The 66769-nt window shown below is 34.9% G+C and overlaps 4 protein-coding genes and 1 non-coding gene across 8 annotated transcripts; all 5 read left to right on the top strand.

Annotated features, from left to right (window-relative positions):
* Positions 1-6056: 6056 nt before the first annotated feature.
* LOC129902125 (vacuolar protein sorting-associated protein 45 homolog) lies at positions 6057-23765 on the top strand. Of its 3 annotated transcripts, none has more exons than XM_055977176.1 (14): positions 6057-6322; positions 12334-12535; positions 12682-12761; positions 13336-13563; positions 13749-13874; positions 14000-14080; positions 14170-14311; positions 14437-14615; positions 17135-17290; positions 17865-17972; positions 19491-19612; positions 22779-22910; positions 23215-23325; positions 23441-23765. In XM_055977176.1, exons 1-13 carry the CDS (start codon positions 6233-6235, stop codon positions 23273-23275), a joined length of 1707 nt encoding a protein of 568 aa, XP_055833151.1. In that variant the 5' UTR covers positions 6057-6232; the 3' UTR covers positions 23276-23325; positions 23441-23765. The 3 variants fall into 3 exon arrangements, with proteins under 3 accessions (XP_055833151.1, XP_055833150.1, XP_055833152.1); XM_055977175.1 differs by having other exon boundaries at positions 23414-23765; XM_055977177.1 differs by lacking the exon at positions 6057-6322 and having other exon boundaries at positions 12399-12535; positions 12608-12761; positions 23414-23765.
* Positions 23766-25046: 1281 nt separating this feature from the next.
* On the top strand, positions 25047-27285 carry LOC129904468 (B3 domain-containing protein REM8-like). Its single transcript, XM_055980035.1, has 4 exons — positions 25047-25245; positions 25333-25648; positions 26231-26340; positions 26471-27285. Exons 1-4 carry the CDS (start codon positions 25168-25170, stop codon positions 26726-26728), a joined length of 762 nt encoding a protein of 253 aa, XP_055836010.1. The 5' UTR covers positions 25047-25167; the 3' UTR covers positions 26729-27285.
* A 3408-nt stretch (positions 27286-30693) lies between these two features.
* Positions 30694-32084, top strand: LOC129903555 (uncharacterized). The gene is made up of 3 exons (XM_055979105.1): positions 30694-30760; positions 31670-31758; positions 31845-32084. Exons 1-3 carry the CDS (start codon positions 30694-30696, stop codon positions 32082-32084), a joined length of 396 nt encoding a protein of 131 aa, XP_055835080.1.
* Positions 32085-42238: 10154 nt separating this feature from the next.
* Positions 42239-53792, top strand: LOC129904277 (protein LAZ1 homolog 1). 2 transcript variants are annotated; one of them, XM_055979815.1, is made up of 9 exons: positions 42239-42489; positions 45308-45775; positions 45995-46051; positions 46962-47070; positions 47390-47577; positions 47663-47751; positions 47935-48190; positions 52670-52915; positions 53018-53792. In XM_055979815.1, the coding sequence occupies exons 2-9, from the start codon at positions 45560-45562 to the stop codon at positions 53300-53302; spliced, it is 1446 nt and encodes a 481-aa protein (XP_055835790.1). In that variant the 5' UTR covers positions 42239-42489; positions 45308-45559; the 3' UTR covers positions 53303-53792. The 2 variants fall into 2 exon arrangements, with proteins under 2 accessions (XP_055835790.1, XP_055835791.1); XM_055979816.1 differs by lacking the exon at positions 42239-42489 and adding an exon at positions 43386-43581.
* A 7207-nt stretch (positions 53793-60999) lies between these two features.
* LOC129904845 (small nucleolar RNA Z221/R21b) lies at positions 61000-61086 on the top strand. Its single transcript, XR_008770514.1, has one exon. It is a non-coding gene; the product is annotated as a small nucleolar RNA Z221/R21b (small nucleolar RNA).
* The last annotated feature ends 5683 nt before the right edge of the window (positions 61087-66769 follow it).

Below are 66769 nucleotides of genomic sequence, written 5' to 3'. Positions count from 1 at the left end.
TTTGTGCAAAACTATATTCTACTTACCCATAAATATATGGGCATAATTATATTTAAAAGTAAGTGTATTTGTGGCAGATTTATATATATATATATATATATATATATATAGATATAGATATATATATATATATATATATTTATGTGGAGAGGGAGGCTCCACGTGGATGCCCCAAATGTGAGGGCTGAAGAGTTTTAAACTCTTCAGCTTCTTCCTCTTTCTTCAGCTTCTTCCTCTTTCCTCATTGTGCTGTGCTGAGTTCTTCAGCTTCTTCATCGTCTGCTTCTTCTCTTCTTTTTCGTTGTCTCTGTAAGCTTCTCCAACATCCCCCCTCAAGTTGGAGGGGAGTGTCAGTACCTCTAACTTGCGCAGGATCGCTTGATGAGAAACCCCAGAAAGGGGCTTAGTGAAGAGATCGGCGAGCTGTTCTCTAGAAGGAACAAAGGAGAGGGTAATCAGACCAGACTGAACCTGTTGGCGCACAAAATGACAATCGAGCTCAACATGTTTAGTGCGCTCATGGAAGACCGGGTTTCGAGCTATATGGATGGCTGCTTGACTGTCTGAGCGTAGCGGAATCGGAAGAGTAATTGGGGCAGAAAGGTCTTCAAGAAGCCGAACTAACCAAGTAAGTTCAGCAGTAACACGGCGCATGGACCTGTATTCTGCTTCGGCGGAGGACAAGGAGATCGAGATTTGTTTCTTCGATTTCCAAGAGATTGGGGCTCCTCCGAGGGTGATGAAAAAGCCACTGACCGATTTTCGTGAATCTTTACAAGATGCCCAGTCCGCATCGCAAAAGGCCAGTAGAGAAAATGAGGGGTCGGAAGAAAGGAGGATTCCCTGAGCTGGATCTGTATGCAGGTAGCGTAAAACGCGCAAGGCAGCTGAGAAATGGGACAAACAGGGTCGTTGCATGTATTGACTCAGAGCAAGAACAGCAAAGCATAGATCTGGGCGAGTGTTGGTCAAAAAATTCAACTTGCCAACCAAGTGACGATAGAGAGTGGGATTATCCAAACGAGGGCTGTCGTCTGCTCGAAACTTGAAGGAGGGATCCAGCGGAGAATGGACTGCGGGCAGATGAGAGACATCAAACTCATGAAGAAGGTCCATGGTAAACTGCCGTTGATTTACAATAAATCCTTGATCTTCTCTCAAAATTTCCATCCCAAGAAAATGGTGAATTTCACCCAGGTTTTTAACTCTGAATTCTGTGTTGAGAAAGCATTTGATAGTTTCGAGTTCAGACAGATCATTTCCAGTGAGGAGAATATCGTCGACATATACTGCTAGGATAGAAGTAAGTGTCCCGTTGTGCTTGAAAAAGAGAGAGTAATCGTTTAAGGAGGGAGAATAGCCTTTGAAAGCTAAGGCTCCTGCAAGCCGAGCATACCACTGTCGGGAAGCCTGCTTTAAACCATATAATGATTTCTTCAGGAGGCAGACATGGTTAGGGCTAGGAGGTGTCAGTCCTGCCGGGAACTTCATAAAAACCTCTTCTTGGAGGTCACCATGCAAGAATGCATTGTTGACATCCAATTGTGAAACAGACCACTTCTTTTTAGCTGCAATGGTCAGTAGGCACCGGATAGTGGTCATCTTCACAACAGGTGAAAAAGTTTCTCCATAATCTATGCCTTCTCTTTGTATATCCCCCCTCACGACTAGTCTGGCCTTGAGGCGTTCAATCCTCCCATCCGAGAGATGCTTTATCTTGTATACCCATTTGCAAGGTAAAGCTCTCTTTCCTTTAGGCAGCAGTACAACATCCCAGGTGTGATTGGTTGCCAAGGCCTGAAGTTCGGAGTTCATGGCCTCTCTCCATGCTGGATGTTGGGAGGCTTGGTTGTAGCAGTTAGGCTCAGTGATATTAGAGAGAGAGTGAATGAGTTTCTGATTGCGGAGGGATAAGGAGGAGAAAGCATATCCCTTTGGCTTATGAGAGTGATCAAGATAAGGTGTCCATGAATCAGTGAATATTACACTATTGCAAATGTAATCTTTTAGGTACCCAGGTTCATGAGACATCCTGCTAGATCTTCTTGGTAGGTCTGTGACAGGGGCAGGGGCAGAGGTATCTGGTGATGTAGATGGGGATGTCTGCTGAGGAAGTGTGGCTTCTGATTGGGGTCTGTAGGTAGAAGTATGAGGTGGTGGTACTGAGGGTGTAGCTGGATAAAAGGGATCATGATCTGAGGAGGAAGGGTAGTTCAAAAAAATAGGTGTGTGGGAGCTATCAGATGAATTGAAAGGAAAATGTGACTCATGAAATCTGACATCTCTGGATACAAACACTTTCCTTGTATCAAGAGATAACAATTTATACCCCTTCTGCTGTAAAGGGTATCCCAGTAAAACACAGGCAGTAGCCCTTTCATCAAACTTGTTTCTCCCTTGTCCCAAAGTAGAGGCATAACACAAGCATCCAAAATTCCTCAAGTGAGCATAGGTAGGTTCTTGTCTAAGAAGTACTGCATAGGGTGTTTGTCCCTTTAGAACACTAGATGGGAGTCTATTAATGATATGAGTAGCAGTTAAAACAGACTCTCCCCAGTAAGTCATAGGCAATTTTGACTGAAACATCAATCCTCTTGCAATTTCTAAGAGGTGTCTATGTTTTCTCTCAACAGTTCCATTTTGTTGAGGTGTAGCAACACAGGACAACTGATGTAAAATTCCTTGAGAAGCAAGAAATGCTGATTCCTGTGTCCCTTTCCCTAATTCTAAAGCATTGTCAGATCTGATTGTCTTAACTCTGACATTGAATTGTCTTTCTACCATGGATAGGAAGCTTTTCAGTACAGAGAAGGCATTGCTTTTGGTGCTTAGCAAGAATGTCCATGTTACTCTACTGTAGTCATCTACTATGGTGAGGAAGAACCTGAAACCATTGTAAGTAGTACATTTGTAGGGTCCCCAAGTGTCTATATGAATGAGATCAAAGATATGTGTGGATTTTATGTTGCTAGTAGGAAAGGGTTGTCTAGTTTGCCTAGCTCTAGGGCATATGTCACAAACAAAATCAGAGGTGGATTCACATGGAAGAAAACTTAAATGTTTCATTGCTGAAAATGGGAGATGTCCCAACCTTACATGCCAAAGTTTCACATTTGGGGCAGCATTAACATGAACTGAATTAAAAACTGAAAATGATTGTGGGATGGGATCTGAAGATACATCATTTGAATTGAAGCTATTTCTAGACTTGTCAGTGTTGGAATCCAATAAATAGAGTCCTTCTCTAACTTCACCAAAAGCTTGAGGACTCCTCACAGCCACTGCATTTGCATTGATTTCTGTTTCTGCCAGCTTAGTCTGTTTGTACATTTGTATCATCTCTGCAATCTGCTTTTTGCTAAACTGTTCCTCAAAATTTTCATCAATGATTCCAGGATTTGTCCTCCCAGTGCCTTCATCTGCTTGCTGATTCAAGGTTGCATTTGCTTTAATCTGATGCTGATAGTTTCTGGAGTTGGTGAATTCAAAATCTGCAGGAAATCCATGTAGCCTGTAGCAATCATCATGTGTATGTCCTGTTTTCCCACAATAGGTGCATGACAGGTTTGGATCATATTTCTTTTTACCCTTAAACCTGCTCTGTGACTTATCATGTCTCTGGTTCTGAGCTGGGTTGGTATACCTCTGGTTCTGGTAAGTGTTTGTTCCCTTCATTGTTTGGTGTCTGAATCTCTGTGTATTTCTTCCCTGTCCATTGGCCATGAATGCTGCAAACTCAGCAATTAGTTTGTTCTCTTGTTGTTTTGCTTGACTTGCTGCCAGAAATGATCCGGAATCAGAGATGCAGTTTGTGTTTGCATACACTTCCCTTTGATTCTCATCCTGCAAAAGTAATGAATATGCAACATCCATTCTAGGTAAGGGATTCATCATAAGTATATTTCCCCTTGCCTGTGCATATACATCATTTAGTCCCATTAGGAATTGGATTAACCTTTGATCTTCTAGTGATTTTGTCAACTTTGCTTTTCCATCACAAGTGCATATACATGAACAGCAAGCAATTACATTTATCCCATCCAATTCATCCCATAATCTCTTAAGTTTGGTGAAGTAACCTGCAATGTCACTATTCCCTTGTGTTAGGCTGGTTAATTCCTTTTGCAGGTGGTAGATTTTGGCACCATTTGATTTGCCAAACCTCTGCTCCAGGCTGTCCCAAAGTTCCTTAGCAGTTTTGGAACTCATCACACTATCTGCAATATCCTTAGAGAGTGCATTTGATATCCAACATATGATCATGTCATTAACACAACTCCATTGTTCAAAGTCTGCAGATTCCAGTTCTGGAGCCTTGCAGGTTCCATTGATGAAACCAAGTTTCTTCTTGGCTGATAGGGATAAAAGGATGGATCTCCTCCAACCTGAATAACCTCTTCCATCGAAGACATTGTTGACCAGAGTCATACCAGGTGAGTCTGAATTGTTTAGATGGTAAGGGTGGTTGCTTTCATACATGGTTCCTTTCTCACCATTTCCTGACTTAATTTGAGTTGTTTCAGGCATTTTGTTTCAACAGGGATTCTGAAGATAATGATGATGCAGATTTTGAAGATGATGATACAGATTTTGAAGATGATGATGATGGGTTTTATACGGATCTGGATTGAGTTCAGATAAGCTCTGATACCATGTAAAAATGAAAAGGGGAGGATGCTGAGATACCAAATTTCTGTATATCTCTTCTTTAGTATGTACATTAGTTTATATAGAATTGTACAATAGCTAAAATGGAGACAAGAAGACATGGGCTATTTTTAATTTTGTGCAAAACTATATTCTACTTACCCATAAATATATGGGCATAATTATATTTAAAAGTAAGTGTATTTGTGGCAGATTTATATATATATATATATATATATATATATATATATATATTTATATGGAGAGGGAGGCTCCACGTGGATGCCCCAAATGTGAGGGCTGAAGAGTTTTAAACTCTTCAGCTTCTTCCTCTTTCTTCAGCTTCTTCCTCTTTCCTCATTGTGCTGTGCTGAGTTCTTCAGCTTCTTCATCGTCTGCTTCTTCTCTTCTTTTTCGTTGTCTCTGTAAGCTTCTCCAACAGTTCTTGACACCATTTAAGTTTAACTCTTCATATATTTTCAAATGCTTTTGGATTGTGAAAATTCTATAGCTAACTTTTAGACTTCAGAAATAGTGAAAGGAATATATTACAATAAAGATTAAAAATTAAAATGGTCATGTTAGATTTTTTTTCTCGCAACTGCATAATAAATATGAATTATCTATATTCAACCTCTTTTTAACTATCCAAATCGCTTATTTGTTACTCATATATAAAATATTAGTATTTTTTTTTAATTTATAGAACTCCACATAATTAACACACACAACTTATATAAACATATGCATTGTTTTGTACGATACATAATGTAGAAGAATAATACATGTGTTAACAATACTAAAATTATGCTAGTTTTTGATGTAGGTATTATAATTTCCATTTCATTCCCCATATAATCAAAATGACCACATTTAACTTCATACAATATAACCTCTGCATAACTTGTCAATAAATTAAACTATATCTTATTTCCTCTATCATTTTATACAATATTTTACTATTTTGAGAAGTCAAAATAATTCTTGTTTTAACTAAGATCTTTTAAAATATTTTTTAATTAATCACAATTTATAGTTTTTTTGAGTCATAAACTTTATAATATTTTTTTAAAAATCAACATAATAAATCACACAAAAATATCATTCTAATTCTATTTTCCCTTCAATTAATTGGAGTTCTCACCACAGAGGATGTGGTATCAATGGGACTCTTCCTTATTTTATTCAGAGATTTTGAGTTTGCGTAAAAGAACAATTTGTTAGAAACTATTTTCTTTAAATGAGTTTTACGTGATAGAAATTTGAATTAAGAAAATTCAATTTTGAATCTAAATATAATTTTTTTTTGTTTAAAAATTCTTTTTTTGAAGAAATTTTACGTGGTATAAATTTGAATAATGATTTCGATACGAGTAAATCACACCTAATGAAAAACCAAAATTAAAATAAGATTGGAATTTTCATGGGAATACTTAACTTAACTGGGTCGGTTCATGACCGGTCTTTAATTCCCTCCAAAGATTAGCTTAGATCTGAAACATTTTTTTTCCACTGAATTCACGAGATCAAATCCTCCGAAGAATTTTGGATTGGATTCCTGAAATCATAAAGGGAATTGAAAAAAATGGTAGTTGTAGCAGCGGTGAGGGACTATATCAATCGTATGTTACAAGACATTTCTGGGATGAAAGTTCTCATTCTTGATTCCTCTACGGTTTGTTCTTTTCTTTCCAATTTAAAGAAACCCTTTTGTCTGTTTCTTTGTTTGTGCAGATGTGTTTTGTAAATTATTAATTTTTGGTATTTATTTTATTTTTGCGAAGATTGTGAATATTACATTGAGGTTGATGAGTGTGGGTGATAATTCCAAACCCATTGGAAATTTATGAACTGAGGAAATAAGTTCTTAAATTTTGAGTAATAAATCCTGTGATCTGATGCTTTTCTTGGTTTGAGTTTATGTGTAGTTACAGATTATTATTAAATGGGTCGTTTGATGCAGAATCTTGAACTCAAAGAATGAAAAAAAAGTCTCTTGAACCCATTGGGAGCTTCAATCAGTCTATCAAATACTTCTATATTAGTTGGGTTAGCCATGTGAATCCTTTTTGTCTATTCAGGTTTATTTCATTTTAATACTAAATATTTTGTCTTTTAAGCCAACTTAGGAGTTCTTTAAAAACCAGAATTCTCTGAATAGCATATTTATGATCCCTACATAGATATACAGGTCTAACCAAAATGAAAAGACTCCTTATGAAAACAGGAACTAATCCAATTAGCTGGTATTGCTTATATGGATCCTTTTCTTTCATTGTGTTTATTTCCTTAAAGTCCGATTGATTCTACAGGATTGTAGGTCTTATGAGACACTTATTCTCAATATGATTTTGGGTCTATGTTGTCTCCTTTTTAATACCTTCAATCATCTTGAGAGGCTTTAATCAGGAAATGTTGGACTGGGAAACCAAGCTCGTTGATCTAACAAGAATTGTTAGCAATGCGGTCAATGAAACACTAAAGGATAAAGGAAGTACTCATTACTGAGGCTACATTGAGAATTTGATCATTGAGGATATGGGGGTAGATTTTGAGATGCAGACATAGTATTAATAATTCCTAATTCATTATATATTTGCCTAATACATCTGAAAAGGAGAAGAAAGCATGGATGGTGTTGTCATTGGTTGTGGTAGTGATGGAGTCATGGATATGTCATGGAAGTGATTGTAGTAAAGCAAAGATGTGCAACCCTTTCTTGTTGGTGAAGTTATGTGGTTGGATGAGGTAACTAGACTCTAGGCAATGTTTGCACACCTTACCGTGCTAGTTTGTGTTTGATAAGTTTTTGTTTATAAATTTGATATTGGAGCAGCCATTATACTTTCAAAGAGATGTAAGCTGCTGTTTATGAATTCTGAAGATAGAGGATCAAAATCTTGTTTCTTGCTGGAGTAGATTCAGGCATGATTTGGAACTTGGAAAATCTGAATGATGCCTAAGGCATCAAGAGATTCTATATAGCTGGAAGACGTATCAGGAGCTTATCAAATACAGTCACAATTTGCATTTTGGGAAGGGTGGATGGAGAAATGATAGATGTTTTATATGAAGAAGAGAAACCTTTCAGTGTTTGAAGTCCAAATGCTTATCGTTTTTGGTTTAAGGTGTAATCTAGTTGTAAAATGATATTCATATTGTAATGATTTTGTTATTTCTCTACATAGGTTGGGGTGTGAGTAGATGTTTGTACTTTCTACAGATTTAGCTCCCATTTGGTGCTTCTTACTTGTGCGTTTGAGTGTGTAGTCGACGAGCATTGTTTCGAGTGACATGACCATGATTGAAATTTCACTGTACAACTAGTACAATGTAGAGTTTTATATGATTCACTAGTAGTGAATGCTCTCTACCACAACAAGCTAAGTAAGAGGCAGCAAGGGACTTGTCACACCCTAGGCAAATCCTGCATAGGGCAAACAGGGGAGATATGCTGCGTTTGTAAGGAAATAAGCCTTAGACCCTACTGACGTGCTTTAAAGCCATGTCATTTAGATCCAAAGTGGACAATATCACCAGTGGGCTGGGCTAGTTGCCTAATAGATGAAAACCCTATAAATTCCTTTCCAATGGGGTTTCTTCTCAGTTCAATACTCTGTCTCATATTTGTTGCTTACCATGTTGGCTTCTTTTCTAGCAAAAGCTTCCTGTTCCAGAAGATTTTATGCAACCAATTTTTTAATGGCGTTAGTCTGTAGGAAGAGGGATAGAATATGCTTTATTAGGTAGGTTATGGAGACTAAATGAAGTAAAAGAGGAAACTTAGAAGGATATGATAAACGCTAAGTATGAACAAGTGGACTTCTGGAAGCCTAGCCCTGTGGCATCCGCATACAAGAATACAATTTGGAAAAAGTATGTCAGCTTTGGGAAGAATTTCAACTGTATATGTAGTTAAAAATTGGAAATGGTAAGAGAGCAAAAAACTGGTCTGGTCATGTTGGGAGATGCCAAATCAAAATTCATTTCCTGTTTTATGTTCACTTGCAGTGAACAAAGATTGCATGGTGGCGGATTGTTATGAAGATTTTACTCTTCTACAGGAATTTTTAATGATCGGGAGGTGGATGAAGCTTGTGAATCATTGAATTTATTGAGGGCAATTAAACGGGATGAGAACAACAGAGATAGGTGGTTTTAGTTGGCTGATAATTATGGTGTATTTTTTACCTTCTTACAGAAAAAAACGTAATAGTGGTGCATTCTCTGTGCAAGTTGCTACGAAAGCAAGCTGAAAATTGGAAAGCTGAGTGGCCATGGGAAGTGATTTGGAAAACAAAAGCTCTCCCAAAGGGCTTTTTTTGGCGGGGTGGCTACAAAGAATGCTTGCCTAATGTAGGACACTTAACAAACGGGTGGAATGTCATCGTGTAGCAAATGCTTTGTTTGTGAAATAGCAGGGGAAACCACTAATCATCTTCTTCTGCATTTTGACTCAACCCGACAAGTTTGGACATTATTTCTGTATGTTTTTTGGGTGTAGTACGTGATGCCAAAGGATGTCAAAAATCTAATGTCAAGCTGGAAGGAACAGAGCATCGGGAACAATCTCAAACAAATTTGTTGGACTTTCCTATTATGCATCACATGGAATATTTGGCTGGAAAGAAATAAGAGATGTTTTGAAGAAAAGAAGCTGCATTTATCTGTAGTTAAATCTGAATGTATTCATAGTTTGTTCCTCTGGTGCACCAACACAGGATGGAGAACTTGGAAGCAGAGGCGGACCCACATGGAAGGGTGAGGGGTCACGGGACCCTGTTAACTTCGGAAAAGATCTTGTATATATGTGTATATACCTTGATAAAGGATCATATATCTTGTTAGGCACCCTGAGACACAAATGTTGATTAGGTGCACTGGTCTAACTCGTTACTTAGAGCCTGTTTGGATTGGCTTATAAGTTGTTGATAAACTGTTTTCAGCATGACCAACTTAAAGCCATTTTGTGCTTAAAATAAGCTAAAAAAATAACTGGGTTTATTTGACTTAGTTTATCTAAAGCAACTTATAAGCCCAAAAAAATAAGTTGGGCTACACCAACTTATTTTTTTGTTGGCTTATAAGTTGAAAAGCTGCTTTAAAGTTCAGCCAAACAGGCATTTAGTCCCTCTTCTCAAGTGTGATTAGCAGTGTTCGAATCTTGTCGCTGCATTCTTCTTTTCATTTTTTTTTAAAAAGTAATTCAAAAAAGCATATGAAACGCATAGGTAGCGAGTTTCTAAGAGGACCTTAATGTGTAAAGTGGGTTCACATCCATCAAACCACACAATGAGACACTGTTTTATTTTTTCTCGTTTAATATTTATTTATCCAAGTGCATCAAGTTTTGTGTGTGTAAACTAAAATTTTCGACGAAGAGATGTCGTATGACACTGCTTCGACTAATATACATCCGCCTCTAGTGGTGCCCCCGTCATGTTCAAATCCTAGGTCCGCCTGATCATCTTTTTGGTTTTTGAACTCCACGATGGCAACGATATAATGAAGTCATTGTGATTGTCTTTTTTGTACACTTTTGCAATACCTTCTTGGTACTAGCTCAAATAAAATCATCTTTACGTTATTCATAAAAAAAGAGTGTTTGTGTTGCACACAACTTTCTTGGTGGAAGTTAGTTTTCTACTGTAAGGGTGTATTAGGTGTGGATTCCGGATTCTGCAGGATGGTTTACTTTGAAATTCGAGCTCTTTCCTTCTAATTAGATTTTGTCAATTCGATACATCAGTTTGGTCACTGGGTTGTTGTTGTTGTTGTTGTTGATACATCAGTTTGGTGTGGGATAGTTTTATGGAGGATAGTCTTCTTTGACATTTAAGCCTTTTCTTTTTTGAAAACTCATTTAAGGTTTTTCTTCTTCTACCTATATGTACACTCTTTTTTTAGATAGGATAAGTGTTAACTTTATTGAAATACCTGCATAAAGTGAATACCAGGAGAATTACAACCAAAAGGATGAGCCATTACAAGTTATGTAATGCACTTAGAAGTCAACAATGGCCAAGCTATCATTTACATCTGAAGGGGCCATGTTGCACCAAAGCCTAAGCAAATATACAATTGCGCTAAGAATATAATTTTCATTTCTCTAAAATTCTGTGGTTGCTGAAGAATTGTGCACCAGAAAGGATAGGAGCACCACCTTATGCCTAGAATGTTGAAGACCATATCCCAAAGCTGAGAATTATACTTGCAGTGAAGAAAGAAGTGGTTAATGTCCTCTTCCTTTTTCTTGCAAAGACAACATCTGTTGCTCAACTGAACCCCCTTTTCTGTAAATTGTTAGGAGTAAGATAAGCCTCTTTAACTATCAACCAAATGACATTTCACTTTGTATGAAGCTTTACTCCACCATATGGTTTTCCAGGGCCACAGAGGAATATGTGCAGGTTTCCAACAGAGTGTAGCAGCTCCTAACGGTGAAGGCACCTTTGGGGTGTTCCTTTCCATTTGAGATGGTCCATGTTACATTAAGCGAAGGAGAGAGGTCATGTTGTTACAATAGGCCAAGATAACTGTCAAGTTCCCAGTCATTGAGGTTTTAAAAGGGATATTCCAACCATGACCATCTCTAAAATTTGCAACTGTTGCCATTTGATTTGAGGAGAGACTAAACAGTATTGGGAAGAGTTCCTTGAGTCGAGAATGGCCAAGCCAAGTCCATCCAACACTTATAGTTACCCATTTCTATCTTTGTGTTTGCCCAAAAAATTCCACAAATTCCCTTTTTTTAAAGAACTTCCCACACATTCTGAATTTATTTCCAGATACCCAGCGCCATGGGGGAAGGGGTTGTATGTGACACCCAAGGATGCAGCATACCATATTATAGAACAATAACATTCCTCCAGAAAGTATTATGTTCATAATTAAACCTCTAAAGCCATTTACATAACAAACTTCTGTTGTGACTTTTAAATCTCGAACACCTCACCCCTAGCTTCTTATTCATTGTTGCAGATCTACTTGGCCAAGTTGGAAGCACTTTTTTCCTTGTTGCGTTGCCATAAGAAATCTCTCCAGATTTTTTCAAGCCCTTTGGACACCGAAATAGTGACAGTGTGTGTAGACAATGGGTCTAACACACTGTTAATGAGAACCAGTCTTCCGTCCAAGAAAAAGATTTTACCTTTTCCAATTTGATGGTTTCTCTTCAGACCTTTTTTCTTTTGTAGTATTTCATCCCAAATGGAAATATAACTAGCTTTAGCCCCAAAAGGAAGTCCCAAATATATGGTCAACAAATAATCAATATAACTTCCCAAAGTTTCTGCTAGAAGGTTAATATTCTGAACCACATTCTCAGGAACACGACTACTTTTGGAGTAGTTAATTGCTTATTTGTACATTCTTTTGGTAGTTAAGTTGGTAAAATATGGCCACAAATGATGTAATTCTGTTTAACTATCAAGTAGAAGCTTGACCAGAATAATAATTAATTTTGTTGGATTCTAAAGATGTTAGGTGCAAGTTAAGTTTTAGTTGATTATATCTGCAAAATGTCTTCCCACGTTAATGCTATCCATTCATAAATTGTTATTGCCAAATCAGGTGTGTTATACTTTATAAATCTGAGGTCAATTTTGTTATTGTTGAGTCTCACATCTCATTATTTCTGAGAAATGCAATACAGAGTGGTGTTTACTTTTCACTCTGGATGAGCAGGTTAGTTCTGTTAGTGTTGTGTACTCTCAGTCAGAACTTCTGAAGAAGGAGGTGTTCCTGGTGGAGCTGGTAGATTCTATTTCCATGTCCAAGGAATCCATGTCACATCTTAAAGCAGTTTATTTTCTGAGGCCAACATCAGAGAATATCCAGCATATGCGTCGTCAACTAGCTAAGCCACGATTTGGAGAATATCACCTTTGTAAGTATGTCCTCTTTAATTGGATGACACGAACAATCTGCTAATATACGGCTGTGAACTGGTATTTTTCAGAAAAACTTAGTTGCGATGCTGTTGCCAGAGTTTCTCAAGAATGACAGATTTCATATATCCTTTTTATTGCACAGTTTTCTCCAATATTTTGAAAGATACTCAACTTCATATGTTAGCCGATTCAGATGAGCATGAAGTTGTCCAGCAGTTGCAGGTATGCTTAGATTTATCATTTTCAGCTATTTTACAGGTTTTAGTTTCCTTGTAAGAAGAGCAAGGATTGTAATTTGGTTTTTGTGTAAACATCTTTTGGTTTCCAGTACAATCTTTGTGCTGAAGATTCATATAATATGCCAATATGTTTACGTTCTAAAAAAGGGGGAAATCATTCACAATCAAAAAGAAGATTGTATAGTATGGAAAAGTTTAAGAAATCATAGCTCTATCCAGAAACTGAAGATGAAGTGCTTAGACCTTTTCTATTTTTAGTGTAAACATGAATATATGGAAGACAATCTTTTATTGATGTTCTAGGATCTCTGTAAGATGGTTATAGCTTAGTACATCTTCCTATATTCTCTTGTAACTATGGACAGCTGTAGTTTTTATGCAGCAAATAGTTATACGAAAAATGTTACCTTCTCAAAAAAAATAATAATTAAGGAATCGTTGCTGATACATCTTTCTATTAGAGCTCTAAAAATTTGTTGTAGCCTGTAACTTGCTTTTAAATTTGTAGTTGAAACTAGAAATTCGCTATGTTACATGATTATTGACGTGATTTGCAGGAATTTTATGCAGATTTTGTTGCGTTGGACCCTTACCATTTCACGTTAAATATGGCCGCAAACCACATGTATATGCTCCCAGCAGTTGTAGACCCATCAGGATTGCAGCAGTTCTGTGATCGAGTTGTTGATGGAATTTCTGCAATTTTCTTGGCGTTAAAGCGAAGGCCTATTATTCGATATTCAAGGACATCTGATATTGCGAAAAGAATAGCACATGAAGCTTCTGTAAGCATGCCAATTGTTTCTTTCTTTTCCCTCAACTTTAATTGTTCGTGCTTTGTAGCCTAACAAGTTCTATTATTAGGTTTATTCCATTTTCCCTGCTTAGGGTTGAAGGTATAGTTGGTTTTGGATATTTGAGATTGGAAAAGGAAAAAGTTGAACACGTTTTTCTTTCATCCATATTGCAGAAGCTGATGTACCAGCAGGAGAGTGGCCTTTTTGATTTCAGGAGAACAGAAGTGTCTCCATTGTTGCTAATAATTGATAGGAGGGATGACCCCGTGACTGCATTGCTTAATCAGTGGACTTATCAGGTATGGGTAGTCAGTAAGTTCTCCACCTTTGTTATTTCTAACAAATTGTGCCGCCTCATCTTCTTCTTCAAGTCACCTCCAAGGTCTCACATAATGCTTCTCATTTGTATTATGTACTTCTACAGGCAATGGTTCATGAGTTGATAGGCATTCAAGATAATAAGGTCAACCTGAAAAATGTCGGCAAGTTGCCAAAAGATCAACAGGTCAAAAAGTTCTTTCCTCTTGTGTCTAAATACTACCTTGTTGTCTTTTCCACAATGATTCATTTGCTGCTGATGTTTTATGCTTTCAGGAGGTTGTACTGTCATCTGAGCAAGATGCATTTTTCAAATCAAATATGTACGAGAACTTCGGAGATATTGGAATGAATATTAAGAAAATGGTGGACGACTTCCAACAAGTGGCAAAAAGTAACCAGAATATCCAGACGATAGGTTTGTATTTGTGAGCTTGTATTGTAGCTTGGGTTGTACAGCAAGTGTTTCTGTTGCAACTCACTCAAACATGGTATTTTTCTACTAAAAAGAAGCTTCTGTTCATAAGGCTTGAATCTTTGCAGAGGACATGGCTAAATTTGTTGACAACTACCCAGAATACCGAAAAATGCAAGGGAATGTTTCTAAGCATGTGACACTGGTTACGGAAATGAGCAAAATAGTTGAAGAGCGAAAACTCATGTTGGTTTCACAGACAGAACAAGAATTGGCTTGCAATGGTGGACAAGGGGCAGCATTTGAGGTAATTTTTTCCCTCCAGGATTGAAGCATTACATTCTTATTAGTTATGGAAAAATATGTGGAGAACTTGAGTAGAGAAATACGGAAAACTTTGGTTTAGTCTTTTCTCTGTTTTCTACTTGTGGTGGTTATTTGTATCAAGTAACCTTGCAGCCTAGAAAGATATACATGGTCTAATGTGTTTGTGGTGAGCATATGCATTCTTCAACCAAGGTATGTACACTTTTGAGTTCATATTGTGCTTGTTTTGGTAACTTGTATTACTTTCACCAAGCGGGTGGAGGTGACAGGGTTACTTCGTTTCAGTAAAATTGGGAGCCAAGAGGAGGATCAGTAGGATTGGTCAGCTCCACCTGCTTGGTAAATTGATACACTAGCTATGAAGCATGTTGACAAGAATCGGGTAACCTGAATAAACAAGAAAATAATGTGGAAGCGTAATTATAAAGATTAAAGACAAAAATTGAAAGATATGTGAAATTCGAGAATAAAATCCCCAAATTTCAAGAAAAGTGCTAAGAACCCTAATTGATCTTAGTATTCAAAATTAGTGCATATGATACTAATAGAGTCAATTCAAGAATTTAGATCAAAAGTGATCTAGGCCCCTATATCAAAGAAATTAGGGACAACAATTAGTATAAGACTAATCACCTTCTTTAATTTACGAATAAGAACCAAAGATATCAAGTTAAAGAATTAATCTTACTTCTTAAAGAATTGTTCTTATAAGGTCGTAAGATAAATCCATAGTCACCACACACAAAGGTGTAAAGAAGAGAAACCTCTCAAATAATATTAATCATCATGTTGTCTTTTTAAAAAAACAAAATCTACCCCTATATATAGGGAAAATCTATTCCAAATAGAATGGAATTTAAATCCTACTTTTATGGGAATAATAACTAGAAAACTTTAAAGTAGGAAACTTTTTAAACTAGGAAACTCTGAAACTTTTAAACTAGGAATCTTTAAAATAGGGAACTTTTAAACTAGGAAACTTTGACTTTAAGCGTCCAGCTTTTTGGGCTCTCTTTTGGAGCTTCATGTGGCCCAATCTTCTTCCCTTTGTGCTTGAATTTGGACACTTCTTTCATGCTAAACATATTCTTGATTTTCCATTGAAGCCCATCAATTTTAATGAAGGTATGCCAATATGGATGCTATCACATGTACTTCAACTTTAAGGCCACATATTCGTGTTGGTAATGAGTCCAGCTAACAATGTGAATGGGGATTTGTTAAACAGCTTTTTATTATTCTTCTGTACAGTGTTTTATTTGCCTTTCAATTTTCTGGATATACCTGTTCTTCAATGTTACAAATGTTATGATTTTGGGACCAGTTAGGTGTAAATAGAAATTGTAAAGAAAGCTTTAGCTTGTGTATTAAAGAAAGCACAAATGGGAAGAGCTTTTCTGCTGTTATAATAGTTTGTCTCTTATAAGATTTTGGTTATCTGTTTGGATTATTTTAATGATCTAGGAACTTTTGGAAAGGCACTCTTGGTTTATTTACCATGTTTTTTGTTGTTTAGGCTATGTAGAAATTCTCATAAATAATGATAATACTAAAACATGTCATAACATATTGTCAATCTGTGTTGTGTCTTCATTTTTCATTTAACATTTTTGACGTAAATCCCATCACCAAACCCCTTATCTCATGGGTCAACACTGGCTTATCTACCTTCCCCCTTGATGACGTGAACTCCAATTTCAACAATTTTGTGTATCTGGTTCGACTGTGTCCCTGCCCATCCATGCTTTCTGATGCTAAACCTAAATGGTATCATAAATATAGAGTTGTATTTGCATCTAATTTTTGATATCCATCTATGAAGTAGCTATTCTATATACAACATATATAGGTTGTTTTTGGAATCTACTTTGAGATTATTAATATGTCACTAAGTTCGCTGTCCCTGAGCAATATTTTTGATTCTATAAATGATACAAGTGTTTGTATCTCCTAAAAGAAAAGACTAGGTGACAAATTTAGTTCAATCAAATATTAAGTTTTTTAATAAAAAGATATTCTGCCTTCCTGTACTAAAATAATTCACTTGCATCGTTGATATTTTCGACACTATTGTTTTCTGATAATTTCACTGCGGTTGTAACTTTAACTCTTTTTTTCTGGTGAGTTCTTAGCTTAAATCATGACTTGAGATTTATTGCAAAGTGGTCTGTTGCCATTACTATATATATGCTATTGGTACCCTGGTTGAAGAACTCTTTAAACGCAAGTTTCAAATCTTTGAAACATGTTACTTGCATTCAGATATCTGCCAAGTGAACCTATACAGTGGGACGACAAGTCTTAAACTGAACTAATTCTCATGTCAGATGCTCATAATGTTAAATGTATTGACATTTATTGAGCCACAAATATTAATTAATATGCTATTGTGCAGTTTGACTTGTCTTTTACTTAACACTAGTGACTTTAATATTTGAAAATCAGTGGAAGACAGATCTTTTTGGGTATAAATTCTTTTCTATTCTGCTATGACTACAGGCTGTGACAAATCTATTGAATAATGATAATATCTCTGATGTTGACCGCCTGCGCCTTGTCATGCTGTACGCCTTGCGCTATGAGAAGGAGAGTCCTGTTCAACTCATGCAGCTATTCAACAAATTAGCATCTCAATCGCCCAAGTATAAGCCTGGGGTAAGGAGGAGTACTATGATTGTTGCCCTTTTCAGTTTCTTTTTTGTGTTAGTCCGCTATCTTGGTTCTGTTTGCTTTTATTACCTGTATCTTACAAATTGTTCTGCCTCTGCCCAATGTTTCTCTCCTTGTGAAAGAGTGAAAAGAAGATAACTAGGACCTCACTCAGTGCCTTCTGTGAAGGCCATTTTTCTTTTAGCTAACAGTTAATGTTCTTTATTCGCTTTGTTGATTGATCTGTTCTGTTTGTGGGTGCTAAAATGTGATTGCTTCTGATGGTCGTCAAAGATATTTTGATGGCCAGTCCTTAAAGATTCTACTTCTCTGTTTATGCTATGAAGTTTGTACAAAAAGGGAAAAAAGGAGGAATAACTATTCCATTCTTTGAAAGCTTGGTTATTATGTATCATTTAAGTAGGTACAAAGTCAGTAGTCTTGTTTAGTTCATGCTCGTTGTTGGTTATGTAGGTATTGGTATCAAAGTACGTTTTCTTCTATTGTTAATCTGCACTTGATCTTACATTGACAATTTTATCTGACAAATGAAATCATTTTTATTGGTTATGGTTTGAAGCTAGTGCAATTCCTTCTAAAGCAAGCAGGAGTTGATAAGAGAACTGGGGATCTGTACGGGAACAGAGATCTCCTGAACATTGCACGTAACATGGCTCGTGGGCTCAAGGTGTGTCTAGAACTAGAATACTTTCTTTCTGTCTCTGTAATATTAACAGAAACCAGAAGTTTAATGTAATATAGGATGGTAGAAACATCCCTTCAAGCATTTGTTCTTGAGAAAAGAAAATGTCACTTGATAGTCAATTTATTGATTACTTTGGCCATGTCTGTATTTTTTAGCTTAATACATGTACGATGCTTGCAGAGAACTTAAAAAGGTCAATGATAGACCTATTTCTCTGTCTGTAAGTTCATTTTAACATGTTTTTGATTAACCGGAAGTATTTCTTAATGTTACACCAAGTAGGTTTTCTATGCACATTTACATCCATGTGTATTACAAGCACACATTAAGTGTTCAAGCAACATGCACAATCTTTTATACAGACAGGAATTTCCTGGTTATACAAAGATATAATATAAAGGCTATTTATTTATTTATTTATTATAAAGGTGAAAAAATGCTGCTGTTTTCCATAATATGCCTCTGTTTGTTTCTAATACTTGTTTTGTCCTCCAGCTTATTAACATGTCTGCCACTCTTTTTGGGATAACCCATTGTATTTTCAAAACAGAAAAAACCAATTTAACTCTAAGGCAAAGCGACAATGTAACAGCAGGTGATCAGTAACCTCTTCCCATTGTTGGCTGAAACAGCAACTACTACTAATAATAAATCTTCTATTCCTTAAACGGTTTCCCGTCACAACAGCATCACACACTGCACACCATGTAAAAGAATCCACCTTTCTCGAAATGCTAGACTCCTAATGGTTTGAGCAGAAGCATCTCACAGATGACTCTATTAAGTTAAAATATCCTCCTCCCTGCTGTGCAACTTCTGGAAGAACACCTCCTCCTCTTTAACATCCAATCCTGTAGTCTTATGAGATATAGATCCCAACTAACCTCTGAGCTGTTTTTTTTTAGTATCTCTGCCATTTGTGTTTGTTGATTTCCTTTTCTCCGAGCAGAGAATAAGTCCCAGAAATCGTCGTTAAATGAGGTATTACCATGCCATACATCAAGCCAGAAACAGATTCGATTACTGGTGCCCATCGATAAGCCGATCAACTTTGGAAAAAACTATTCTCCTTCATGATACTTCCAGACCTTGTCCCAAGGAGTTGTCACTTTCTTTGAGAACCATGTATTTTGGTCACATTCTCATAAACAGATATTTCTCCATCTCTTCAATTAACTTGTGCAATTGGTTTCTCTGCTTGTAGCATTAATATCTGCCTAGTCCCTCTTGATTAATCTAAAATATGTTCCAAAATAGAGAATCTAAGACCTCCACATTGCTTGAAATGAAATACTAAAAAGTTCAGCTACTTCATAGCCAGCAAATTTTGAACAGTTGAACATGAATGTCTTTTTTGACACTTCCCTTTCCCAGAGTTATAATGTCCCCCTGTTACAACCCCCCCCCCCCCCCTCTTTTCCCTGAAATGATTCTTACTTTACTTTCCAACACCTTCTAGATGTAGATATTAGTAGTTTACTGTTGTCTTTTTTTTCACAGGGGGTTGAGAATGTGTATACCCAGCATCAACCTCTTCTATTCCAAACTATGGAGAACATCACCAGGGGGCGATTGAGAGATGTGGACTTCCCTTATGTAGGAAATCACTTTCAACAAGCAAGGTCAGTCAGTTGAGCTGCAATGATATTTCAAATTTTACTATTTCCATAGAAGTTTCAGCCTTTTCTCTAGTTTTAGTGCCCCAAGAGAATGAGTAAGTAGTACTCTAGCCAATTGAGTTTTTATTTACAAGACTTAAGCAGTTTGACGCAGGAAGTGCAACTACTTTCATTAATAATTCTGGCATTCATGAAATCCTTCTCGTAGTATGTATCTCCGATACTAAAGCCACAATCTGTGTTGTGATTGAAATTTATAACCTAGCTATTGGAGCAATTGACAGCTTGGTGCAGCTTCTCAGGTGCTACTATCTTGATTTTATACGTCTTAAATAGGGGTCAATAGATTTCTTTGTGGTTATGCTAATGCATTGAATAGTGTTAATTTTGTAAACCAGCATCTAGTACCTCTCTCTTTTTTATCATAAGTCAATTTCCCTTGTTAACATGGGTTTGGTAGAAGCTGTGAAAAGAAAACAGAAGGCATCATTTGTTAACAGGGACTTCCTTTAGGATCTCTGTGAAGCCAAACACAGAACACATGGCTCTTGATCTCTTTCTGATATAGTATTAACCTTCACTATAGCATGCTTTTGACAAATTGATCTTGCCATAGGATTTCTTCGAGTTCAGTGTATCATGTTAGGCTTGCCTTCTATGATCAGGCAACTGTTTATGAATTCTGGGTTGATTTCAAAGTCGAGCAATCATCAAGTTAATATGTATGATTATACTATTATATAAGTGTATTATGGGAAGGCAGTCCACAAATGGAGCCATTTATAAGATATTTTACAGTTATTCTTTTTCTTCTCCTTTTGAAAAGCAAGATTTTATCAATTAAAAAGCACTAAGCTAGTGCTGAGAATAAGGTGGTTACAAAGAACTCTGTTTCTGACATTACTCTAGGGAATCAAGAATAGGTAATACTCTGATACCATATTAAGAAAATTGACCATGTGCCTAACTCAACCCCAAAAGAGCTGGCTCATGAGGTAAGACCGTAAGGATTGCCCAAAACCATATAAGAAGACCACAACACATTCCTTCAATCAATGTGGGACATTCTAAGAAGATCCATATAGCAACCTAGGATCCTATTTTGATCTCCTCTAAGTCTTGCACAATGTTTCCTATTAGCAACCAGCCTTTCTATGTGATTACATTTTCAGTGCACACTGGCAATGTGGAAAACCTTATTGTCACGGCTCAAATCTGGCACTTAGGCCGCGACAGTTCACCTGGAGTGCTTACTACCCATTAGGCGAACTCTATACGCAGAAAAATAAAGGAAAAAGAAAGAATATACAAATAATCTCAACATATGAAGATAAGTGTGAAAACGGAATCCAACTACTGAGTCTGGCATTAATCCCATAAAATGGCTAAGTCATGAAGCTACTAGTTTGCATACAAAAAACGAGAAGTACCAAGTCTGCTAAAGAAGAAGAGGCAGCCATGATCTAATGATGCTCACCTCGACTGAACTGGACTGAAGAAATCTGAATAGTTAGGTACCTGCTACTTTGTCGCCGTCTGTAGCTCCTGCACACACACAAACATCAACAAGCGTAAGTCTAAAGACCCAACAAGATCATCGGCACACCCTCTTAGCTTACCCGTGGGGCAAGTTTTAGAAATCTCTGGTAATGCAGAAAAACACATAAAGCAGTACAAGTATAAGAATAATATACGGATACTGAGCTAAATCTAAAATCATGAATACATACAAGTAATCCACCCCTTCAAGGAGTACACAGGATCTTTTGTAAGCTGTGTCAACATCTGAAGTAGTGAAATAAATTACTATATCAACATGAGAGATGCTAAAATAACTTCCTGTCAGTTGAATTATATTTTAATCACTCTGATTATAAAGAAAAGCGTTTGGCACATTGGTTAAATCCAATAAAATTTGCAAAAAAAAAAAAAAAAAGCATGGAGCTAATTTCGAAGACCCGGCCTGCTTCTGCAAATTCAAGCGTTAAACCATCCGGCCATGCGGCATTGTCTGTCAAGCAGTGTCATTCGCTATTTATATATCCGTATTTTCACATTGTTTATAGGTATATTCAGTTTAAAATATTCGATGAAGCAGTGTTGGATGCAATGTTGTGAAAGGCGATCGCCTCGTCGCCAATGGCGAGAGGCGAGGCGACCCTTCATCGCCTATTAGCTTTGTGGCGAGGCGATCTTCAAAAGTGACGCCATGGCGACAATGATGAAAAAGGCCAGAGGCAAGAAAGGCGTCACCTTTTGTATTTTCTTAAAAAACATGCGACCAATTTAGGATTTTAAAAGTTAAAAGGTAATTTTAGGGTTTTCTTTCGAAATTTGCACAGTTGCAATCTTAAACTGTGACTGCGATTGCGACTCCAACTAATCGACTCAACTAGACTTCTCCGGCGACCAGCCAGACTTTTTTGGCAACTCCAAAGTCCAATCAAAACATATTCTTCTCTTCTTCTAATTTTTTCCTTTTCAAATTTCTTCTTCCTTTGTTCTTTTTCCTTCTTCTTCTTCTTCAGACTTAAGAGTTACTTCTACCTCTGTTTTTTTCTCACTGTTTTGACTTTTGGTCTTTTTTTCTCATTCAAGTTCTAGACTTTTAGTATGTACTATCTATTTTCAGTTTTTGAATTGAAATATTTGCTAATATGTTATTACTATTGAGATTTTGATTATTTATATATGTAATTAAATATTTTGATTTTTTGGTATTAATTGGCACCGCGAGCTCCTCGCCCCTCGCCTCGCCTTGTGGCGAGGCAGGCCCTTTTTGCCTTTCGCTATCCAAAACACTGGTAGGATGACACTGCTTCGGCCAACGTGCGTCCGCTCCTGCCTTCAAGATCTGTTTGATGCAGATGCATGCTGTGTTCCTCCTCCACCCAAGGCAAAAGAAAAGCTTCTTTCTAGAGGCAGGTTATTCAATTTCGGAATGGTCGCAACCTTTGAAATGTATACCAAAACCAACTCCAGCTCCTGCTTCATCAGACCTTTAAAACTTTTTTCTCTTCTCATTGTAGTTCTCCAAACTTTGGATTCAAATGAGTTCAACTAAACTTCCTCACACTTTTAGGGTTCAAGATGAGGTGGAACCTGGACAAAAATATTATGGTGCTTGAACTATTCATGTAGCTAAAACAAAATTGTTCATCATACACAGGCCACAGGAAGTGGTGATTTTCATTGTTGGTGGGACAACATATGAAGAGTCACGTTCAGTTGCTCTTCAGAATTCTACGAACTCTGGGATTCGTTTTATACTTGGTGGTTCTGCCCTTCTAAATTCTAAAAGGTATGCTCTCCCTTGTACTCCAACCATCATTTTAATCTGGTAGTTATGGCAAAGGGTACAATAAAGACAATGCATTTCATGTACAGCCTCCTTGATTTAGCTTGAAAAAAATCTATATTTCGACATTTTTGGCTTAACTCTCACACATTGGGGTCCTGAAGCTTATTTCCATCAACTTCAGCAGATGTTTTTTGGTTGTTCTTCCTTGTCATTCCCAGTTACATTAAACTCTTCAGAAGGTTTATTTAGTCTTTGCATTCAGTTAACTGAAATCTTTTTTGCAATGTGACTGATGGACCTGTAGATTCTTGAAGGACCTTGAAGAAGCTCAGAGAATCGCTCGTATAAGCACCAATATGCTTTGAATTTTGGACTCTACAGTACGTTGTGAAAATCTGAAAGTATAGAATGACAGGTAAAATCTACATTCAGCTTGCTATCACTGTAATCATTGTACATTCTTTCAGCAGCAGTGTTATGATGACAATATCTTTCATTTTTAGTCTAAAGGGGATACTTGGATTCTGCAGAAGTACATAAAGAGCTGAGTTTGCTGATGGAAGTCCCATAAATACATTGTGTAGCCACTGTAATCATCTTCTTTCATAGCTTCCGTGTCCTGCCCAAGTGAGACGGTTTTGTGACCTGCTCATCTGTGTGCCACTTTTCATGTCTAGATTTGTTGTGTACATGTAGTGTTCTCATATTCCTGAGATGCTTCTCTTGACTAGTAGTCTTGTAGCATAACTGGGATCATGTCCCGACTGTTATTTGAAATCACAGAAAGCTTACATATGGTACAGTACATCTTACAGTAGTTTCTGTGAAGGTAGTTATTAACTTCATGTTTGTTTATTTTTCCCCTTTAATATATTTTAAGATGGCATTTTGACATGCGAAATCATGAGATAGAATTTCAAATTCTTCAAAAAGCTTAATTTGAGAATTTCATATCATGGTTTTACATTTTTCAAATACATAAATTGATCTACAAGTTCATATGTTGTAAAAATAAACCATCAGTTTATATTTACATAATTTTTTCTGAAAATATCAAAGGAGTGATGAAAGAACATGATGATATAGTTATTAATGATGTTGATCAACAAATGAGGTTGTGGCTTCCTCAATCATACATATTCTTTTGGGGAACTTACAAAAATCCACTAGTTAGGATTTAATTACTTAGATACACTTCAGTTTGCAATATTACAAATCTTATTAGATTTTGATGCGTTCAGATACATGTCTCGGAATACATGGAGTCAAAATTAGATGTTATATTTGGGGATTCATAGACAAATCTCACTAGCCTCCTTTTCATATCGCTCACCACTCTTCTATGTATCTGGTATCCATATACATGCGAATCACACCAGATATATACAAATAGATGTATTTGGTGTGTATCTAGTGTGATTCGCATGTATCTAGGATACATGACTATCTCGCTCGCCTCCCTCTCCATCTTGCTCACCTCTCTCCCTATGTTAGTGTATAGCAACAAAAATACATGTATCTAAATGTATCTTTTTCAATATAAATTCTTAATTAATGGTAAAATACATAATTATTTAAAAGTATAAATAGAATTAATATATATGATATGAATGTATGTCTAGTAAGGTAGTTTTACTCTAGTTAATTAGCCCAAGGTTTAATTGAACACACATATAAATAAAGACAAATAGAAATTACTAAAAAGTTCAAGAAATCGAAGAGTATGTCTTTTGACTTAATTCAATAAATAGTCTTAAGATTATACGAAAATGTTAACTTTTGATATATTTCAATTTATTTTATAAGTAATCGATTGGTTTTCCAGTATTCATGCATTAAATATTTTTAGTATATATATATGATATGAAATTCATGTGTAGCACACATGTAGAAAAACTAGTAATAATAAATTGTGTGAAAAGTATAACTCAAATTTGAATTCCGATTTGCAGACATAAAAATATTGTCGAAACCAAGAAAGGAGAGAGAGAGTTATTAAAACAAGAAAAAATGACTTGATATATTCTTTAATTTTGTTCATAAAGTTGACTTATATATAAATAATTCATTTAGTTATATATTTGATTTTTTATTCAACAATTAATTTAAATGATAGAAATATATATATGAACACCTTTTTCCCTTAAAACAATTCCAGACGGAACCCTGGGGCAAAATCTGTGATAAAAGAAACAAATTGCTCAGTCCACCTCTACATCCATTACTCCGACGAATTCAGAGTTGTTATCCCTTAACAATGCCATCTTCTTCTCATGAACTTCCCATTAGCAGACGTTTCTTCAAGGTCATGGTGCCTGGTTTCCACTCTAAATTTGTAAGATTTCCAATTAATGGTGTTTTTGCTAGTATCAATTTTACTTCTTTTTTTTCCAATCTTTGTTCAATTCACCTGTTATTGCAGACAATTCCACCAGCTTTTTGTCCGAAGCTAAAAGGGGATAAATCAGAAAAGGGGACTATAATAAAGGGCAAGGATACATGGAATGTTGAAATCGGTCGATCCAAGAAGGGTAAAATCTCGTTTGATAAGGGTTGGGAAGAATTTGTGCAAAATTATAACTTAAGAGTTGGAGATTTTGCTGTGTTTGAGTACTTGGGTAACATGAATTTCACTGTTACCCTTGTTGATTCAACTGGTTCTGATAAAAAGTTGTTGGAAAATGGCCAACAACTACCTTCCCAGGAGAAAAAGGTGAAATCTACTCAGTGCGGAATAGGTAATTTCCCTAAAATTGTTATTTTTCCTGTATTGGTGTATAAAACTCAAAAAGAAAACTTAACTTAAAAGAAACCCTCTTCTTTTGTAAGCCAGATTCTTTTGCTTCGCTTCCCTACAGTTGAATCTAATATTCCTAAGCTGAATTTGGATATAGACAAAGATTTAATTGTCAATTATAATTTAAAAATGTGTGTTATGAACAGATATGTTGTCTAATTTAGGGACATATCTGTCACGGAAAACATGCTTGTAGTTGTACTGGAGGAAATATGCTGTTGAGACAAACTTCTACTAATTTCCTGATTTGTTTTGATTAGCAATGATTACTAATCTATCAGCTATATACTATTGCTAAGTATACTTTAACTTGGTATAATTTTTTTAGTACTATTATGGCAATCAATCTTGTCAAAAAAAAAGAAGGTACTATTATGGCAATCAATAAAGTTTCATCTTTTGTAACATTGTTAAAGCCGTGTCTATGATGAGTATTTCAGTAAAATGGAAAGGAGGGTAATCTAGAGGAGTGGTCCAATGTACATTTCATTTGGGTTTGATGCTCTATTTCTTACTTTTGTAGAGAAAAGGAAACTTGAGGGAGATCAACCTCACTACCAATGCATGAAAGGAAGTTCTGAGTTTACGGCAAGAATAAAAGAATATAATGTGAGAAAACGTTCTCCTTATATGGTGAGCTTTTAACTCTTCTTTTCTTTTACCCAAACCTTTGACAACATAAACAATGAATTTTTTTATTGTATTGTCTAAACATATCCAATATGATCTTTTCCTAAATTTCTTTAATGTGCTCTTATGACAGCATATACCCACAGAATTTTGTCAGTCGAATGCACTCTTTCAGAATACAACCATAACGTTAACAGGTCCCTCGGGTAAATCATGTCCTGTGAGTCTGAGAATTTGCAATGGTGGGAAGACTTTATATGCTTGTATTACAAGAGGCTGGCATGATTTCTTTTCAAGCAACAAGCTAAAAGTAGGAGATGTTTGCATCTTCCAACTTGATCGCTCAAAAAGCGACTCAAGTTCCATTGCCATCGATGTTCGTGTTGTGTAGGCTGCAGACTTTTCTTTTATCTTTATTCTTTTGATTTTTTACTAGTTAGTGTTACCTTGTAAACATATTACATTAGGTATTGGTTTACATATTTGATTGGCTGATCAACAACAAGTTGTACTCTAGCTGCTGCAGAGTAATTAGGCAGTGTGTTATTTGTTGAGAAGCAAAAATGCTGATGAATAAGTTGCTTCAAGAAAATAAACTTAGAGGCAACTCAAGCCAGAAGGAGAGACTGAAGGCCATTCCAACCTCCATTTAATGGACAATATGGGAAGAAAGGAACAAAAGATGCTTTGACGATAAAACAAGTCATATCCAGAAGATAATTTTGAAGTGTTTGGTACTTTTGTATTTCTGGTGTAAAGAGACATGTGTAGAAGATCATGATTCAATTTTTGATGTTTTAGACTCCTTCTAGATGATAGAGGAGCTGTAAGCTTGGTCTCTTTACAGTCCTGTAATTATGGATGATTATACAGTCTTTGTATAATCTTTCTATTTATATAAGATATGTGACCTGTTTCAAAATATATAAATAAATAATGAGTACCATATATCGTTTACAAGCAGTTATTTAGTGAATGATGATGGTAGTTCGAAGCTATCCATAGTGTCTAGCTATCTTGTCATTTTTCCTGCCCAATAATGTCCTTTTGTCAATTACTTTTTCAAATTGGGAAAGATGACATTCAGCTGATATCCATGCCTAAAGCAGTTCTAGTTGGAGTTCAAACTCCTACAGTGATTGTTGACTCGTTATGCCTGTGGTCTGTAGAGGGTATTGAGAAGTTCCGGACAATTTAAACGCATTGCACCCTATCCTAACTGAATGCCATGTTATAAAGTTCGGCTTAGAGCTTGCTCTCATTCAATATGCCAATGACATAAGCTCTGAAGCTCATGTTGAGGTCAGTATTGTTCTACTTTTTCATGGGAAATTTCATTTAGTCTTCTTGACTTTGTTATATCATCCTTCATATTTTCCTAATTAGATCTTGCACTTCTCTTATTGGGTACCTGCAACTTACTGTAAAATATTTTGTCAAGACAGCCCACAAGGCTTTGGTTTGGTAGACCCTCTAGGGGAGTGGCTTCGGGTATAGATAGGGTTAAATCTGCAGGGGTCATGCAAATACATAGGCCCCTTCTCTTCTCTTTTGGATAAATGGGGTGGTTTAAAAGGCACTTTCTGATCTACTTTTTTTCTTAAGTCACAGTCATGTCTTGCCCCCCAGTATAGTGGCTGCTTCCATCTTTTTACTACCAGTTGCATTCTTTTGTGTAGGTTATGAGGAAAACAAAGGTAGGGATGAATATCAGTTAGAAAGCATGTTTCTTCACCATACCTACATGTATGGCGGCTGTAGCCATTGTTCATACACATGTATATGTGCTACTGGCGATAATAGGTAAGTTTGCTTTTCCTTGCATCTTCCATTTCAAGCAATGATGCATTATAAATTTAAAAATTGTAAACCATTGAGCGGATTTAGATTTTGACTGATTTATGGGCATAAAATCAAATAGCTGACAATGGCATGCTAACTGCTATGTAACCTAAGGATAGCAGAATGAGATAGCCTTTGGTCTCTATGTAATCTATATGTGTGTATGATCTATATTGAACCAAGAGACATGCTCGCTGCAGTGTTGTCTTGGAGAGCTGGAAGTATGTTCTCTAAGTGTCAGGACATGTACTATATGTAGGCTTTTAAGGAAGCTGAGTGGGTTCTTTCAGAACATCCAGGTGACTAATGAAACTGACACTGGTTCAAATTTCAGCTGATTTTAGTTCCCTAGTTGAAGTACCTTCTGATAACCATGTTACATCAACTTCATAACGAGCTTAATTCGTTATATGTACTATGGGCTGCTACCCTCAGAGACCTGGGAGTTCTGTAGAAGGAGGAAGTAGAGAGAACAACATGAAGGATGTCTTGATAAAGACTAAACGAGTCTACCCTGAAGAAACAAAAGGAGGTATTAGACTAGGAGAAATGATTAAAAGAAGAAACTTCACCCACTTATCCAAAAAAAGAAAAACTACCTCACCCTTCCTTTTAATCCTAAGTTCTGGGTAAGTTTACCATTGAAAGGAAAATAGAATTCATTCTATTCCTTTTCATTTCTTTTTAAGAATTAATACTGTTGTATTCTTCAGCATTGGGAATGCTGGCAACCATCAAATATTGTTACAAAGAAGGTAGACTCTAGCTTTACAAAGCTCCTAGAAATTATACTAACTCCTCTATTTCCTCTATACAGTTTGTGAAGTTGATCTGCTTGTAGATATTTTCACAAGTCCTTGTATATGTTACATTTGTAACAAACTCAGTACATATGACTTATATGCACCGGCTTGAGGGGGGAGTTAGGTATATAATAATGTATCAAGTGTCCCACATTGATAGGTATATGGATTGTGTAAAATCTGTATGTAAATAGATGTAAGACATTTAGTTTTTACTTCTCACGAATATGATCTCTTATTTGTCTTATACATTGTGCAGACATTGCAAGAGGGAGATATGGATAAGGCACCTTCTAGATATGGGAGCTGAATACCACTTTTATGGGTCTGACATAACTTGTTCCTTTCCAGTGAGTACATGTGTCCTTCACATTTGTAGGCACATTGAAGTGTACCATCGTTTTACGTGTTAAAGTTCTTGTAGTCATTGTCATCTGGAAATATAACAATAAACATTCACATGAAAAATATATATGCTCTTTAATGTCCTGGAGGAAATGTGGACCATATATTCCTTGAATATATAAGCAAACTGTAACATTGTTAACTATTATACATTAATTATAGGGAGATGGTCAAAAATATATCTCAATTTTTGGTTAATAGCTAGTTTTATCCTTCGTTATACTATGTGGTCATTCATACCCTTGCTGTCTACAAACTTATCACTCGTACCTCTAGTTTGACTGAAAGCCCCAAATCAAATGAAATCACCCAATTTTTAACCCCCCATTCTAATATAACTCAAACCCAATCTCAAATCGTTATGCCCAAAATAATTTTTAAATTATGAATTTTGAGTAAAAACAGAAAGTGGCTAATAAATTGATGACATATGGTCTTTTTCCCCAAATAATTACAAAAACAAGATTTAACCAATTAAAAATAATTTGCAGAAGCCACCTCTCCCCCTTTTTTGATTCTCTTCTCCAGATTACCCCTTTTGCAGAAACAACCCCATCCCTTTTGTCTTCTCCATCATATACCAAATCCTCTCTATATCTGCGCCCTATAGAATATTTTTTTATATAAAAAGTTCACTATCACTTTCTTCTTAGCCAATAAGTAGCTCTAGAATCCATCAAAAATTAAATTTAATCTCCTGCAAACATTAAATTCTTCCCAGAAAGAATCTCATGAATATTTCAATATTTAAATTTTAAAATAGGTCTATTTCAAAATTTCTAAAACATTCTGCAACATTTTGTTGTAACTATTTCATTCACCGTGGATAGAGTTTAAGTTTGTTGTAACTATTTTCATTCAATGAGTGTATCATATTCACTATGTCATGTAAGCAAAAAGTGTCAAAATGACATAACGAGATCAGACATAAGGTGTTTAAATTGACTAAACCCTAGTTGAGGTGTCTAATTGAAATTTTGTTCCTTTAAAGTATCAAGAGCCAAGATCCTATTTTTTGCTCTCCTACCCTCCATAAATGGAAGACACTCCTTGAGTTGTCAACGTAGATACCAACATTGGCGTGACAATCGTTCAATTTGATCTGGCATCCCAATTGCCTATCAAAATACATCATTTCAATATGGAAGGCGCAATTTTTCATGCTTATGCATGGTCATGATCTATATGACCATCTGGAGGGCTCTACTCCTTCCCCATCTCGCACTATCACAATTGTACAGTTTCTAATGCCAATCTTGCATTTTCTCTTTGGTTTCGTCAAGATCAATTTATTCAAAATGCACTTATGGCATCTGTTGATCCAACAATTACCACAACTATTGCAGCTGCTAATTCAGAAAAAACTGCCTGGGGTACATTGCACACAACTTATGCGAACAAGTCCAAGATCAGAATTTTTAGTTTGCGTGATCGACTTACGCACCTGACAAAAGACTCCAAATCAGTCATCAAATATTTATAAAATATTCGATCTATTTCTGACGAACTCTCTTATTGGAATGTATGCGTCCACTGTCACTTAGGGACCAGGTCCTTAAACAAAATAATCAAGAAACGAATAGCTAATGCAATTAATGAACAAGACAAGATTTTACACTTCTTGCTCAAGGGAGAAACAACCACAACCTGTTCCACAGAATTTTCCAACCAATCTTCACTAAAGTGCAAGAGCAAAGCTATCTATTACAACCTATTGTAACTAGATACTAACCATCTTCACCCCTTTGCTTGCAACAACTCTATCACAAGACTTCGAGCCTAAGCAATATGACTATTACCCACCACCCCAACTCACTCTAGTTGACGTAGACTTTCAACACTCCAATCAAGGCTAACTCTAGCAATAACTCGAAAACTAAGCAATAAGACTATTGCCTACTACACAACCACCCCTAGGTTAATGTAGACTTTTCTAACCACTTCAAAGCTAACTCTAGTAATGAAGTCACAATTACACAATATAGAGAGAAGTAATCAATATTCCTTTATATGATAGGAACTGATTTTACAAAGTTTAGCACACTAGACTCAACATTACAACAAAGCAACAACCTAAAAACTATTCTTCAATAGTAGCTCGATCAGGTCCCTTACTACCTTGAGGAAGTTATTCTTTTTTTTTTAGCACACACAACTTTTTGCCTTTTGCCTTGTAAATGTGATGTGTAGAACTGAGTTGTTTCATGTCCTAAAGATAGTATTTAGCATATGGACAAAATAACCTAGTATCTTCTGATTGGCTAGACGTCTCTGTCCTTCAGCTGCAGCCTACCAGGTGGTGGCAACTTTTACGGCTGGTCTCTATTTGATCTGTGATACACATCATTCATGGGACCAGGTCTCTGATCAGGTTCCATGATTTGTTGATGCATCAAAACTTGAATTATAATATCTATACTGTTGGTGCCAGTTATCAACTCTGAACTTATTGTTAAGATCCTGAGTGGTTTAGATCCAACGTTTTATGACATCTCTGCTACGATCCGTGCTCGTGACTCCACTATTATTTATGAAGAACTCTACGAAAAGTTACTGGATCATGAGCTTTTCCTTCGCCATGAAGAGTTCAAGAAAGCTCCCAACCAGATTACTGATGCAACTGCTACATCCAATAATTTTGGTCATTCCAACTCTCGGAATACTCATTGCCCCAATAATAGCAATGGAAATCAATAGTGGAGGTCCAATAATTATTTTACTACACCCAATCAAAGGCAATCTTCGACTACCACCAAATTTTATGATGGTGTTTGCTGCCAATTATTCAACAAATCAGGTCATATTACAAGTGTTTGTAGATTCAAATCTCACAATTGTTTGAGGCAAAGGTCAACTATGTTTCAGAATTGCAGGGATAAAAAAAATCTTTGGATTGTCGACTTTGAAATATCTCATTATATTACTGTTGAACCTCACAACTTACAAGCATAAAATGGAATGGAGCACGCTCCATGGGTGATGGTAACAAAATCACAATAACTGACACTGGTTCAACTCATTTACATCCATCAAATAATGATTTCAAACTTGAGCTACCAATAAGCCTTTAGGCAGGCAGCGGAATTGATAAATGTCGTCTCTAATACTCTATGTACATTATCACTAAATGCAATTTACTTTTAGTTTTAAAATTTTATCAAGATAATCTAACCTCTATTGAATTTTTTTCTTTTTTATTTTTGTGTGAAGGACCTGAATATGTGAACTCTTTTACGATCGGAGTATAGGTGGTCTTTATGAGTGGCCAGCTTCACCTTCGTTGCCTTCACCAAAAGCACATGTTGTCTATACCAATTCTTCCTTTATTCTCACTTGACATCGTCGATTGGGTCATTCGCATGCAAGAGTTTTAAATTTTGTTTTAAATAAATTCTCGCTTTCTTGTTCGGGGGAAAAAATCAGTTTGTAATTCTTGTTCCTTAAATAAAGCTCACCGGCATTCCTTTCAACAACTTACGTTATCAAATACAAAGCCGTTTCAAATTATCTTCAGTGATTTGTGGGACCTTCTCCAGTGTTATCAATTGATCAAAAACTACATTACTACATTTTTGTTGACCAATAAACTAAATACATTTGGCTTTATACCTTGAAAAATAAAAGTGAGGTTAAAGAATTTTTCAAAAAACTTTCAAATTTTAATAGAATGTCATTTCAATACAAAAGTTCTTTCTATATATACTGATGGTGGTGGAAAGTATAAAAGTCTTGATTCATACCTAAACTCTCAAGGTATTGAACACCTTTTAGCTCCTCCATACACCCCTCAACAAGTTGCTCTTGTTGAACTAAGACATAGACATATTGTTGAAACGGCAAGAACATTACTCCATGAAGCTTCGCTTCCACAAACTGTTTGTTCCTTTGCCTATCAACATGCGGTTTACCTAATCAATCGCTTACCTACCTCACTTTTTCAAAATGAATCACCTTTTTAAATATTATTTGATAAAAATTCAGATTATGCGCAATTAAAAAAATTTAGGGTGCATGTGTTATTCATGACTCAAATCATACCCGAAGAATAAATTAGAGCTGAGATCAACGCCTTATGTTTATTTGGCGTTTTTGTCAAATTATCATTGTCATCAATGTTTTGGTTCTAATTCTTTAATAATATACTTGTCTCGGGATGTCAAATTTTTTGAAAGTGTTTCTCCTTTTCAGAATATTTTTTCAAAGCTTTCCTTTAATTTTAAAACACTTGCGTGGAAAGACCTGGTTGAACCTAATCAGGAAAGATCTCCTATGTTTTTTCCAGCACCTTGTACATATTTACTGCCCTCCATTATTTTACCCAATGTAGATACCATCAGGCACACACATGATATCGTCTCCTTCGGCGGTATTGTGATTCCAGGTACTTCTCCTCCACTTTCTTCTCTCTTCCTGATGCCCAATCTTCTCCCCCTTTATCATCCTCAATTGTTATCCCAAGAACTTCAATTGAATCTTACCTCTCACATTCATTACTTCCAGTATCCTCTTCATCACCTCAACTGTCATCAACATCCAATCCACAACCACCAAAACCTCATATTCAATTTGTTTACTCTCGTCGATCCACTCAAATGGCACAACAGAACACATCTGCTCCACCTTTTCCCAACCCACAAACTTTTCCTCTGCTTCTAAATCGAGTTATTACTTGTTCGCAACATAATGGTCATGAATCAAAACAAATTTTGATTACATGGCTCAAATCACACTTACATTCACTCTCATCACCTCCTACCAAATAAACAAACACATAGAGTGAAATAATGCTATGAAATTTAAGTTTGGTGCACTACGTAAAAATCAAACGTGGGAATTGGTGCCACACGATCCGTCTAAAAAAGCAAAAGTCTGAAGGTTCTAGTGATCGCTATAAAGCTAGATTAGTCGCAAAAGGGTTTATCTAACGTCTCAGTGTTGTTTTTGATGACACGTTCAGTCATGTAGTCAAACCTACTATTGTTCGTGTGGTCCTCTTCATTATCATCAAATTTGATTGGCCTCTCCGTCAACTTGACGTTAATAATGCATTTCTTCAAGGAAGTTTGGACGAAGAGGTTTATATGGCACAATCTTAGGGATTTGAAGATAAAAATTATCCAACTCAAATTTGTCATCTTCATAAAGTAACGGACTCAAACAAGCTCCCAGAGCGTGTTATAATGAACCTAAGAATCATTTTCTCCTATTGGGCTTCATCAAATTCGAGTTTGACAAATCGCTCTATAGCTATCATCGTTATCGTGCCACTGTTTGCCTATTGTTATATATGGATGGCATTCCCATTACTGGTAGCAACACTTGAGTTGTTAATCAGGTTATTTCTTCTCTTCCTGCTTATTTTTCTGTAAAAGATCTTGGCAATCTCACCTACTTTCTAGGTGTTGAAGTCATTACAAGTACAAATGGTATTTTATGTCATAGAGTAATTATATTGCGTGAGGAGAATATGACTGATTGCAAACCTTTTAAAACTCCAATGAGTGTTATTGAAGTACTTAAGATAAATAATAGTGGATTATCAATGGATGCACCCAGATATAGAAGAGTAATCGGGAAGCTCCAATATTTATCCTTCACTAATCCCGACATTTGTTTTCAGTACTCAAACTTTCATAATTTATGCAAATTCCCTCAGAGACTCACTGGAAAGCTACCAAATGACAGGGGACTGCTCATTTTTGTTTACGTTTGATGTGCCATAATTTTCTCTCTTTACATATGTACTCTGATGTGGATTGGATTGGAGACGTTAATGATCGAGCCTCCACTACTGATTATCTTTTGTTTTTTGGTCAAAATTCTGTGAGTTGGTCCTCCAAAAAGCTGTTAGGAGAGGAAGCACCACAACTAAAATTTGATATGATAATAAATAATGAAAATAAATTAAATACGAGAATTTTACATGGAAACCCCTCAAACAGATAGAGGGGGAAAACCACTAGGTAGAATGATTTTACTATGATAATATGGGAGTACACTGCTCTCAAATACAAGGAGAAAACAACAATAAACACTTCTCTCTTGTAAAAGGAATAACTTACTAAAGAGGACACTCAAGACTACAATATTTATCTTGGTATATAACTCTATTTGTGTTCTTACTCTTTTGGATTGTATTTTTGTGGGATGATCTAAATGAGGAAAAGAGGCCCTCTATTTATAGGAAAACTGAAATACGCGTTTTCGAGTAAAATACGCATTTTCTTGTCAAAAGTTGCTAAAGGAGACAATAATTTTTGAAACGCGTAAAATATGCATTTTTTTCTTGGACGTGCATATGCACCTTTCTTTTTGACTTTCTTACATTCTCCCACTTGAAGATTTAATTGAGAATCAATTAAGTTTTCACACCATCCTTTCTACTCAATTACTACAATGTTACGTGTCTGCCAGGCCAATAGAAGATCGACACCATATAAACTTGCTACTATTGATCGGCTTTGTAAACATATCTGCTAGGTTGTCATTAGTATGAATTTTCTGAATATCCACACTGTCTTCTTCCACCTTCTCACGAACAAAGTGATACTAAACTCGTATGTGTTTTTTCCTTGAATGAAATGCCGGATTCTTTGCAAGATGCAAAGCGTTTTGACTGTCACAAAACAGAGCAACCTTCTCTTGTTTGTGCCTGAGCTCCTTCAATATCATCTGCATCCATATTGCCTCTTTGCTAGCTTGTGTAGCTTCTATATATTCTGCTTCCATCATAGATGTAGCCACGATAGACTGCAGTTTTGAAACCCAGCTTACAACTCCTCTAGCAAGAGTAAACACACAACCTGTGATGGGCTTGCTTTTATCAAGATCACCTGCATAATCTGAATCAACATAACCTTTAACAATAAAGTCTGATCCTCCATAACATATTGCAACATCTGAGGTACCCTTGATATATCTCAGGATCCTCTTAACAGTATTCTAATGCTTTCTACCAGAATTAGACATGTATCGACTAACCACTCTCACTGCTTGTGCAATATCAGGTCTTGTACATACTATGTCGAACATTAAACTTCCCACTGCTGATGCATACGGTACTCGAGACATCTTCATCCTCTCATCTTCATTGCTAGGACTCATACTTGAGGATAACTTGAAATTAATAGGAAGTGGGGTAGAAATTGACTTATAGTCTTGCATCTTGAAGCGTCGCAAAATTTTCTTCAAGTAGTTCTCTTGAGAAAGCCAAATCTTCTTATTATTTCTGTCTCGATAAATTTGCATTCCTAGAATCTTGTTTACTGGTCCCAAGTCCTTTATTTCAAACTCCCTAGCCAACTGTGCCTTTAAATTTGTGAAACGATCTTTGTTGGGGCCTGCTACCAACATGTCATCAACATACAATAACAAAATAATAAAATCGTTATCACCAAATCTCTTATAATAAACACAAGGATCTGAACTATGTCTGTTGTATCCAAGGCTCATAATGAAGGAATCAAATCTCTTACACCAACACCTCGGCGTCTATTTGAGACCGTATAGAGATTTGTTCAACCTGCAAACCAAGTTCTTTTTTCCCTGTTTTTCAAAACCTTCTGATTGGAACATGTAAATTTATTCTTCAAGCTCTCCATGAAGAAATGCAGTTTTGACATCTAACTGCTCCAAGTACAAGTCAATTGTAGCACACATTGCCAAGACCACTCAAATTGTTGTGAGTCGAACCATCGGAGAAAATATCTCACTAAAGTCTATACCTTCTTTTTGAGCGAATCATTTTACCACCAATCTTGCATGATACTTCTCACTTGATCATTACCATTGCGTTTAATCTTGTAGACCTATTTGTTTCCAATGGCCTTCCTTCCTTGTGGTAATTGAACAAGATTCCATGTTTTATTTTTATGAAAAGCTTCAATTTCTTCTCGCATTGCTGCCATCCGCAGAGATGATTCTTGGCCTTTCATAGCCGTGAAAAGTTGAAGGCTCTCCATCCTCTATTAATAGACAGTATGCAACATTACCCTCCATAGAATAATTTGAGTGCCAAACTGGTTCTCTTCTCTCCCTAGTTGACCGTCGAACTTATGGAGTTTCGATCTCAGCTTGCTCTTGTTCTTCGTGCTCTGGTGCTGCTTCAGAAGAAACTAAAACTTATTCTATTTCTTCAATTTCAACTGTAATAGTCTATGATTTTTCTTTCGAAGTGCTACTTTCTTTTTCTTGTATTTTATTTTCAACAAATACAACATCCCTATTGATTACCACCTTGCGGGTAATGGGATCTCACAAGCGATACCCCTTGACTCCATCAGCATACCCTAAGAAAATGCATTTTCTGAATTTTGGATCCAACTTTGATTTTTCTTGGGTGTTGTACATAACATAAGTAGGACTTCTGAATATATGTAAGCAAGAATAATCAGTTGATTTTTCTATCCATATCTCCATTGGCGTTTTCAGATCAATTGCGGTTGATGGTGGCCTATTGATCACATAATAAGCGGTTTTGACTGCTTCTGCCCAGAATGATTTTTTCAATCCTGCAGTTGCCAACATAGCTCTTGTTCGTTCCAACAAGGTTCTGTTCATCTGCTCTGTTACTCCATTTTATTGTGGAGTATATGCCACTGTGAACCGCCTTTTAATACATTTTTTTACAAAAGTTATCAAATTCATCACCAGTGTATTCTCCTTCATTATCTGTCCTCAAACACTTGATCTTTTTATCAGATTTAAGTTCCACCCGTTCTTTGAACTCTTTGAAAATTGAAAAAGCATTTGTCTTTCTCTTGATTGAATACACCCAACTTCTCCTAGAGTAATTGTCTATAAATGACACGAAATATTTCACTCCTCCTAGGAACTTCACCGGTGCTTGCCAAACATCAGAGTGAACCAGATATAATATTTTCTTACTTTTAGCAGAGGAACTGCTAAACTTCAGTCTACATTGCTTACTGTTAACACAATGCTCACATAAGGGTAGTGAAACCTTTTTGAGCCCTGGAAGAAGCTTTTGCTCAGCAAGAATCTTCTTACCTCATTCCAACATATGACCAAGTTTACGATGCCACATCATTGTTGATTCTTCAAATGAACTTGCTGATGCGGTTGATGATTCTCCTTCTTGGTGTGTTTCCCCTTTAAGCACATATAGATTCGCAACAAGTTTTTTCGATGTCATCACTACAAGCGCTCCTTTTGATATTTTCATGATTCCACCATGAGTCTTATATGAACATCCATTATTATCTAATTGTCCCAAAGACAATAGATTCTTCCTCAAGTCTTTTACATGTCGTACCTCCTGGATGGTGCGTACCGTGCCATCATATATCTTTATTTTGATGGACCCAATACCAATAACATCCAAAGCATGATCGTCTCCCATGAACACAGATCCTTCTGACATAGGTTTATATTGATGGAACTATTCTCTCCAGGAAGTCATGTGCCATGTTGTTCATGTGTCCAAGATCCAGATATCAGTGAAATGTTTTCTGCCTTCATTATTTGATATTGCTTCACTATATAAAATATCACCATCATCCGAGGTACCTACAACATTTAATCTGATCAATTCAAACTTCAAACATCCTAACAATCTACCGTGACAATGTTGGTGCTGCGTATTTATGTGCAAATCATGTTTTTTCACAGTCGCATGAAACACATTGGGGTGGATTTCCATTTTGTCCGCAGACAACTTCAGCACAAGCAAGTTCAAGTTGTCCATATGCATGCTGCGGACAAACTAGAAGATACTCTTACCAAGGCCCTTATCAAACTAGCCTTCGAGTACCACATGTTCAAGTTAGGCGTTGTTACATGTTGCCTACCTTACGGGGGGCAGTGCATTAGATAGTGTCTACTAATTAGAGTTAGTTATTGTTGTACAAGTCTTTAGTTACTGTTGTATAAGTCTTTTAATTACTGCTTGTTTTTACTGTTTACTAAGTCTTTAGCAGGTAATTAGGATTAGCATTATCTCCCCATTTTGTGGAGATAGCTTATCATGTTGCAATTTATCTTGTACCTTTAACAACTAGCAACATCACCAACTATCAATGACACATCGTCAATCACCACACCACCATCAATTATTAACCTATAATCAATTTCATTATCACAACCACCTTCACTATATTACTGATCGTCACCATTACACTAGTTACTATAACAACAACCACCTTTATCATCATAATTATCGCCATCACCATTACTAACCACTAATACTAATCTTAACCATTTAAATACGCACCCAGATTCAGAATCTTAATTATAACGAAAATAAAATGAAGCCTAAATGTCCATGTATAATGTATAGATAACACATGCAATGTGAAGCAAACCATTAATGGAAAGAGGTTTGTGAGCAAGTGAAAATGTTCAAATGTGTTTTGACGGTTTTTACTGTAAGTGCGAGAAGCACATTTAAATCGTTTTAATTCATGTACTAGACTTATTTGAAATGAAAGATAAAATTAATGTTTTTTTATGAGTGTTCTAGATGGTTAATTAATGAAGTATAATTCATACATCTAAGTCTAGTAGTCACTTGTGAACCTATAAATACCGCTCTTGTAATGATTTATTAAGTAAAAATTAGAATAGTTCATTATGTTATGATGTGAATGTGATGTATTTATGAATAATGTTTATTTAATTTTTAATCAAGGAAGTAGATTATTCTTATTCTTCTTGAAAACAATTAAACCAATTGTACATATGTGTAAGGCTTCATTTATTATACTAGCGTATAAAATTTCATGTAATAGCACATTTGTAAATGCATACTTCTTCTTCAGTTCATTTTTGCTTATCCATAATAAATTTTGCATATTCCTTTAAAAAATAACAAATGAAATGCATATTTTTACTTAAATTATAAGAAGTGATTTGGAAAATAAATAATATATTTATTTTTTTAATATGCAAAAATAAATTATTTTTAATATAATGGACAAATAAAAATGAAGAGAAAACGTATAAGATTTAATTGGCATAATCTTCTTAGTGTAAGAAAAATTAAAGCAAACACATTTGTATGGGTAAATTCCTTAGATAGTCATCCATGTTTGGAAATTTACCCTATAATATCACTTTTATTTTTTTTAGGACCACAATATAACCCCAACTATTCATATTTTCCTCAAAATATACTCCTCTCTCCTAATGGAATGACATTTCATATTATTTTAATTTTTTAACAATTTTTTAAAAGCTTGTTTAATGTCTCTATAAACAACTTCTTTTAGCATTTATCCCATTCTTGAATTTTATAAAAGATAATCAAATTTTCCATTAAAATTAATTAATATTTATTATTTATTTTTCAATTTTTTAAAAAATTAATTATAAAAATTTATTGTCTTATTTATTTGAGTACATTAAATTAATATTATTAGTACACAACCTTTTTGTAGTGATATCAAAATAATATTGTGTATATATAGCTACAAATTATGACAAGCTACACTTTTAGTTTTACAATGTATTCCGTTGAACTATTATCAAGGTAATTTTTTTTTGATTATTTTACCTAGTATAAAAATCAAATGCTTCATTTGTTTTAATTTATTTGTCCTAAAAACTTTTTAGTCCATTTTAAAAGATTTGTTTTTTGCTTTTAGCAACTTGACATGTTTAAGATACAAAATTAAAAGATATTTTAGTATATTTGACATATGTTTGACTTAAAATCACAAGATTTTTTTTTTTTATTTTCTTAAATTTCATGCCAAATTAAAATAGGACAAATAAATTAAAATGGAGAGAGTAATAAATTAAAATGGAGAGATTAATAAATAAATTACTATAGAATACAAATATGGACATACAAATTTAATGCATGATTAATATATGCATTTCGTACCCATGCAATGCACAGATATTATAAAAGTACATCACGACAAATATATTTGATTCAAAATTGAGATACTTTATTTTTTTGTTTTATTTTTAATTCAAATTTTATATTAATTCAAAAAAGTTTATATTTATATTCAAGTTAGAGAAAATCAGCACGATTGGAAGAATATATAAAAATAGGTCTCTTTTAAATAAATACTACGTATTAGAATTCTTATGGGATGGAATCTATAGTTCAATTTCAATGCGAATTATCATTTTTATAATTTTTTTAGTAAATTAGTATGTGAGTTTTATTTCCTTATATACTTTACTTATTTTTTTATAATTGATTTTTAAAAATATTGACAGATAAATAATAAATATTAGTTAATTTTAATTCAAAATTGGATTACCTTTTATAAAATTCAAGAATGGGGTAAATGCTAAAAGAAGTTGCTTATACACATATTAAATAAGTTTTAATTGTATTATTAAAAAAAAGTGACATAACATTCTATTAGGAGAGAGAAGTATATTTTGAGAAAAATAGAAATAGTTAGATAAATATTGTGGTTCCAAAAAAAACTTAAATAATATTATAAGACAAATTTTCAAAGATAAATGGCTATCTAAGGAATTTACTCCATCTGTATTATGATTTATTCAATTGGTTTTTCCAAAATTAAAGTGTCATGATCCTTCATAATTAAGCAATCAAACAAGTCATAGTTGTTTCAATCTCACAGTACAATGACGTGTAACTTTAAAACTATCTTACTGCCACGCAATCACGCTTACGTGGAAAACTACAAATACTTTTCCCCATAAAATTTAAGTATTTGCAACGTGAGGCTAAACTTACTGACCGTAGTTCACTTATAAACCATTAGATCAACGGGACTCACAAACTTCAACGGTTCGATAGTTATCTGTGATACAAAAAAGTGTGCATTGCTGTCACATTTATGCCCTCGGTTTCCTAAGTCTTTTCTCGAATTTCTATTTTCGGCTTTTCGCCCAACCCAACTGCCTAAGCAAAGCTAAAAACGAGAAATTATATGCAAAATGCAATACGCAAACTTTTTTTTTTTTGGTCTTCCCCAAGAACACCTGCCATTCAATTTGTGAATTTCTGGAGAAAAGTTTTTAGATCAATTTTTCTATTTACAGCATTGTTGTTGTTTGTTTGTTTCGAATCTTCATTCGGGAACGACTTTGAAGAATTGTAAAGTATCGATTGTAACCTCCCTTTCGCGACACTCTTGCTTCACTTTCTAGGGTTCGTGCAACTTTCCCCTATTTTTTTCTTTTTGCACTTTTTCTCTGTAACATTCTTTCCTGGATATAGTTTGCAGATGAACTTCTTTTTTGTGAGGAATTGGAAGAAGGTGGTGGGATTAGTGATTACTTTGTATGGTATTTTTGTGATTGATGAAAGCTGTTTGGTAGAGAATTAATTGGTGTTTCGTGGTGCTTTACTTGGCTATGTACAATAGAAATGATGGAATGCCCATGTTGTGGCAATTTCACCTTTTCCTTTTAAAAATTTAGTTTATGTGGTAGGAATCAAAAGAGGTGGAATTTACATTTCTGCTGGTTTGTTGATTGTTGGAATGGTTTCTTTTTTAGGTTGTGGCTTTTATATGTATGCAGGTTTGGCTTTTTAATCCGTTGCTCTTTTGGAGGAAGCAATGTTCCTTGTTTATTTTGTTTGGGTTACCTGGCTCTTATGGAAATTTGGGATAGTTTGGACTATGTTATATATTCTTTTTGATCAGTAAAGATTATGTTTTGAACATTTTTAAGTGTACATTGAGTTCTTGAACTCATTTACTGGGAACTAAATGCATAGCTATTTAAAGGGTTCGTCTGCGACTTGTCTGTTCTGGCTCGATATGCTCTTTTTCTGGTATATAGTGGAGTTGCTCGCTTGGTTTCCCAAAAAAAAAAATGGAACTCTATTTTCTTTTAAATTCAGTGTCAGACCTGTTTTGGAACATAAGAGGGTCTTATCAATTTCATTTTTATCTGTTCGGGTCAGAAAGCATTTAGGTACTCAAGCCTGCTTGATTCTGGATGTTTTGTTTTATGAAGTCCATAATGAGAAGTGCTGAAGTTTAAATCATTGAAGATCATTGTGGTGTAGCTGTGGAGTTTTACATCTAGATGGATTTTGATTTTCATAAATCATGGATGATTCAAGTATAATTTTCATAAAAGAAAGAATTTTGCTCAAGAGTAATTTGTACTATCAAGGGAAACTTCTACAGGAGAGGAAATAAGAATATAGCTATGTGTGTGCAGCTTAAGGAGCTTGGAATTTAAATAGAGAAAATTGGACATGATGCTGCCCGAAGCATTGTAAAATGTGGTATAGTCTTGAGTATCATATACACCTTTCGTATCTTTTTTTGCTCTTATGTGAACTTAAGGAGACTTCTACCTGTGGACAAATAGTCTAATTTGTGACAAGATATAGGTGAAACATTAGAGTATTGACAGTCTTTGAGTGTTCATTTCACCTTGCCGATTGATGTGTGAATATTTGGTTTAACAATGCTAGTTGGTACGTTTAGTGATATCAATCGGGTTACTTGAAAGAAAAGCAAGAAAATAATGCAACAACATATCTAATGTAATCCCACAAGTGAGTGGGGTCTGGGAAGGGCAGGTGTAGATAGGTTGTTTCCTATAGAAAATAAGAAAATAATTAGATAGCGAATAATATGAAATTAAAGGCTATAAAGATAAGATAGACTAAATTTCCGAATCTCAAAAGTAATGACTAGGAACATTAATTGATTGTAGTAAACCTAATTAGCGGATTAAGGCTAATCATGATTATAGAAGATTCAATTGAAGAACTTAGATGAAGTGATCTAGACCCTTAATTGAATATTAAGGAAAATAATTAATATTACCTTTGTTCAATTAATCAAGTAAGAACCGCAAATATCAAGCAAAGATTATCTTATCTCTTAAAAGAATCATTCTTGTAAGGTTGTAAGATAAATCTCAAGTAACCAATATAGAAAGGTTAAAGAAAAGAACACTTAATAATATTAAGAACATTGTTGTCTAAAAGAACAAAATCCACCACAATATATAGGGGAAAAATCGTCCAACTCTATTCCAAATAGCATGGATTCGAATCCTACTTTTTATGGAAATAATAAGTAGTAAAACCTAACAAGAAAATTTTGAACTAGGAAACTTATAAACTTGGTAAGCAGGTAAAATTAATATCATGCTTTTTCCAAAACTACCAAACAGAAGGTAAGGAAGAAGTGCAAAATTTGCACCTAAAATTCATGCCTAAGCACTCAAGTTTGGGTGTGAATTCCACCTTTTGGGCGTGATTCTCAGCCTATTGTGGGCTTGATTTTTAGCTCCCTTGGGGCCTATGCAGGCCCCAATTTTCCTCCTCTTGGGCTTGGACCATGAAATACATGTAACACTTAGCCCATTCTTCGCCATAGTTTTTGGGCTCTTAACTTCTAAAACATCATCTAAGTCCTTTAATGGAGATATGTGCTACGCGAACATGGGTGCTATAGTATAGTTGAACTCTGCATGCATCTCTCGCATCTGCTTAAATAGTAACCTCAAACAAGGGATTTAGGTGTAGATCTTTTTGTTTGTCACGTCTTTATGAAGTAAAAGATTTTCCAAAATCCAAAAGCCTGGTCATGATCCTAGCAAGCAGAAACATGAAAATGTAATGCTCAAAAGATATACATTTGACTTTGCTTAATGATGTACCCATATATGGCTAAGAATGGTTGTTGTTGGGGGAAGTGAACTCCGGATGCATCTGTATTATCTGATAAAATGTCGACCTTAAAACAATGATATTGGGTTACACCCTTTTATTGGCCATGACTCTATGAGATAACAGGATCTTCTGGAATCTGAAAGCTGTTTACAATATCTAGCAAGCAGAAAAATTTAAAAAGAAGTTCCCGTCTCTCTAGTACATGTCATGCTCAAAATATTTACATTCCTATTGAGGATGTTATTCTTCCCGTATCATCTTATTGATAATATTGTAGTAGTCATGCATAAGATTTTCTGACTTATTCAAATGTTTGTGGCAGGGTTCCCGAAGGCAGGATATTGAGAATTTGATCTTCCCTATTCGGCATCAGTTTTTTATGGATATGAAGTATTATGCAGGATACTTCTGATGCCTACGTTTCTGGTACATGGTTCTGTTGGAGAGAATCATTTAGGAAAGAAGCTAAAGTGATTAGTTCTATCCTTGGTGACATAGAAGCTTGTGGTTGAGTTTTGAATCATCCTGATTGTGGGCCATATTTCCTTGAGATTCTGAGAAGCAGCATCCTAAAATGGGATGGAGGGGAATTTTAGTCTCGTTACTATTTTCCATCACATTGGTTGAATCGTCAGGCAATTCTGGAAAATTGTGGTCGCTGTACATAGTTTCAGGATCATCTCCACTTTATAGTTGTGCTGTATACAGTGCTGGTTTTTTCGTACTGGTGGCTGTTGTCCTGTCTATGTATCTAATTGTTGAGCATCTAGCTGCATACAATCAGCCTGAGGTTTTTGCTTACACCTGTTCGATCTTCTTGAAGTTAATTTTTACTTGCATACATCATTTGATCCTATGGGCTGCTGACCTTTTCTTTTTGGATCAGTTTGTGGTGCTTGATTGAATCCATGCTTGTATTGTTATTTTTGTACAGACACTTGGTCTTTGTGGCATTGCCTACCTTTATTGTCTTGAGAAACTGATAGGACTGAATTATTTTTTATCACAGGAGCAGAAGTTTTTGATTGGACTGATCTTGATGGTTCCTGTTTATGCAGTGGAATCGGTAAGAGAACCTTTAGCTAGTCTGCTAGCCTTTCCTCTAGTTTATTTGGAAATGACCTTTAAAAAGTTTGTTATAAACATATTGAGATGCTGGCGGTTATTATTATTTTAAATAAATCTCTCTTTGGACAAGCAGAGAAAATATGACCCTACCAAAAGGACCAGTTATGCTTACAAAGACGGTAAAAGAAGGGCTAAGATAAGAAAATGCAAGTCACTTTAGGTTTTTGTCAGTTCTGCATTTAGGTATATTTTTATTAAAAAAGATCAGTTGGTAACTTACTGCTGACTTTGATGATGTCTCTGCATTACATTTCCTATACTCCTACGGGGAACACTTGATATGTTTGTGGGTGAGGTTTGAATTTTGTGATTTGCCTCTGGAACAGAATTCATGGCTCCCTGTATATTCTGTTGTTGGTTAATATTGTTTCTTGGTCCACAATAATTTCTGAGAAATTGCCTCATGATTCATTTCTTATGAAAAGAACTGATGAACGAAATATGTATTCCTTATTCAGCTGAATACAAATGTAGGCCTTAACAAATGGTTAAACTGCCGATTAAACAGGGGAAAACTTAGATAAAAGGAAACAGATAAAGTATACGATGTAGTGCAGATGCTCCAGCATAGCATAAATTCCAATAGAAGAAAATCTCCTAAAAGAATGGAGGAAAGGGTTATCTGTATTTTCCTTATCATAAAAAAATTTGAAGGAATTGATATAAAGAGTAAAAATGTGGAAGTTTAAGTTAAAATTGAGTTTGGTGCATCTTCAACAACCTTTATATCTAATTTTACAGTATGTTCATCACCCTAAATCTAAAAATATCATGTTGTCTTTTTTGTCTTTATGATTCAGTGAGGGTTTTTGTTGAATCTTTGACCAGTTCTTGCATTTACCTGACAGTTCTTATCTTTAATGGACTCAAATGCCGCATTCAACTGTGAGATCATACGCGATTGTTATGAGGCTTTTGCACTATATTGCTTCGAGAGGTATCTGATAGCCTGCTTAGGTATGTCTTCAGGCATTGGTTGTTGCACTCTTCTCCTATTTTAAGTTGTCCCTTGGAAAAAGCGCATCTTGAAAATTTTAAGTGCCTCAGTTACCAGCTTGGAGTCTGATAGTGTAACTATAGTTGTGTTTATTATTCACATAACTTTTTCCAAATGTTTCTCCATCCATGTTGCTTTTGCATCTTATGTCACAATGGAGTTCTGTAGTTTTCTCAATTCTCAGTACTTCTCTAGTGGGATAAAACTATGCTACCTTCTTTTTTTTTTATAGAAGTTCCTTTCTTTAAAGATGATTCTCATATGAGCTACATGACACAGGTGGAGAGAAAAACACCATCGAATTTATGGAAAGTCAAAGTGTCGTAAGTTCCTCCAGCTTGCCTCTGCTGGATGATGCATATGCATATGGAGTTGTTGAACATCCTTTTCCATTGAATTGCTTTATCAGGGAGTGGTATCTTGGTTCTGACTTCTATCAAGCAGTAAAAATTGGGATAGTGCAATATGTATGTGCCTCTCTAGTAATTTGTTATGATTTTGACAGTTTCGTCAAGTTTTTATGTACTGAATAATTAAGGATTCTCCTTCCAGATGATACTCAAGATGATATGTGCTTTACTGGCTATGGTTTTTCATCTTTTTGGCATCTACGGTGAAGGCAAATTTGAGTGGAGATATGCGTAAGTTAAACCGGGTTTTCGATATTACTTCAAAGATATCATTGTTTTTTCTACCTATTTTGTGACTCTCCTACTGCCGAGTTCTAGCCTAGCCTCTGGATTAATTGAATTTATGTCATATATTGGATATGTCATGAAAACACAAGCTTTCCACGACGTTGATCTGAGTGTTGATTCTTGCAGCTATCCGTACTTGGCAGTTGTTCTTAATTTTAGCCAGACGTGGGCCTTATATTGCCTTGTGCAGTTTTATTCAGTCACCAAGAATAAATTAGCACCGATTAAGCCGTTGGCGAAGTTTCTGGTATTCAAGTCAATTGTGTTCTTGACGTGGTGGCAAGGGATAGCTGTTGCCTTTCTGTTGTCATTTGGAACATTCAAAGGTTCTTTGGCACAGCTGTTGAAGACAAGGATCCAGGACTATATCATCTGTATTGAGGTCAGTTGTGTTTATTGAATTAGTTCCGTACACTCATCATTGCTTGATCACTATTTCTTGTGCCAACAGAGGCTCATGAATAGAAATGATTTATTTGAGCGTGGGATATGTGCTAACTTTTGGTGTGCATCGATGAGCTGCTGGAGTATTCTGTCTATGAACTTCTGTGTATTAAAGTGAAGGCATAGTGCTCTTGAATATTCTAGTTGTTTGTGCCTCTAACATTCTCAAAATCGAGTTGTTCTAGAATTAGTGAAGGATGGGGGGGGGGGGGGGAGGGGAGTGACACAACTTAAAGTTGAGGACATTGAGAGCTGGATCACAAAACATCCCTAAATATTGGACTTGTACAAAGTTTTTTCAAGGAGCAGTTGTCCACATGATATATTTTGAGCTGCACCTGCACTCATAGGTGGTACTGGGCTGCCGAAGTTGACGTTTGAAAGTATAACTTGTTTGTGATGCAGTACCAAAAAAGCTAGTGGAACAAAGATAGGAAGAAGAATAAGTTATAAAGAGAGAGAAAGTATCCTTCGAGTCTTCTAAACTGTTAAGATATGACACTTGGGCCTAACTCAACCCCAAAAGTTAGCACGAGGGAAGATTTTCCCAAGTCCATATAAACAGATGACCAGTTTATTCCCCAACCAATGTGGGACCTAACCCACTCTAACACCTCCATCACGCCCAAACCCAAACTGGAGCGTGAACCAGGAGCCCAAACAGGGATGGACTACCATGTTAAGATATGGCACTTTGGGCCTAACTTAATCCCAAAAATTAGTTCATGACAGGAGGTTTTCCCAAGTCCATATCCACCAGTCCATTTCCCAACCAATGTTGTACTCTAATCAGGTCTAACATAAACAAAGTACATGATGGGGGTCCTATTTGTAGGATATTGAATTAAACAAGTTAGCACTCTTAGAACTTCGTGAGAGTTCTTCTTGATGCCTCTCAATGATATCTCTCTTCATTAAAAAGAACTCTTAAAACTAGTAGAATCTCATCTCAAACTAAAAGATAAAACAAAGTTAAAACTGTTATTTCTGACAAAAAGATAATATTATGTCTAATAAGTAAACCCTATATCTAACAGAAAGAAAAGGGCCTTCTACTTGATTTGTCAACTCAGGGATAAGATAAAAAAATTAGGGATAATTGCACTTTTGATCCCCCTCAGGTATTAGTAAATTCTGATTTTCGTCCTCATGTTATTTCACTAAGCATATAGCCTTGAATTAATTAAATTGTGAGTTTTTGGTCCCTTTACATTGGAAATATGCTTATTTAAATTATCTTTAGAACTCTTATCAGCCTAAATGTAAAATAATGTTACAAATTCAATATAACACACGTGCAATTAAATGGTTTAACAGTCAATAAATTTATTAAATTTGTGAAGACACATGCAGAAGGATAAAAGATGCACATTTCAATTACCGAAGGTTAAATGTGCTCAACGAGTGTCACAAGGACCTTAATGTGATTTTTCTAAATATTTCAGGGACTAAAATTGCTAATTTCCCTAAAGATTAAGATGTTGATAAAGCAATCTCTGGTGGAAACACGGGATACGGTTACAAGAAAAGCAAATCACATAGCTTGCTCTTGTGATTGGGATTATGAAAGAAACTTGTTGTTTTGTTAGGAAGGAAATCCTTGACAATTGATCAGAAAAAATTGTCTTGATATACATGGGTAGAACTAAGAAGAAACTTCAACAGTTGTATCAGTACTAGCTACAACATTTTGCTATGGTTCACAAGCATCATATGTCTGGTCTCAGGAGGGGGAAGTATCTGCATATGGATGAAACAAGAGTGACTTTTATGAATATTATGTTGCAACAATCTTTGTATTTTCGGTAAGAGAAAGAGTCGAGACAATTTTCGTGGAGATTTACTTAACTGAGGTTGGTCGGAGTTAGCTGGGAAGTAATATTCCAGAATTAAGATAGTGATTAATCAGTTGTCTAAGAAGGCAACAAGTTAAAAGGATAGGTAGGTGGTGGCGTCAAACCCTTTGCTAGGAAATAACGTTGAATTTAAAGATTCCATTGATGTTAGATGAGAACAAACCTAGGAAAGAGTACTGCAAATATGTTTGCTGGCTTGGGTAGACATCAAAAAAGAGAGGTTGACTTGCATAGAAGTAAGAAGATGGGTGCAGAGAATGTGGAGGGTTGCTGCTGGAAAAAAGAGATAATTACAAACTATTACTTCAAAAGTCAAAGCTTAAAGAATTATCATGGGTGATGTGTATCAGAACAATCATAAAGTGTCTCTATGCTGGTGGTGCGGACTTTTACAATTCGCCTCTAAGATGAACACCCAAAACATGTTGCAGAAAGGTGAACACCTAAGCATGTTTAGATCAGGTTGTTAGACTTTACAATTCACCTTCGATCATAAAACATGTTTAGAGTAATTGGTGATAGATGCTAGGGATTTCTGGAGATTGCTGCCATTACAAGACTTAGAGCCACCCTTTTTTCCTCAATACTTAATAGTGCACCTTTAGTGGGCTTGCATTTGTGTGGTGGTCTCCTAATTTTATCCGTCAGATTGAAGCTGAGAGAGTAAGATTTACTATGTAAAGAATTTCAAAGATCAACGTTCCCGCGCAACATGTCACGACATGTGTCTAAAAATGCCATATTTCAAAATTTAAATTGTAGAACAAGTTAAGACATCGATCGCACGAGTAGTGGAAGTAGATTTTTGGAAGATTTAATAGGAGGAATAGAATTATTGAAGTCTCGGGTAAAGATTGCCAAAACATGGTGTTATTACTTGAGCCCAAAAATTATCGACAGTCCAGAAAATTGGTCGAGAAAAGTCAATTTGGTGGGGCATCTAAACCCTAGGCGTAGGACTTCTGAAGGCCCAAAGAATCAGGCGTGGTTATACGGAAATAAATGCAGTCCTGGATTAGACACATACACTAATGTATGGATAATGTGAGAGCACTCTAGAGTCTAGAATGTCAAATCTGAAAATTCGAATTCCTAATTCCTCTTGAGAAAACTAGTGATACTTAGGCAGCTAATAGATAGTAGCCACCTGGCGGGCAACAATTTTGAGTAAATGGAGGCAAAAAAGTGTAATCAGCAGACGAGGTAACACTTTAAATTGCGTGCGTGATGTACTAATTTCCTTGGTACGAATTACGAAATGAAACAAGACGATGCCCCGAGATACTCTTCTTGGTTGGATAGTGCTTCCGCATTGGTAAGGAAATGCCCTTAGATTGGGTAGACAATGGGGTGCCCAATTTGAGAGATTCTATGAGGCACTTGTACTATGTGAGAAGATCACCCCCGGAGATTGGAGAGAGAAAATGAAATGTTGCTGAAGTACTTGAACTTTTAGTTGCTAACACTTGTACTATGTGAGAAGATCACCCCAGGAGATTGGAGAGAGAAAATGAAATGTTGCTGAAGTACTTGAACTTTTAGATGCTAAGTGTCAAGGAGCTGAAAAAGCTAGAGTTAAATGAATTAGAGTAATGGGGCAGCAAGAAACAAAAATAGGCAGCACCAATACAGTGAAGATGAGGATACGAATAAATAGTTGGAACGTAAGGGACTGAGCAGCAGGGTAAACATATAAGATTACAACATTGAAATGCCTTTTGAAAGGCGAGCTAAAAAGTAATTTATAATCTTGTGAAGCATAAAATTAGAAATTACCTGCCCATAGTAATGGTTAGTCCATTTGTGTCGTCGTTCTTGCCAGTTGTCATCACTTGATGTGGTGGTAAGTTTAGGTTTTGTCATTTAACAGATGAAGTGAAGGATGACATTGATGTGAGTAAAGACCTGGTGATGTCATGATATGGGAGAAATCAAAGTTGACTTCTACATAGGGCCTTCACTGTGTCGCCACACATAAAAAATATGCTGAGATGTGTTTTAAGCTCAAATTGGAATTATACAACCCTTTTCTGTCTATGGTTATGTTTGCCACATTGGGATACTTCAGTTTGGATTTCTGATAGAAAATATTAATTAAAAAAAGTTCATTATTTTATCAAATTCCACCGGATTTTGCAGTAATGTAAGCCCTCAAGAAGTTTTGAGCCTAAGAATAATCCTTGAAATGTTTGACCCCATTAAGCAACAAATTATGCTATAAGCTGCAGCAGAAGTTCTCAAAATTGAGTAGAGAAGACTGGTTAGTATGCAATGTGGAGTATCACTATGGTAGGAACATACTCTTCATGAGCATCATAATTTATCTACTTTTCTGATAGGAATGTTCCAAGGATTTACTTGGGTGGGCGAGAAATACTAACCTAAGAAGGTGCAAGATTTTACGAGATTTTCTTTTAACCTGTTATTTCAGATTAGGGAAAAACCTTTTGCTCGATAACAGTTGCTACATATGTTTCTTGTTGTGATGTTTTGAATTGTTTGGTGAGCAGATGTTAGGCAATGGTTTATTACAGTTATCTAATGTTTTCTTGTAAAAACAGATGGGCATTGCTGCTCTGGTACATCTTTATGTTTTCCCAGCAAAGCCTTACAAGCGTGGAGAAAGATGTGTCAGGAATGTAGCTGTGCTGTCAGATTATGCCGCTCTGGACACCCCACCAGACCCGGAGGAAGTTCAGGACTGTGAAAGGTCTACCCGTGTACGCATTTCTCGGCCTGAAGAGAGAGAGAAGCGTCTAAAATTTCACCAGAGTGTTCGTGATGTAGTTGTTGGAAGTGGTGAAATAGTAAGATTTTCATTTTCCTTGATGTCTTCTTTTATTGTTTTAAGTATTCTTGTTTTTCTCCCACTATGCAACTAATGTGCTTTCTGTTGTCGCATCTTTTAGATAATTGATGATATGAGGTTCACAGTATCTCATGTTTCGGAACCAGTTGAAAGAGGAATTGCTAAAATAAATAGGACTTTCCATCAGATATCAGAAAACGTAAAACGGTATGAAGAGAGGAGGAGGAACTCAAAGGATGATAGTTATATTGTTCCGCTGAACTCATGGACAAATGAGTTCTCTGAAGTACATGATGATCTTGTTGAAGGGAGTATGAGCGACAGTGGGATGCATGGCAAGAGACCACATCATCAATCCAAAGGGATGTCATCCTTACGGAGATAGTAGACCCTTTAATCTAACCTAGAAGAAGGGTTTGGATTTCATCTTCTAACCATATCGTTCATTCAGTATCCACTGTGGAGATTTTCCACATTGAGATAATATGGTAAGCAACCTATATTAGGAGTGCACATGATTATTGAGAAGGCACCTGTGAGGTTGAAGTACTGGAAAGACTTGAATAGCTGATGATTTTACATATGTAAAGTTTGGAGGAAAACTTAGATAATGACATGGTTGGAGGAGTAAACTGATTAAATAGTTCGTAGAGGTGTGAGAGAGAAAATAGTCAGCTACTAAGTTCTTGGCTGATCTCCGAAAGAGTAAGACTTTTTACTGTTACTTGTGAATGAATTTTTGCACCACACTACATAGTCCTCCAAATGTATTTACTTTCTTGTGGAGTTCTCTCATGTTGGTGAACTTCTCTACTTAGTTCTGGATTTTGTCAGACGTACAAGTATCTCTCCATGCTGACATGTGTTTAATTATACCTTTGCGTTCAGTTTGTTGTCAAGCATTGTTCTCTATACAAAAGGTGTTTTCGATTAAACAGCTTCAATAGTACCTTTTGCCAAACATGTCTACACATTAAGCAAGAAAAGAAAAGAGGTATCTGCATGTTCATATAAAGGACATATAGTGCTATTGACTACTCCCTATTTAGCTAATCTGTCTCCTGTGAGCAGCTAGCCTAGTATGAGAATCCATTTAGGCATGCCCAGTTTGTTGCAAATCAGTTTTCTCCATTCTGCCTTGAAAATCACCTCTGATGTTGAGAAAGAATTGGTTGTTCCTCCCGTAGTAGCAGTGTATCCACCTCATCATAGTTTATGCGCACTATTGGAGCCAAATTTGTTGATACACCTTGAACATGTTGAGATTTCATACTTTAGATATTCTTCCACGTAGTTCTTGGTTTTGGCAAAAGGGTGAGAGAGGATACACGCATCTTGTAGCACTAAAGGGTTGTTTGGTTGCTAGTTAGAGTTATGCAGGTATTGATAATATAAAGATTAATATACCAGTTATTCATGTATTTTGCATCTTTTATTATACATAAATTGATTCGAAATTTATACATGTTTAATTATGCAGGATCGTAAACTAGTAACAATCACTGCTTGATGTGTTGAATAAGTATGGTACTAACTTTGCTGATTTTATTCTATGAATAATTCTCCTTTCCAACTAGTGACTAAACGACCCTCTTAGCTAGTTTGATAGTTGGTTAGAATTGTCCAAAAATAGTAATGTAGAGATTAGTTATGAAATATATTATGTATTATTTTATGCGGCGATTAGTTATGAGAAGTTTAATTATTTATGTATTAGTTATTTTATTTTTTATCTTATATAAAATAATATATAACATTTTGTCATAGCTTATAGATATTAGTTACTCAAATTTCTAAATTGTAAATAAAACACATATGTTGAATTTTATACATACTAAAAAATACCGCCAAATATGTTATTTCCTCCGTCCCATTTTATAGAGTTAGTTTGAGTTTAAGAAAGAAAGACAGATTTTTGAAATTTGTGGTCTAAAATAAGTGATAAATATTTGTATGGTTATAAATTATTTCATTAAGAATAAAATGATTATTTTAAAATTAAATTATCACTTAATATAAATATGATATTTTTTTTGGCACCGATTAAAAAGGAAGTGAATCATATACACGGGAACGAAGTATCATTTATGCATAAAACCAAACAACCCCCGGGATGTTACGTGATATTGGTTCCGCTCTTTATTATTGTACATAAAGTGTGTCGAGTAGCAAAAAGTAATTATTTCATGAGATGGAAGAAATCTAATTTAAGCTAATTTTCCACCACAAAATTTATGGAATTGTGAGTCCTGTCCTACCATGTTTTTCTCCACAGACGACCTCCGTGACTATAGGGGAAAAGGCCACGGATACGTGCTCGATTTTATGGAGAAATGGTTGAGGGTTAAAAAAGGAATAATAATTTTTTTTTAGTTTTTTTATAAAATATTTATTGTTTTTAAATGTATTTTTTATTTATTATCTAGATATATTATATTTTAAAATATTTATCATTTTACTATAGCAATTGTATTAAGTACTATGTATTAAAAGTGAATTATATATGTAATATATATATGCATTATAAATATATTAAAATGTATTATATTTGTTTTGGTTAAATAAAACTGTATTATGTATTAAAAATGAATTATGAATGTAATATAGATGTATTACACTATATATAAAAGTAATTTTGCATGCAATATAGATGTATTATAGGTGTCTTAAAATGTATTAGGCTTTTTTTGATAAAAAAATCTACATTATATATTAAATGGTAAATATTTCTAAATATGGTATATTTAGGTAAGTTTTTCAATAAGTAATGGAGTCAAATTTTTATTAAATATTTTAAAATATAAAAAAGTAAAGATGAAAAAGTTATAGGGAGTTCAATATATATATATATATATATATATATATATATATATATATATATATATATATATATATATATATATATATGAACTTTATATGTAACTAGGAACTTAGGTCCAAGCGGTAGTAATTTTCTAGTTGGAGTTGGCACACGTAGGCCCGACACCAGAGATTGATTGGCGCATTCGGTAAAGTATTCCGCTAGCTGGCGCATAGCAAGCAAGAAAGCTCAAAGCCATAAGTAAGGTCCGGAGCAGGAGCGTTAGGGTAGGCGATGGCCGCTGCATAGTGGAATTTAGCAAGTTGTCGGAAATCGGCACCACCTATTCGAGCAAGAGTTGTGCTCACAGAGTAAATCCGGAGAAGAGGAATTGAACTCTATGAGATCGAATTTTCTGTTGTTCCTCAGTTTCTCAGTGGTAGAGCGGTCGGCTGTTAACCGATTGGTCGTAGGTTCGAATCCTACTTGGGGAGATTTGAATAATTCATAATTCTTTAATTCAGAATAAAGGGCTCGCTTTGTCCGTTAATTCAGTATTTTTTTTTATAAATATCAAATACTGTGTTGAATATCAAACTTTTAAAAGATGCATATCAAATTTCATATCAAATACCATAATATTCAAATCTTGATGTTAAAAATTTCGATTTTGACAAGATATTGATATCTACCCTACCATGTCCGCCTCTACCAGGGACGAACGACCCATTTGAAGTTGTGGGTGGATAAAATGGTAATTACAACAGATTAGGGTTTGAACCCTGTGTTTTGTTCATCCTTCTTTTTTAGCTATATATAGTTGGCCATACCACAGCCGCAGTATCATACAGATCTCAACTTCTCTCTCTCACAGTCAGAAATTTCTCATAACATGGATGGAAATAGTGATGGCGTCGAAAGGGATGAGAGTATTAGGAAGTTGTTGGTTGTGGGTGGGGTGGAAAGATTTTATTCTTTACTTTTTTTCCAAATCAGAACGGAGAAAATCAAAGATTAGATCTTTCCTACTCCTCCCATACCCATGACTTCCACTAACTTCTCCCTTTCTTCATTTGTCATCTCCTTGCAAAATTCATTCTATTTGTTCTTGATTTATTATTTGATTGGTTAATATTATACTGTAACTTTCGAAATTAGTATACCTACCAGATCTTAGATGGGAAATATTATCGATAGACGAAAGTTGAAAACATGTCATTTGAAGATCGAGATCTGTATGTTCAATCTTAAATGGTTATTGTTCTTATTAAAACAATCTAAACTATATTTTGTGTAAGTAAGTCATTGAGAGGATGTTTGGATTGATTTATAAGCTGTTTTTAACTTTCTGTGAGTGTTTGGCTAATCAAGTTAAAATTATTTTGTGCTTAAAATAAGTCTCAATAAATAATTAAATTTATTTCAATTAGTTTATAAGTTGAAAATAGCTTATAAGTTGAAAAAACTTATAAATTATTTAAAAATAAATCAATTCAGGCAGACTATTAGATTGATAGAGAAAATGTTTGATTGCAATTTGCCAATTTAGGTAGGCAATAGCTTAATAATTTTAGCTTCTGATTAAGTGAGCTTCAACTGAATTTATTGTTTGGTATGGATTACTTTTCAATTTGCTGTGTGTGAGTTTTATGGTTCTTTGCGGAATGGCCTGTATTTGGCTTTATTTATCATCTAGATCTTTATTTTATCAGGTGAACACTTAATATTTTTAAAATATATTATTTTAAATTTCTTTGATTTTTGATCAAGTTTATGTGATGATTATTTGTTGAATCAGATAAAAAATGTGGTTACACACATTTAAAAACAATCGAAGATAATTATTTTAATTTAAAGAAATATTGAAGTTAAAAGAAAAAATATAACAATTAAAAAAAATTCCTACCCCCAATCTACCAATCTACCTTACGCTTCTTCTTCTTCTACCCCCCACCCCCCCACCCCATCAATACATGCACTTCTTCTATCTCTTCACATATTTTTTCTATTATTTGAGTGTTTTAGTATGATTGGGAAAAAGAATATTTATTTAAATTTGGGTAAAAGAAATATGACAAAAAAAGAAAGATTTTTCATTATGAAATAGAGTCGGATTTTAGATGAATTTTTGAAATACATATGTCTGATGATTTCAAAATTGAATGCAATTTTATATATTTCTTTCTCTCACCCTCCATTTTAATTACTTTATCACCATCATTAAATAACAAAAAATAATTATAATAAAATATCATAATAAAGATTTACTTGTTTCTATTCCTCTTCAACATAGGAAATTTACAAAGGGAAGAAAAAAATAAAAAGATAAGATAAGATCTAAATAGCAAAATAGATGAAAGATCCGGAAAGAGAAGAAATCGAGTAAAAAGAACTTTGGAGATGGGTTTGAAATTTCTTTAAAAAAATATATTATTTGTAATTAAAAATATGTGATAATTTATATCTGATGTGGATAGTGATGTGTTATCTATATAAGCGTGATTGAGAGACACATATAATTAAAGGAGTTTAAAATAATGTATTTTAATAACTTTAACTGTTCATCTAACAAAGTTATGAGTAAAAGGACTTAGATGACAAATAGAATCAAATACAGGAGTCTCCGAACATTCCGCCTTCTTCTAATAATGTTAAACCACCAAATTGTATGCAATATTTTCTAATTGCTAAATAAGTTAGAATATGTTGCAGGAAAAGAAAACCTCATGGTATACTCTGCTGGACTATTGGCATGTTCTTCTTGCTCTCTGCGCTTGAATACCAAACTTGTGTCTATCCAACATTTAGGAGAACTTGATTGATAAATATCTTTAATTATGACCTAATGTGTAAGTCGTAAATTTAATACTATCGAATTTACAAGACATATCTTTTAAAAAAAATTGTCTGGGCATAAATTCAGTCAGCATAATTTGTGTGTTGAGATATAAGTTTAATAGTATAAACACTTAAGTATAAAGTTTTAGAACTAAACTTGTGCGTTTGAAACATAATTTCAATAGTATGAACTTTTTATAAAACATAAAGTAAAACTGCTCCTATGTCTTATATGACATTCACATCTCATTAAGTATTAAAACTCTATTTATTTTCTATTTGAGATTGATATGTATAATTAAAGTAGATTATATATTTTATATGGTTAATTATTTAATAGACAAATGAAAATATATCAACCTTTTTTGAAATTTGAATCTAAATAATTATAATATTTTATTGTATAATTAGGAGTTTAGATGTTCAATTGAAATGTGATTTAATTTGAGTGTCTAAATGGGATATTCTAAGTCTTGATAAGTTTAAGAAGTTGATTACGTATTATGCCTTAAATTAAATTAATACACATTACTCATATACTCCATGCGCTCCACTTCACTTGCCATTCTTACTATTAAAAAAATAGATGGTCCAAAATAATTGTTTTATTAAAAAAAGAAAAAAAGCTCAAATATGCTATTAAGTTTTGAGAAAAGGCTCATTTATGTCATTCGTTAAAAGTTTGACTTATTTATGTCATTTTCATTTGAGAAAAGACTCATTCATGTCATTATTTGTTAACTGGAAATATTTTTCGTTTCGCAAAACTATTTTGTACATGTGGTCAATTATGATTCGGCTACGTCATTAACTAAACTATTATTTAAAATGAAAAAGGTTTCAAATATGCCATCGAGCTTTGAAAAAAAGCTCATCTATCCTATTCGTTAAAAGTTTAGCTCATCTATGTCATTTTAGTTAATAAATAATGACATGGATGAGCCTTTTCTCAAACGAAAATGACATAAATGAGCCAAACTTTTAACAGATGGCATAAATGTGCCTTTTTTAAAAGTTCGATGGCATATTTGAGCATTTTCTCTTAAAAAAATTAGGGAAAAGGCTCATAAATATCCCTCACTTATGGAAAAAAACTTATAAATATCCTTCTTTTATCTTTTCGTTTAAAAAGCCTTGAACCTATTTTTTTTTTTTGCTTAACAATACCCTTAACCTATTAAAAATGATTCAAAATACCTTTCTTCACATTTTGATCTAAAATAACCTCAACCTTTGTTTTGAATTCAAGAGTACCCCCTTCCACCTTTGTCTGAGATTACCATTAGTCTTTGTTATCTATTTATAATTATATATCTGCTATTTATGATTTTAATATTGATTAAACTTTTACCAAATAAAAAATCATGATTTTGTTATTTATACTAAAAAAATATATTCTTTTATTTTTTAAAAATTATTTGTGCTCGAAATCTTTAATTGAAGATAATCGTGTAAAGAACATTACTAGATTGGTTAGATCTCAACATCATATTCTAATTAATTCACTAAAATTTATCAGTAGAAGGATGTATCATTAGCGTTATCATAAACAAACATAATAAGAGATCACATGTGATGCAACAAATGTCCTCGAAGTATCATTAGCGGTCATTATGTTAGTAAAATCTAGAGTTGTTTATGTTGTTTTTTATTTTTTAATATTTTTAAAAAATTGATTACCCTCATGGTTAGGCAATGAAATAAGCGATGTGTTGGTAAAAAAGATCTCCAATATAAATTTTACTAAATTAAAAAAGTTATTAAATAGATATCTTATTAGAAAATCTTCTTTCTTATAATTTGAATCAATAAATAGTTATTTTCTTTAGATGTTTAGAATAAATCATTAAGTCTATGAATATATTAATTAGCCAAATGTTATCATTTTTTCTTTACTCTCTATTACTAAAAAAATTGATAAGATAAAGATTGTTTTTTCATTTCAAATATGTAGTTAGACTTATATATTTTAAATATTTTAGTATGAGATATATTAAGAATTTAAATAAATAAAAAATTATTTTTTAGAACGAAAGATAGAAGAAGGTATTTATGAGCTTTTTTTTTCCCCATAGATACGAGTATTTATGAATCTTTTCTGAAAAAAATATAATTAATTATTAATTTTTATCTTTATCCTTATTCAAAATAAATATAAAGAGTGATTAATGTTGTGAAAAAAACAGAGAGAATAATATTAAATTGAGAATAAAGAATAAATAGAAGTAGAATCCTATCCCTATCCCAATTCTTCTCTCAATTTATCAGGCCCATGACTGAAAAGCCCATATTCATCCTATTAGGGTTTCAAATCAGCCACCTCTACGCTTTCTGCTTTTAACTTTATATATTCCTCCATACCCACCATTAACAAACAGATCTCAGCTTCTCAACTACTACTTCTTTCTCACTTTCACACAACGCATATTTTTAATGTTTAATTTGGGCTGTGATGAAATCTAGAGAAAGTCATGCACCACTCTGATATCAGTGATGTGAAATTTCTCATACCCATAATACTTTCTGAGCTCTTTTTATTTTTATTTTCTTATTTTTTATATATATATATGAGCCATATGATGCGATCTTTCAAAAGATCAAGCCATGATGCGGACCGTACTATAGCCTTAAGCTTCTGGGGATGAACTTTGGTTACTGATGGCTTTTTTCTGCACTTTTTATTTATTTATTTATTATTTTTACCTATTTTACGTTTATACGAAATTTAATTCGTTTTTTTAATCTTTGCGATTTTATGATTTAGTTTTGAATATTTCTCAAATTGAGGAGAGGGAATCTGTAGTTGTCAGTAAATAAGCTATGAAGTGGAAAGGGATGAAGTTTGAGAGGTTATTGGAGTGGTAGGAATCGAAAGATATAATCATTTATTTTTCTAATCAAAATGGAAAAATAGATAAGCAATTATGTCTTTCCGATGCCTCCCATTCCCATGGCTTCCGCGCACTTCTCCCTTTCATCATATTTTTATTAGATCTCTTATCTTATATGAGACGGTTTTAGTACTAACCAAACATAAGTTTCATAAGATACCACAAGTGCTAGTGTAATCAAAATGCAAAAAATTGAAGCAACAACATATGTTTATATATAGATCTATATATAGACTAAGAAGACTCCAAGTTGAAATTAGGCAACTCACTACTAAATTTAGCTTGTAAAAACTTATGAAGAGTTGCCAAGTAATTCTCATTTTGCAAAAGCCATTTCTTGTTCTCCGCAAGCTTTTTCCTGTTCTCGTCATATCCAGTTAACTTTTCTTCTAAGGTTTCTACATGTTTTTCTAAGTTTTTAACATGTTGGTGAGATATATTACTAGAACTAAAACCCCTCTTATAACATTAACAACCCTCGGCTCGAGTGCAGTACAAAGAAGAACTAAATAGTGTAGAAAGAATAGCAACTAACATGATGAATCAATAAAATAGTACAGTAATCGAAACACAGTAACAACCAATGATGTTAGATATCAAAAGTAAGAATAATGCTAGATATCAAAAATAAGAAATACAATATTACTAGGTGATAACAGGAACAGAAAATAGCAAATAGAGCCTGTAATTTTCAGTCATCAATTTCAGCATTCATAACCTCTGATCTTCAATTACAAGATGGATGAGAGCTTGTTCCTCTTCTTCAACCCTCACAATTAGGTAAAAAGTACAAAACATACAGACAGATTCTTTGTAAAGACATCTATTAGAAAATCATTCTACCAAATTTCTTAATGCAACAAACTTTCCAGAATAAGAAAACCATGTAGTTCATTCTTTGAGCCCAACTAAAATCCCTTAGGAATATAAAATCATAACATCCTCATTCATTAGCAGATTGTCTGTTGGCAAGAATCCTTCAACAATAGAAACTTCCAAATACTACCTACCAGCCAAGTAGAAACTTCAAAATAAGCCAAATACAACATAAACAACAATAGTTGTTCACAACCCATCTAATAAAAATGTGAACTTTAAACAGTTTCATATCATAAAAAGATCAAAAAACAAATCTTGAAGAATTTTGTTCAACTTCAAATTGAAGATTAAGAGGGAGGGGGGGGGGGGGGTGATTTAAAAAATTTGATGGTCGACTGTCTAAAAGTGATAGTCGACTTGGCCAGCAGACAAATAACTTAAACTAGACATAATATAAATGCGCAAAGTAAATGAAGATAGAAAGATTGATGCTGGTTCGGAACACCAATGTGGTGCCTACTTCTAGTCCCCTTAGGTTACAAGGGTTTTCCTTAGAACTTCTTGAAGAATGGCAAGAGTACAGATTTGGTTATACTTTTTGTCTCTAACCAATAGATCATATGATTGACACAACATCTACTTGTATAACCTACACTTCTCTCTTTCTCTCTCTTTTTATTTACAATTGTATTCCCGCAAGAGTGCAGAGTATTTGGAAGATGAAAGAATTAAATGAGTACAAGTTCAAGTGAAGTTGTGTGGTTTCTTTGGAGTAGTCGTGAGGCTTTTTATAATTGGCTTCTGATGATGAATTAACCCTTAGATCTGATAGGGAGAACCCAAGGGATTTCATTCAATCAAGGATTAGTGATTCCTTAATTGAGTATACATGTCCATATTAGATATGTCCATGTATTTCCTTTGTAGGATCTTCTTCAAGATATTCTGATTTGGTGCAGAATATTTCTTTACTTATGTGCTTGATCTCTTTCCTTGTACGCATAATGCTCTTTTTCTTGTGTGATTTTCTTTCCTTTAGTGTTTCTTCTTCTTTGATAGATGAATCCTTCTTTCCTTGATGCATGGAAGCTGTTTCCTTGATTTGATGTCAATCTTGCTTTCTTGATCTACGTCTGCTAATTGATTCAATTAGCTTCTTTCTTGTCTTGATCTACCTCTTTTCCTTTTTGATTTGCATATACTTATTTCTTGCAATAGAAAGTCAAGTCATTATTCAGAATATCTTAATGCTAACAATCTCCAATTTTTTGATAATGACAACAATTTGTAGTTAACTTTCCTTTCTATGTAGTTGACCTCCTTCCGTTTCTGCTCCCCCTGTCTTATTGCTTCTCCCCTTTTGGCATAATAAAAAAGGAATACAAGCAAAAAGGATGTACAAGAGCACGGAGAACTACATAGCAGATAAGTAATGCACAGATTCACGATAATAAGAGCACCACAAAAAATATAAAGACAATTTAGAGTGATGGGAAAGAAGCCCCAATATTACAGTCCAACAAAAAGGAGGGACATATCCCCCAAAGAGAGTTTTAAGAGTTAGAGATAGATTTAACGATGGCCGAGAAAGTACTTAAGAGTGTTGAGAACATTCCTGCAGAAGGAATCATATGAGCTGTCAACATCCTTCGAGAGGTTAGAGTAAGAGGTTTGAACAGAGACAACTAGCTCATTGTTGGAAGAGTCATCTCTTGTACGGGGAGAGTCAACTTGCATAATCAACCTGTTCACAGAGCGAACCCTATCATTTTTCAAGAAATCCATAGCAAGACGAAGTTTACCAAGATTAGCACTGGTGTCCTTGCTGTGCTGCAGAATCTTCTCAATCGACTCCTGTAGTACCTGCATGTTAGTCTCAATAGAGTCTAAACGAGTCTTGATATCATTGTCCTCCTTAAGTAGGAGGGAAGCAGAGTCAGTAGAGACACGAGTAACTTTGGGAGCATCTATCCTCACCTTCAAAAGGTCCTTCTTATGCCACTTCCTGTCAATGAGAGTATAACCTATGCTAGAGAAGATCCTAGAGTCATAGGTAACCGAGATTTCCACAAGTTTGAAGATTGACAGATCTACTAGAGAATCAATGATGATACGAGATATGAGAAGTCCATAAGGTAAACTAGCCGAGGGACTAGAGTCTTCAGCACTTTCAAATATGTACTCACAAATCCATAATGTCCAATTTATACGATATTTTTTTCAATAGACTAAAATAAAAGCATCCCTGCTAAAGATGCTGCTCAGCTAACCTTTTTGAGGGACGAGAGTAGTTGCAATTATATGAGCCAAGATATGATTCTCAAAGCAGAGAGACCAAGGTCCAAAATCAGACAGGTCTGTATTAGGGTCAGTATTAGGGTCAAAGTCATCAGGCCACGAACCATTCATATAAGGGATGTCACCAGAGAATTCAGACCCAAACATATATTTAAATAGTTTATCATTCATAACAATACGATTTTCCAAAACAAGAGTTTCCAACTCATCATTATCATCAGATATTCGAAGATTAGCATAAAACATACTGATAGGATCCTCAAAGCATTCAAGCCCACAAAGTCATAGTAGAAGACACAATTTTGAGCTTGAAGAAAGGAACTTATCTAACAATGAGAATCATCCAACTATTTTAAGTTGAATACCCGACCAATCACAATGGGTTTGTTTTTGAAAGCTTCAAACCTTTGCTTATATTCAATCCCCTAGAAGTTTTGCATGTCGTTTTGACTGAAAAATTCAGAGAAATAAGACCGAGCTTTCTTTTTCTCCTTTTGTTTGATAGGAGAGAGTCATTTCTTGGAGTAGGAAGGTTTAGCGGACGACTCTGCTTCAGAGGACCTAGAGGAGAGTGTGAGGAAATCAATCTCGTCGGGCCAGAGGAGTTGTCGATCACATTTTTTAAGAATGTCATGGAACGAGTGCGAGTCATTGAGAATGGTGAGAGACAACTATGGAGAGAAAAAAGGGTTTTAAAGACGGTGAAGAGGAAGATGAAGAGTTAAGAGAGGGAGTGAATGAAGATTGGATGTGAAAGGACTTAGGAGCAGTTCTGAAAAAGGGAACAAGAATCAAGAAAAGAGAAGTAGAATATTCACCAAGAAAAAGAAAAAAATTACAGAGAACTCAACACGGAAATATAAAATTCACCACAAGAAAAAATTTGCAAAAAAAGAAAATTAATTTGAAAAATTTATGATACCTAGATTTTTCCGTAAAAAGCAAAGTCTTTCCTCTAGTATGGGTTTAGTAAAAATATCAGCAAGTTGATTTTCAAAGTCAACAAATTAAAGCATAAAATCTCTATTTTTTACATGATCTCTAATAAAATGATGCTTAATATCAATATGCTTAGCTCATGGAATGATGCACAATATATTTAGACAGGCTAATTGCACTAGTATTGTCACAAAAAATAGGAACAGCTTCATAGGATAAATCATAGTCAAGTAATTGATGCATCATCCAAAGCAATTGAGTTCCACAACTTCCGACTGCAAGATATTCAGCTTCAGTAGTTGATAGTGCTACGGAAGTCTATTTTTTTGCAATGCCAAGATATTAAAGATTGTCCCAGCATCTGACAAGTTTCACTGGTATTTTTTTGTCATTTTTATCACTTGCAAAATCAGCATTTGTGTACCCAATTAGATCAAATTTGATGAGTGATGATACCATAATTCCATTTCAGAGGTTCCAATAACAACAACAACAACCTAGTGAAATCCCACATCGTGGGGTCTGGGGAGGGTAAAGTGTACGCAGACCTGACTCCTACCAATGTAGGACGGCTATTTTTGAAAGACCCTCGGCTCAATAGAAGCATAGAAAAAAAGTCAGACAAGAATATTAAAAGTAGGAAAGTAGATAACAGAAGAGTTCCAAACAATAGTATAATCAAAGCACCAAAAAACAGTAGATATCGTAAAATAATACCATAAATAACATAAGATAACATAACATACATAATATAAGTAACATAAATCAGAGTACAAGAAATCACAGTGCGTTAATACGCCTACGGATAAGGGGGAATAATGCCACTATGTACTAGCCTTCTACCCTGATATGTGTCCTCCACACCCTCCTATTTAAGGTCATATCCTCGGTAAGTCGTAAATGCGTCATGTCCTATCTGATCACCTCTCCCCAATATTTCTTCGGCCTACCCCTACCTCTTCTGAAACCATCCATGGCCAACCTCTCACATCTCCGCACTGGTACCTCTAGGACTCTCCTCTTCACATGCCCAAACCATCTCAGTCGCGTTTCACGCATCTTGTCTTCCACCGGGGCCACTCCTACCTTGTCTCGAATAGCCTCATTTCTAATTCTGTCGCTCCTGGTATGCCCACACATCCATCTCAACATTCTCATCTCGGCAACTTTCATCTTTTGCACGTGGGAGACCTTAACTGGCCAACACTCCGTCTCATATAACATAGCTGGTCTAACCACCACTTTGTAGAACTTGCCCTTAAGTCGT

The sequence above is a fragment of the Solanum dulcamara genome, chromosome 9 (assembly GCF_947179165.1).
Source record: "Solanum dulcamara chromosome 9, daSolDulc1.2, whole genome shotgun sequence".
Lineage (NCBI taxonomy): Eukaryota > Viridiplantae > Streptophyta > Magnoliopsida > Solanales > Solanaceae > Solanum > Solanum dulcamara.
This window is presented reverse-complemented; position numbering and strand designations above follow the sequence as displayed.

What these genes read in the sequence shown, in the direction of transcription:
- LOC129902125 (XM_055977176.1), top strand. Translation starts at nt 6,233, where the DNA reads ATGGTAGTTGTAGCAGCGGTGAGGGACTATATCAATCGTATGTTACAA. An exon ending in GACAAGGGGCAGCATTTGAG is followed by an intron (nt 14,616 to 17,134) that starts GTAATTTTTTCC and finishes CTATGACTACAG; the next exon opens with GCTGTGACAAATCTATTGAA. An exon ending in CGCCCAAGTATAAGCCTGGG is followed by an intron (nt 17,291 to 17,864) that starts GTAAGGAGGAGT and finishes TATGGTTTGAAG; the next exon opens with CTAGTGCAATTCCTTCTAAA.
- LOC129904468 (XM_055980035.1), top strand. Translation starts at nt 25,168, where the DNA reads ATGCCATCTTCTTCTCATGAACTTCCCATTAGCAGACGTTTCTTCAAG. An exon ending in CTGGTTTCCACTCTAAATTT is followed by an intron (nt 25,246 to 25,332) that starts GTAAGATTTCCA and finishes CTGTTATTGCAG; the next exon opens with ACAATTCCACCAGCTTTTTG. An exon ending in GAAAACGTTCTCCTTATATG is followed by an intron (nt 26,341 to 26,470) that starts GTGAGCTTTTAA and finishes CTCTTATGACAG; the next exon opens with CATATACCCACAGAATTTTG.
- LOC129903555 (XM_055979105.1), top strand. Translation starts at nt 30,694, where the DNA reads ATGGCATCTGTTGATCCAACAATTACCACAACTATTGCAGCTGCTAAT. An exon ending in TTCAGAAAAAACTGCCTGGG is followed by an intron (nt 30,761 to 31,669) that starts GTACATTGCACA and finishes TCTGTCCTTCAG; the next exon opens with CTGCAGCCTACCAGGTGGTG. An exon ending in GGGACCAGGTCTCTGATCAG is followed by an intron (nt 31,759 to 31,844) that starts GTTCCATGATTT and finishes CTTATTGTTAAG; the next exon opens with ATCCTGAGTGGTTTAGATCC.
- LOC129904277 (XM_055979815.1), top strand. Translation starts at nt 45,560, where the DNA reads ATGGGATGGAGGGGAATTTTAGTCTCGTTACTATTTTCCATCACATTG. An exon ending in CTGCATACAATCAGCCTGAG is followed by an intron (nt 45,776 to 45,994) that starts GTTTTTGCTTAC and finishes TTTTTATCACAG; the next exon opens with GAGCAGAAGTTTTTGATTGG. An exon ending in GTATCTGATAGCCTGCTTAG is followed by an intron (nt 47,071 to 47,389) that starts GTATGTCTTCAG and finishes TACATGACACAG; the next exon opens with GTGGAGAGAAAAACACCATC.